The sequence below is a fragment of the Drosophila sulfurigaster genome, chromosome 3, assembly GCF_023558435.1.
Source record: "Drosophila sulfurigaster albostrigata strain 15112-1811.04 chromosome 3, ASM2355843v2, whole genome shotgun sequence".
In the NCBI taxonomy this organism is placed as follows: domain Eukaryota; kingdom Metazoa; phylum Arthropoda; class Insecta; order Diptera; family Drosophilidae; genus Drosophila; species Drosophila sulfurigaster.
The window spans coordinates 36,052,294-36,113,241 of record NC_084883.1 but is presented as its reverse complement, the minus strand read 5'-3'; the positions used below and the strand labels follow the sequence as shown (position 1 = coordinate 36,113,241).

The window sequence follows — 60,948 nt, the reverse complement described above, 5'->3', positions numbered from 1 at the left end:
ATTTAGTTTGCTGCTGGGCGCGCATTCCGCTGCAAGCTCGTAAATATGCGTGCATATGCATGTTGAATAGCAGCAGCAACAACAAAAATGTGCCTATCAAGAGACAAGGCAAGAGGCAGCTAGAGAAAAAGAGAGAGGGGGGGTGAGGGAAGGAAGACAATGCTGGAAGGGATCTATGTTTGGAACACGGTTACGGCCTACAGTTCGTTTGCTTTACGACTCCATTTGTGAGCTTTTCATTTCCATTTTTTTGTTGCTGCTGCCGTTGCTTTTGCCTTTCTTCTTTTTCCCAGCAGCAGCTTTTCACGGCAAATGCTGCATTTGCTGTGCTCTTCTATGCTGCCCCACTTCAATTTGTTTTACTTTTCTTTGCCACTTTTGAGCGATTTATGGAGGCAGCTGGCGCAAAAGACAAAAAATAAAAAAGAATGGGAAAACTGTATAAGAGAGAGAAAGAGAGAGGAGAAAGACCATCAATAGATAAAACCAGTGTCCTGCCTGGCAACAAATTGATTTTGTTGTTTTCCCAATTTCTTTGGCTGCTCTCAACAATTGTTGTATTGATTTTAATGGCTGCGTCTCTGATAATTTTCCCAAGGTCGACATTTTGGGTAATAGACCTGTCTTGATTTATGTGAGGCTGCCGCCCACGAAAATTGTTTGATAAAATGAAAGTGGATTCTTTTTCGAATTTTTGAAATTTTAGAGTAAATATAATTTGTAAGGGCAACGTGTGTGTCTGATAACAGTTTGCAAAATAATTTTCATTGATAAATGCTTGCTAAATTGAACCAGATTTCAATCCGTTGAAGCTTTCAGCAAACTGTCGCATAATTGAATTCGCAATCCAACAAACAGGTGAGTTTCTGTATCCATTTCAATAAATACACCGTGCTCTGATTACAATATCTGAGCGGCAGAGTGAACTACATACTTGAGAAGTTGAGCCTTATTATCCAGGGATAGATACGGGTATCTAAATAGAAGAGAAACATACATACATACATATTTACATAATCGTCGGATCAAAGCTTGGGCTCAGCGTTACAGGCGAAAGTTGAAAGTTCATTAGTAAGCCATAAAGTAGACTATAAATTCATGCATACACAACATATGTGTAGCACACACACACTCAGACACACACACACGCACACTCGCACACATGGTGAATGGCTCATTATCAACACCCACGCAGATGGCAGCGAATCTGTTAAGCAGCAGCAGCAGCAACAACAACTGAGGATGTGGCTACGACGCAGTTCAAGTGGTTTTTCCTAACGGATGTGTGTGTGTGTGTGTATGTGTGTGTGAGGGGCATATCTTTAGGCGCCATCCAACCACATATCTACATTTAAATTATGCAAGTTGTTGTCTAGGCTCCTTCGTCTATTTCTCTCTCATGCTGCCATCCTATCTCTCCGTCTGTCTATCTCTCTCTCTCTCTTTCTCTCTCTCTCTTCACTTTTTTGCCATCTCTCTTCATCGGTTTGTCTGTCTCTCTGTCTGTCTGTTTGTTTGTTTGTCCTGCCGCCTGTGTCTTTGACCCAGAAGCACACATTTAGGCACCGCGCCGCGTTTTATGCTACGCTTTTACACACAGCACATCTAAATATATATGTATATGTAGTAGTAGTCTCTCTATCTGTGTGTATGTGTGTGTGTGTGTAGAGCAAACTTTTGGGGCAGCTCACGGTTTCTATATTTGCACATGTTTGTCAGCCTGCAGCAATTTGGCTACATACTTTGCTACCTTCGGATTCTAGATTTTTTATTTGCGCCTTCTGCTGTTTATTTGTTTAAATTTAACGCATCCTCCTCTGCTTCTCCTCTCTCTCTCTTCTCTTTTTTGCTTTGCTCTGCAGTTTCTATTTATATATGTCTAATACAAAGTCAGCTTTTTATAATAGGCGTTGCGCCAAATTATGCTACAACGTTTTTTTTACATTATTCTCTTTTAGCCTATAGGCAAAAAATCTGTGTTTAATTTTGTTTGATAATTAAGCTAATTAATGCAAAGCAATGTTCAAAAAAATGTTTGATCTTTTTTTAAACAGAATATTATTTAATCAAGTCTACTTATTATTTGAATAATTCAATCATTTTTATTTTAAATTTGAGACTTTTTGCTAGTTAAATTTAGTTAATAATTTAACATGCTTCAAGCTCTTTTTTAATTATAATTTCACACTGACGCAAAACACTTTGAATAATTGAATATATTCTATAGCCTAAAGCTAAAATATAAATTGCGTGTTAATAAATAAATTTGATATTTTCAACTGATTTCTATTGAGTAATTGCTAAGTATGCAAAAGGTCATTGTTTTGTCATGTTTATTGATAATCATTCAATCAAAGGTCAGCAAACCATTTTGATAGATTTTTCCATTTCATTCTTATATATTTTCCTTTTACTTTTACTTCAGTTTCGGTCCGATTCATTTGTTTGCAGCAGTCGAGAAATTATGTAGCTCTTGTCGTACGTTTGGTTTCGCTTTCACATTGCTTGAATTTTCTTTTATTTATATTTCGTTTATTGCGCGCTTCGTTTTCAATTTTCATTCCACAATATTTATTTTTTTTTGTCGTCGTCATTGCGTCGTTCTCTTCTCTTCTTTTTATTATTTTTTATTTCTCCTTTGGGGTGGACGATGTCTAACCCGTGGGCTGCGTTGCGTGAAATCGCATCAGTTGTACAAACTTTAGGCGCGTTATTTAATTTGCCATTGAGGCAGTGCGCTCCATTTATTCAGTCCACGTTCAGGTCCTTGTCCAGTTCAGTTCAGTTCAGTTCTGTATGGGGCTAGTCAAGTTTTGGCCAGGAGCAATGAAAAAGTCCGCTCAGCATTTTTTCCCCCCAATTGTGAGTGTGTGTGTGTGTTTTGCAGGCAAAACTTTTCGTATGCCAACAATTCTAGAAGCTTATTTTTAGGCTTGATCAAATTTAATTACAGACAAAGGCAAAGCCAAACGCTGTATTAGAAAAACGAACTTGGAAAAATTAGCACACTTACCGTCACAGTTTGGAGAAAATCAATGTGACCTTGGCAAACTTAAGTCAATCAGTGTGGGGCCACTCGAGTCATTGAACATGACCCAGTTTGATACTTGCTAAATAATTGATCAGTTGTGCAGGAAGTACAGCAGCTTGGATCTGAGCAATTCAAAGAGAGAACGAGAGACAGCGACTCAAAGCCACCCGCTGAGTCAGTTTGTTATTAGCCATTGTTCGACACGTGCGCCAAATTTCACCCTCATTGAAGGTCCTTAAAGTCCTTGGTCGTATCCGTATCTAATTCTAGCTGGCGCCATTGACGTCTACCTTCTGCTGCCTGTTGCTGCTGGCTCAGCTTGAATCTAATCTCGTAATTTGACGCTATTCTTAATTTGCGAATAAATTCAAAGAATATTTGCCAGATTACCTTTTGCTAATGGCATTCCATTGAATTGCGTCGAAATGCGAGCCGAATTAAATTTGTATAACTTTCTTTTTCCTTTTTTTGTAGGATTAAGTCTGATTCACTTCAATTTGTTTGCTGACCTTTATCTGCACTACAATTTGACCCTTGAAAATTTATTAGTCTAATTAATAAGTTGAATTATGCAACCGACAAAACTTTTCGTCAAGTACGCACTTGGGGGAAAAATATGTAAGAGGGAAAAGCCTCGGCATAATTCAGTTTAATAATTTGACTTTGCCGTATGAGTATATTAAAGTTGTTTATACTTTTCGGCTGCTGCAAGGCTAATGATATTTAAATTTTGCCTGCCAACAAACTTTGCGCATTTGTTGGCTCCGAAAAAGTCCTTATTTAGTTGCTTCTTGTTTACGAGTGCACATTTAGGTTCTTGGACTAGACTTGACTTTGACTTAAAGTGCTGCCGTAAGTGCCATAAACGTGGCTCAAATATTTAACGAGCCTTTCGCTTGCCGCCTTATTGGGACACTCGCTCGCTCGTATATTACACATACGCAGTGTGGTCGCAGCTCGTCAAAGCTGCTGACTGACTAGGCGCCTCGTTCAGTTTGATTCATAATTACACACTTATTTCCACTTAATGGCCACATCTATATCTAGAGTTAATGCGCTTGCGGTCGTTTTGTTGCCGCCATTTGCCTTTTTCCTTTAGCTGCCTTCGCTTTTCTTCTTCTGCGTCTTGTCTATGCACTTTATTTATCTGTTGACCGAGTGCTGGACAGCGCTTTAATTTAGCACAACTTTAATGTGCTTATTATCTGCAATTACGCTTGTTAACTCTCAACAATTGCAGTTGAGTTTATTGTTCAGCATTGATTTAATAAACATAATTCGAAGTAATTTAAGCCCGAGTTTATTGTTTTGAATTATTTTAGTTAACTTAATTCAAAAGCTTTTAAAGCTGACTATAATTTAGTAAAGTTTTACCATTATAACCTGGCAAATATTGTAGTTCACGCGCTTGTTTAACATAAGCAAAGTCACACTTCCAGCTTGTGTCATTTTGGCAATTACTATTATCGCCAGGATGCAAGCGGAGTGACTGAGGGGGAAGACGAAGCAAATTCTACTTTGCGCCTTAACCCAAATCAAATTTGATCGAAGGGTGGGTTAAAAACTTTTTGCGAACTACATGAATTACTTATGCGCTAACGTGTTTAACGAAAAGTTTTTGGGGCTGCTATTAGTTCGAATCTCCGCCTTCTGCATCCTGGAGGGCGGCGGCTCATAAATTATGTCAATGATGCCAAATTGTTATCGGAGCGTTTGACACATGTGAAACTAACCGAACCTTGTGAATAATTAATGCCAAAGACCAGAAATTGGTAAGCGGGCAAAATAGATTTAGAGAAGTTCAAGGTTAACTAATAGGATTACGCATAGGATAGCATAGTGGGAGTAATATGCAGGACACGTGAAGGATGCGAATATTGTGGATAACCCAAAATGAGTTGTACACTTTTTCATATGCTGATTCAAACTCAAAAGCGTGTGTGCAATTTGCGCGCATGTATAAGAAAATATGATGAGCGTCGAGCCAAGGAACGGCATTCACACGCACACATACATACATACATACATATAGAATATGCAGGGACGACGACACAATAGCAAACAAGCAAGAAACAACTTTTGTATAGCATACTTTTTAGCGAAATTATTTACATACAAATGCTGATGATGTTGATGAAAGTGGAAAGACGACGAAGAAGACGACGACGACGACACTGGCAATGGATGGATGAATGGTTGGTTGGTGTGTTGGTTGGTTGGATGAAGAGAGGGAGGAGCACACACATATAGCGGGGCAGAAGGAGCGCAGACAAACAAGGACGTCGTCACGGCGCGCCGTCGGCGTTTGCCAAGGATCCACAGCGCAGCGGAGGCACTTGAAACTATTGCGAGAGGGCGGCTAAAATGCCTTTGCTGCTAGTTTGCTGTTGCAAATTCTTTTTTTTTCGGCATGCTTCTACCGTAAAGGAACAGTAACAGAATGGAGGGAGGAAGTTAGTCAGTTTCCTCGGCTTTTCTCTTCACGCTGCGTGTGTGAAATGAACAAATTTTTGAGCGCGCGAAATTTCACTTGCTGCCATTTGATTAAGTGAAGTGCGTGTGTGTGAAACCCCACTCTTCATTTCTTCGCTTTTGTTCGCCCCCCTTTGGCAGCGAATTTAAATTAAATTACGAGCATACAATTTCGCCGTGCCAAAGTGTTGTCTATAGAGTAATTGAAATGCTATTTGAGATTAGCTCAGTAGTAGACTCAATCTCATTCACACTTTTTAGTTTGATTTTAAATTTCAAGTGAAATTGTATTTTTTATTTCGAATTTTTTGGCCATTATTTTACCCAGCAATGAGCGCAATCTCGGCGCTGGCCCACAGTCTGCTTCAGCATGGCATTTCCAAGAGCAGCACACGCTGCTCTTCAACAGCGTTATTTGTGCCCTTTGCTCGTGTTGAAAATTGCAAAGACAAAAATTTAACCAGCGTGGAAGCTGCATTCGAGCAGGACACAAGTCCGCTTAAGCTCAATCTTTGTGGCGATCATTATCGCAGTCCTAATGGCAAGCCGTATTTATTTCAAGCGGTGCGTAAGGCAAGAGTTGCTGTGATCTGTGATGACACTTTATCTCATGAACCTTTGCCGCCACTAGGCAATCCCGAGTTCAATCGGATTGCCAACGAACTGATCCTCAATAAGGCAGCATCAGCTATAACTCAGCAGCGTGTAGGTTGACAGTTCATTAAACTTTGCATTCGATTCTTACCCTTCTTCTATCAGGTACTCGGCATTCAAACGCGCTCCGGCTTAGATGCTCTGCGTTTGGCGGCGCACTTTCTTCGTGATAAGATGAAGTGCAATGTTTGTCTCCTTGCTCGTCCTTGCTCGGAGCATTTCGAGCCCATCTTCAAGCGAGCTGGTTTCACCTGCCACGGTTATCAGTATTACAGCGAGGAGAAGGTCGAGTTGAACATCTATGGACTGGTCGCTGACTTGATGACTGCACCAGAAGGCGCTGTTATCGTTTTAGATGCCTGTGCCCAGAATCCCACCAGCTTGTCGCCCACCATCGATGAGTGGAAACTGATTGCTCACATTGTCAAGTGCAAGAAAATGATTCCCGTTTTCAATTTGGAATTCCATGGCTTGGCCAGCGGTGATACCAGTCAGGATACGTGGCCTGTGCGTTACTTTGCTGAATTTGGTCTTGATTTACTATGTGTGCAATCGCTTGTACAGAACTTTGGACTCTACGGTAAGTCTAAGAGTAATGTGTGATGTCTTGGAGCTTAAATTACATTTTACAGATGAGGCGCTGGGTCATCTGATGGCTGTGGTCAGCAATGCCACGCACTTGGAGTCGGTGAAGGATCAATTGGAGAGCTCTTTACTGGAGCACAATGCACAGTGCTCTTCAGTGTTTGCAAGTCGTGTGGTGTCCAAAGTTCTGACAAACGCAACACTGCGTCAAGATTGGTAAGTAGGGCTTTTTTTAAAGAGAGCAATTGTAAGAATGTTTTAATTTACTTTAAATGCCTATAGTTAAGTCGTATTCTATAATAATTATCATTTATAAATAAAGTCCTAGTGCAACTTGTCATCAATAGATTGTTGAAAATGTTGATTAAAGTTGTTTTCTTCCTTTTTTATTTTATCTCATGTACTTTGAAACGAATATTATTTCTTTTACTATCTGATTTACCGTTTTATGTAATCATTTAATTGTAAAAAGATTATTTCATATTGTACTAAAAGTTTTATTTGCGACTTTATAAACTAAGGAAGGCTCTTGCTATAGAATAAATAAACTTCTCTTCAAGTTATTTTCTCATTATTAGTTATTATTCATAAGTACTACATATGCTTAACGTTTAATGTTAATTTAATTCCAACTTATGCGTAGAATTTTTCGTATGTCGACTTTGACTTATAAATTTTATTTGCCTCAATGAATGTAATATATAAATCGCTTATCAATTGAGTCGCTTAAGAATTCTGTATCGATTTCTCTCACTTTGACATGCATTCCTAAGAAAATCCTCTATAAGTGGCATTAAGTTGAAAGTGCCTGCATTAAAGTAACTTCATCTCCAAGACCCCATTAAGTATCTACATTGAATAATGTGACATAAATATTTGCCAACTATTTCGTAACAGGGCTCTGACGCTCAAGGATATACATCAGAATATGCGGCAAATGCGTTTAGCGTTGAGCAATAAGCTGGAGATCCTTAGGACACCCGGCAACTGGGCTCAAATGAAGGACCAACAGGGTCCCCATCTCTACACAAATCTGAAGATGCCGCAACTGAAGCAGCTACGCAGTCGCCACATCTATGTGCCAAATTCCGGACGCATCAATGTGGGTGCCCTGAGGCCGAACAATGTGGATTATGTGGCTGGTGCCATCAATGATGTAATGATCTCAACAGCGAAAGCCGACGCTGCTGCTGTCAAGGCGAAGGACACTAATTTAAGTGCTATGCAGTGTCTGCAGCATTTGAATGCGCCCTAAATGCTGGTTAACTAAATTCAAATTCAAAATCCATTGTAAATGCAATTTCAATAAAAAAGGAAAAACATGAGTAAACTAATTTATGCGTTAAGCGGAATATGCTTTGTGGAAATATGCATAAAAAGGGACTGAAATGTTTCGGAATTCCTGTGGAAGTTGAGTTAGTTTTCGTTGTCAGAGAATGATGAAAAATGCACTTTGTAATTCTCGTCATCGTCATCGTCATCATCATCGTCGTCGTCGTCGTCATCGTTGTAGTCATTGCAGCACATGTCGTCTCCCAGCACTTATAAACGTCACATTAGAGTCAGTTGCTACTGCCAGAGATATAATGCGTTTTGCCCGGAAAAACAGTGATGAGCAGAGGGTGAAAGAGCGGCGGTGGGAAGGTGGTAAGGTGACTGGGGTTATGGCAACAGCTCGTTAAACTACAGTTTAAAGGATCTGACGTCGAGGGTGCTGTCTAGTAGTACACGTACTTGTGTGTTTGACACGCAGTTTTGCAGCTTTATGAATTTATGCTTTCCCCAGTCTCTCATATGAATTGTACTATAAACTCTGCGCCACTAAGCAGGTTAAACATTCTCTTTTATGCTGCAAGCTTTAAAAACAATAAAGATAGTTGCATATTAAACAAGCGCCGACGCGCAAGTATGAAAAGTTTGTTAAGGCGTATGTAATGCTATGAAAGATGTGCTCTAGGAATTTCACTTTACTTCAGACTAAGCCAAGTACTTGTAGAGAAGCGGAAAATAAAATATTATATTTAGGATTGCCAGTGATGATTTGGCCTTTAAACCATGTATTATACATATTTTAACCTCCTTATTCTTTCGCCGTGATATATAAAAAAAACAGAGCAACAGTTCAAATTAATATTTTGTTAATACATTAATTAATTAATATTATATTAATCAGCTTACGTATTCCTGAATGTGATTTAAATCGAATTATAAACTAATTACTTAAATTGGTTTGTTGGATTTTCAAAATTATAAAGTAAAAAGCACCGAATAGATAGTACTAAGCTATATTTTAGTACATATTAGTATATTTATTATTTGGTATATTGATATACTGATACATTCAAAATATACCATGGAACTCGAAATATACCAACCAAAGCAACAAAGATCCGATTGCATCAGCTATTTTTTTCATACAAAATTATTTCTTAAAAACCTTTTACAATTCACAAAAGCGGGTATAAAAAGTCTACAGAGTAACTTAAGGTCAAACATACTCGATTCTAGCTTTGCTACTTGTTTGATTTAAAATTATAATCCGTTTATACGAAAATATATAAACAACAAAGTTATCGCGTATTTCATGGAAACTCTGTCAGTGTTTATCTTAAACGCACTCCATAAACCGTAAATGACGCGGGTTGGGTACCAGTTTAGAAGTTTTTCGGTTAGTTAGGAACTTGTTGCGTCCCTAAAATATATTCACATAAATCGAACCCTTTTTCAAATGAATGTGGGTGTGTGTGTGTGTGTGGATGCCTGCAATGCTGCCGTTGGCGTATTTAACCGCAGAAGCCATAAATCCTCAACAGGAGCAGCTACAGACAGTAGAAAATAGATTGAAATACATTTTTTATGGCAATCCGCGTATTTGCTTTTACTTTTACTTTTTTACTTTACTTTTTTTTTGGCAATGCCCCTTGAACTCTCTAGGGGTGAATGTTGCTGCCGCAATTTGTCAGCGAGGGCGTGTTGGGGAGGAGGAGGAGGAGGCGTGGACACTTGGTGTCGGGCAAATCATTGTCAGGGTCAACTGAATGCCTTAAAGCGTTCTAATGAACGCCATTGAGCGAGGAACTCAGTCAGTGACTCGACTGCCCTTTCAAATCCTCAACGATTGGCGTGGAAACATGTTTCCAATTCCCCTACTTTTTCAGCTTTTCTCAATTCAATTCAATTCAATTGCTTTGACAGTATCAAAAGCAATAAAACTAGCAAGCATGTGTGTGTGAGTGTGTCAAACATTTGGTATTTTTAAGTGTGCGTGCGGTTTTATCATTGATTGAACTTGTTTAGACGCCTCGAAGAACTCAAATTTACACTTGAAGTGTCTCGGGCGACAACCGACCCAGTTCAGGTCAGCACTCCCTTCCCTCCCCTTCCCTCCTCCGCGGTTGCCAGACGTGCTGAAGCGAAACGAAATTCTATTAAGGAATTTGACAAGAAAAATGTCACATTCACGAAGTATTTAATGCTTTGATTCAATTGGATTTAATGAAGGAACAATTATCTAATCAATTGGCTTTATTTGTGAGCTTAAAGACTGATTTCCTGTTGTAAAATAAACGGAAATAAAAAGTCATTTGATTTACGAGGGCGTCTGTAATAATATTTTCAGTTGTTTGCCTTTCATTTTCCAATTCCTTCGTCAACGAAACAAAAGAGCGCTGTTTTTAAAGATATGCTTCAGTCACATATTCTTGCTGTTCGTTTTACCTTTTTTGCTGTCTGATATCTGCAAGTGCTGTGGCAGTTTTGCTGCACACATTTTTGGTAATCGTTTTACCGCGTTTTTGTGGCTTCACATGCATTTCTCAGTAGCCCGCAACGATACAACCGCAGCAACATGCCAATTGTGGCAAGTGTTGCTGCAAGTGCTTCGGCCTTCACTCTGCTCTTCTCGGATTCGGCTCAAGGGAAACGTGTGCGCTAAAAAGCGCAGCACAGATTGCCGAATGGGAGAACATAATACGCGGATGCTGCTGCTGCTGCCGTTCTGCTGCCGACTGTCTCTTTGACAGCGCTGCTAAAAACGAGCTACGTATACTTAATATTTTTGCTTTTACTTTCACGTATCGCAATGTGCTGAAATTGGTTTATCCATTCAGCATATGTTTTTTAGTGTCGTCATCTTTTTATACATCTGTTTGTCCAAGTTTACGATTCTGTGAAGTTGTCTCAAATATATTGATATATATTTTGAGAAATTTATGTGTCACTCTGTTTGACAGCATCGTTTAAGATATTTTTACTGCAGTTGCACCTTTTGTTTTAGTGGCAATTTAATTTAAGCATTTGCCTATTTGTGATTTGATTAAGATTTTAACACGAGCTGTGAACTAGTTTATGTAGTGAAAAGATTTGCGCAGAAAAGTAGGCTATATTTATTTTATGAACAACGAGTTGAATGGATAAATGACAGAATTAGGTTTCTCATAATATACAGTTTCACAAAATAATATACATGCATTCATAAATTCTATATTATAAATACATACATCAAAAAGAACAGTTGGCGCATCTCTTAAATTTAGCGATTTCTTACCACTTTTTGAAGTAGTCTAGGCAAGTTATTAAATCCTTATCTAAAATATTCAACAGAATTCCAAATAAAACATTTAGTAGATATGCCCTTAGCTACTAAAACAATCACTGTTAATATCCAAATAATAAAATTATATGAATATTCCATAACGTTATTAGAAAACAAATCAATAAAAACGATTCGCAAAATTCCATGGAAATTGTAATGCGACACAAGGCCGTCTGATGTTCTACTTTAAGTTGTCAACGCCAAAGGCTGGTTTAAAGTGGCGACAACCTTTATAGTCGCCACCCCCAACTGGCTCCCACATTTTTGAGGGCAATTCACTCTACCTGCGGGGTAATTTGAAACAGGAACAGGAAGGGTGAATAAATTGGTTTCTGTCGCATAAAGCCATTACTTGGCAGCCAGCACAAAGGACCTACAACAACAGTACAGTCGGTATGAATTTTAATATGTGCGAATATTTATATACATATATATTTACATATAATATTTCATAAGCTGTAAAAGAGGCAAAAACAAAAGCAACAACAACAACAACAACAGCAAGAGCACCAAGGACAACGTTATTGCTGCTGCTGCTGCTTTGGTGCCAACAACAGATCAAAGGGTTTTATTGTGGCCCTTGCCGTTGCCAGCGTACAATTGGACTTTTGATTTTTAAAACGCGTCAGGTTAATAGCCCCTTATGCAATCATATACATTTTTCTTTTAGGGTCACTCAATTTGCTTTTAGTGTTGCCGAACGAATAATAATTTAATTGATTTACAACCCTCTGAATATATGCAAAATCAAAAGAGTGGCGTTTGTAATAGGAAAAGTATTCAAAGGAAAAGTATTGCTGGATTAAATGCATGAAGAGTGAGCTAAACTGTGTAGTATTAAGCGGAGACTAATAACAATAAATGTCGAAATATAAGTCAAAATAATATTTTGTATATAGGAAATAAACAAAATCAACTGCAACTTAATCTATTCAAACATATTTCAAATTTTATTTGAACAATAAATGCTTTGCTCAAAATTTTAGCCTTTATTTAATTACTAAAACGAACTAAGAAAATGAGAATTTATCATTAAATTATCAAATTATTATCAAACTATTTTTTTGCTTAACGTAAATTTTAAATTGGTTCTGCATTATAAATTTGCTTGATAGCAAATTTAGGCTCTCTTTAGTCGACGCTGTTCACCGAGATATTACGTATCCGCCCATTTGACGTGTTCTTTAACTTACAAAATAAAGCCTGATTTTTTTTATGTCATGCTTGTGAATAGTCGTGGCCTTTGCAAACGGAAACCATAAAGTTCCTTCAAGGAAGTGGGCGGGCTACTCATACTTTGTCATAGCTTTGTAATGCAAATGTAGGAGTAAGAAAATGCGCTCAGAGAGAGAACTGTAATCGATTGGCGAGCAAACATTATAATTCAACTCATACGCATACGTATAACATATATATAAGATATAGTTAAGTATACAAAAGCAGATTTCTAGATTGCGGCACCTGTTTGTAGTTGACACCTGACACTATCCATAATGACCAATTTGTATGGCTGTCTTTCTGCGTGTCTGCAACTCGACCTACCACTAAGCCGTAGGAGTCAAAGCAGCCATTAGTCCATTAACCAAACACCTTGCTGAGGTAATGTCACAGCATGAGCACTCAGGATCAGCCATGTAGCAACGTGCGAATGGCGAATGGAGAGTGGCGAATTGCAAGTTGCAAGTTGCTAGTTGCAAGTTGCCAGTTGCAAGTTGAGAGTTAAGTTTCGCCAACGACCACATCCTCATTAGCATTGCGAGTGCATTTGCTGTAACTGAAGGCGACCATTTGCCAGTCAGCCAAGTTGCAAATGTGAGGCAAGCAGAGCGAAAGCAACGCAGAGACACTCGAAGCTAAAGCTAAAGTTAAGTACTTTGTTGGCCATAAATTTGCCTTTGCGCCAACAATAAGGATATTAGATGTCACTGTCGTCATGTTTGCCTTCTTCTTGCCGCTCGCTGCTGCTTTTGCTGCTGCCATTGCAATTTCAATTGGTCTGCAAGTAAAATGAAACGCCAATTTCTTGGCCATTTTCATATTGTATTCAAAAGGGTTTCTCCCTCTCGCTTTATGTGTCGGACACATTGTTCATTGTGTGCACGTACTTTATGCATGCCTTATCCTTGTTGTTCTCGTTGTGCGCTTTTTGAATTGAATTAAGCTCAACTTGTGTGGAATTAACTAAATTGTTGTTAAGTGCAGCGGCGCCTTATCCTAGATCTCTCGACCCAGTCACCCATTGAATATCGATTCAAGAAATGAATACAGTTATGAATAAACCTCAATTTTCCAATATAAATCATGCCGCTTACATGCGTGCTTCCTGTTGTGCCTTTGTCCCCAATCTCCCCAATCTGCAATCGACTTCCCCTGTCACCCTCAACTCGCTTCCTCCATCGATACACATGTAAATGTGTGTGTGTGTGTGTTATATTATATACTTTTTGTCTTTTGGGAAACCTACGCAACATTTAACAAAATATTTCAACTTGGCTGCCTTTCACATGCAATCCAAAGGACTTGCTCCATATGTGTGTGCATGCATGTGTGTGTGTGAGTCCCAGTTCGAGCTGTTTGTAGCTGCACGGCCGAACGGAAGGAAACAAGGCGAACAAAGAGAGAGATAGAGAGAGAGAGCACAGTCGGGCACAGGAAATTATTTATATTATATTTTTATGCTTCAATTTGTATTTAATTCATTCCATTTTTTTTCTTCACTGTTTTTACATTGGCAAGATTTAATATGAATTTTAATCAAAATATTAAAATAAAACAAAAAGGTGAGAGAAAGAGAGAGAGAGAGAGAGAGAGATAGCGAGCGTTGCCAAAATGTGGCAATATTAAAAAGTGTATCGTGATCAAGCCGCACTAACAATGCCACGCGCCGAATACAAAATATAAATAATAATTTCCGCTGGCGACCACAGGACACAACATATCCTTCTTCGGAACACAGCACAGTACGGCACAGTACAGGAGCCAGAGCCACAACAACAGCAATGACAACAACACCAAAGGCATACCAGACAACAGCTGCGTGAAGTGCGTTCAATTATTATTTTTTGCTGCTCGCTTTTGTTCCTTCCGCGGTTCTGGTTCTCGCTGCTACTGCCCTGGTTTCTGCCCTCGCTTTCCCCCTCCGCAGCCCAGATAAACTTTCATCAAGTTTACAAGTGCTACACCGAAAAAGAATGAAAAGAAGCAAAACATTTTTTTAAGCGAAATATTATTGCCAGAAAAACGAAAGTCACCAGAGTAGCCGGTCCCAAAGTCACGTCGAAGAATATTGCGGACCCAGAAATAGAATGTGCCAACAAAGAAACACAATTTCTTCACTGTTTCAATGTCTCGGAGAGTTTGTTTTGTATTCAATTGTGAAAAGATTGCGATTTGAGGGTGATTGCTTTAGGTTATTCTTAAATCACAAACAAACTTTCGAAATATAAATGATAATTGTGTGCATGATTCTGCTTTGATGCAAAACAAGATCATAAAATTGAAGGAGAACTAGCTTTACTCTAATATTTATAACGAATAGTTTTTATTATAAAATTGTGAAATTATTGTGAAAAAATAAAGATAACTATAAAAAATAAATTACTCTACACACAACAAATATTTATTTATTGTATTTAAAATCAATTGACATTAGGTTATTTAGGCCCAACTCATTCTGTCGTCTGATGATCTCTAATGACGTTTGGCAAACAGTTAATTGAGTTAATATATGTGAGTAACCATACACATAACGTAACATAACATAACATAACATATCATGCCAACCATGTGTATCCCCTATTATTAACGCTCGTGTGATTTTGACACCATCAAATTGGGTCGACGCGTCGACTGCGGTCTAGGCTTAGGTCAGAAGAGGAGGAAATGGAAGTGGAAGTGGAAGTGGGCCTCCTCCCACCGGAGTTGCTGTTGCCTTGTTAGCTTGAAGAAATGAAATAGGTCTGTATTACCTACCCACATAACACAATTTGTTCCGCAACATTGATTTAATCCTTTTTTTGCCAGCGTCCTCGCACACACTCGCACATTTCTAAACCGAAGGAAGTACAAAGGCCTTAGCGTAGTCGTCTGGCACAATTTCTTAAATTTTCCGTTGGTTTTGTTGCCGTTTTCCGGCATTTGCGTCCTTGAATTCTTTTCTTTTCTTTCGCTTTCTTTCATTTTACACATTACCATAACTTCTTTTTCTTTCTTTTCGTTGTTCGTTTTTCTTGCTGTTGCCTTTGGTCCCATTTGAGCTTTCAATACATTTACATTTGCATTTACTGATTTGAAAACGTTGAAACGTACTTCCAACTGCTTTCCGCACGTTTAAAGTCCTTGCTGTTCCGTCCATCCGGAAAGGAAGTGCCAGAGTTGGGGTCGAACAATATAATATTTTCTGTTTTTTTTTGTTAGCCAACGGTAAACAATATATGTGTAAGTAATCTCTGTTGACTTAAGAACCTTAAGAACTGATATAGAAAAAAGAAAACGAACTTCTTCGGTATTTGTTGTATGAAATTAATAGAAAACAAAACAATTCGAAAATTCCATTTTCCCCTGTTTTCTTTAGCATATTCCTGGAAAAATATAGGGCTAAGAATAAAACGTTTTCTGAGAAATTCTTCAGTTATAATTGAATTGTTGAAAGCAATTTTATAACTGGAGAAACGTAGCGTTAGCAATAAATGTAAAGAATGCCTTTCACTGTTAAATCGTTTGTTTAGTATCAATAAATATAATATATTTAATAACAACACAATGAATAAATGAATTTTACATTAATATTTTTTATGATTAGTAATGACAGTGAATTATTATAAATGGTTCAGAATTTAAATAAAGTTTGGAATTGAGATTTAAATTCAATCCAATTTAAAATTCTGTTTATGTTCGGAATAAAAAACTCATGTAGATATGACTAAAAATAAATAAATTTAAAATTCTACAGGATGATATGCCCTTTAAAGTGAGTCGGAGTCAATGATGTCATCTTCACTTAACTCGTGATCTTTCAAGTCTTCCCCTATGAGAGGCTCGTGCACCTCTAGAAGATGGGGTGGCAAGTGCCCCACCGCTCTGGCCACATCCGCAACGGTGCAGGCATAGAGATAGCCCTTTTTCAAGTTCTTCTGCTGCAGCGAGCGCAACCAGGGCACATACCTTGGCGGTATTCTGGTCTCACAAATCATATATGACTTCCAAATCTCGGGCCAGGTGGCATGGGGATTGTTGACACCCACGATGGCTATGCCAGACCACGGCCTGTCATTGTCGATGACCAGGCGATAGAAGAGAAGGGGCACAGGCAAAACGTGATTGTTATTGGCATCGTTGGCCAGATAGAAGCTCGTCTGAGTAGCGTTCGGCAGTGGCATGACGCCATAGGTGCCCGTATATATGCTCAGCGAGAGCTTCTCGCGTGCAGCAAAACGTCGGGTGGCCTCCTCAACAACAGCCCAGTGGCCAGCATTGAGTGTCTGCCACTGGGGTGCCACATTCAGATAGTTGAAAGTGCTGCGTTGTTGGGTGGCATAAATCAGATCAGCCTTGGCGGCCAAATGTCCGCGTGCAAGAAAAAGGTCCTTCGTATCAAACAGCGTGGACTTCATGTCCTCACCAAGACCAACACCAACGCCAACATCAACACCATCAGATGGGGCCGCCTGCTGCAGCAGTTGCTTGGCCCGCTTTTGCTGATGCGCCTGTGAGTAGAGGCGCTGCATGTCGTAGCCACAAAAGTGGCCGGCGGAGCTGAACTGTGGGCGCTTCACGTGTCGCTGAAAGTGCACGCTTGCCGGCAGCATCTGATAGTACACATACTCGGTTCGCAGCTGCTCGGCATCGTGACACAGCTCCAGGGTGCGCACAAATCTCCCCCCGCTCACATTGTAGCCCACACGGTAAATGCGTGCCGCTGATGTCATATTCCCATCGCCACATGGCTGCTGCTCCAAACGTTCCACGGCATATTTAAGCTGCTGTGTGCAGTAGAAATCCTGCAGCTCTTGCTTTCCGCCTGTCCACTCAAAGGTTGTATCGTGCAGGCAGCGGGCATGAATGGAGACACTCTCTTCCTGACTGTCCATATTCGCAAATGAGGAGTCGCAATACAGCTCGATGCTGGCACCGCGTGGCACCACCAACTGACCATCTCCATTAGGCAGCCAATAGCTGTCCGTGTCCGGATGCAGGTAAAGTGGCTGCGCTCGTTTCCCTGACGGCAAATCTTTCTGGATGTCCAGCATGCAGGGGGCGCCTGGGGAGAAAAGTGAGTAATAATTAATGCAACAAGTGAATAAGCTCAATTGGTGTCTTTTATTTTGCCATCAGATTGAATACATCAGTTGTGCTGGACTGGGCTTTGTGCACAAGCATTTAATAGTAAGTGAAAATAATAATAAATAAATAAAATTTGGACATTTTGTTTTCTGTTCTTTTCTGTTATAACAGTAGTAATAACATTTGTGATTTCTTCTTAAGCTTTATAGCTATCTCACTGTATTTTTAAATAATATGTGAGTTTTAAATACATGTATGTATATCTTAAAACCAATTTATTAACGTGACTTGTTAGCTAATGACCTAATACTTTAGTCACCACTATAACTTTCTTTATGGCTTCCATAAGTTAATTAGTTCATATGTTTGTTTATATTTTCGTGTTAAATTTGTAATTGCCAAATATTGACTTAATATTTTAATACTTTGAAATTTTAAAAACAAGCTTTTGAACTGATTTAAAGAGTATTTGAAATATTTTTTTGATTAACATTTTTTGTTTCGATGTCATTCGCATATAGCTTTCTCTTAAATGATATTTGCTTAAGTACACATCTTAAGTATATACATATTACATGGAATTAAAGTACTGAAGATTACAATCTTATTAGTGAAAGCTGTGTATGCTAAATTATAATTTGTATTATACTAACAAATGTATATATAAATTATCTCAAGTACACTAGCACTTACCTCGCTCAATCGAATCATCAATATGCACTTCCTCAAGATCTTTGATTATTTGACCTACTTCAGGTGGTGGTCTAATTGATTCTCGCGCCTCATTCTCAATCGCGGTCACGATCAACAGTAAAGTGAACAAAAGCTTTTGCATAATCGTCTGTGAATCGTTCTCCCGAAGTGCCACGCGCGGTGTTTGGCAACCGACTAAATTATCTGAGCGATATACAGGTGTTTTTATATTTTAATGTCATTCCCACTCTCACTTGCATTCTTTTTCTCGCTCTCTCTCTCTCTTTATCACTCTCGCACTCTCTCGCTTTGTTAACGCTACCTCTTGAATAATTCGCTCGCCATAGCCGGTTTTGTAATGCGCCTCATCTGAATTTTAAAAGTGTAAAAGAAAGAGAGAGCTAGAGTTAAATATATAATATTATTATTTGTTTACTTAACAACATTTCCGAGTTGTGCTTTTTGATTACTGTTTGAACAGCTTTGATTATTCTGCAGACTAATTACAATATTGCCATTATTTCCATCTCACGAAATTTAAAAATATTTTTTTTAAGTTTATACTTAAAGTTAATCACGTTTTCCAGTTACGCGTAACAATGTTCGTTTATAATTAAATCAATGTACTATAAGTATCTTCTAAAGATCATTAAAGTTCACAAATAGCTTGTAATATGTCAGGAGTATTGTCTAGCATGAGGAACATTTATTATTAAATAAACCTTTTAGACAATAGATATATAATTGCAGTTATAATATATTTAAGCACATTTGAAATACATTGAAACACATATTTATATTAGAACCATGAATCATCTGATGAGGCGGTATTATTTCGCCGTGGCCTCTGCGAGCTTCCATTTGCTCCATTGGCTGAGCTAACGGTCACAGAACTATCAGCATTGATTCCATTGGATTGTCGGGAAAGTGATAATTGTTGATCTGTTGACACGTTCATTCCCCTGCCCATTGTTCCAGCTTGACTGCATTGTGCCCATTGGCCGCCCATTCATCGAGTACGAAGATTGTTGCATTCCCTGGCGACCATTTGCGAATGTCGATGACTGTGATGAATATTGACTATTGCCATTATTTCCATTATTCCATTGGCCTCCATTGCCACCCATGCCTCCACCCCCCACCTCCACCCCCACCTCCACCTCCACGTCCACCACCCATTCCATTGTTTCCCATGCCGTTGCCGCCCATTCCATTTCTTCCCATTCCATTGCCATAGCCGCCCATCCCATTGCCACCCATTCCATTGCCATTCATTCCGTTTCCACCCATTCCATTGGGTGGGCCCATTCCATTGCCTCCTCGGCCACCCATTTGAAATCCATTCATTCCATTTCCACACATTCCTGGAGGTCCCATTCCATTACCTCCTCCCATTCCATTGCCACCCATTCCATTTCCATTCCCACCATTTCTATTGCCTCCTCCCATTCCGTTTCCGCCCATTCCATTGCCGTTACCCATTCCGTTTCCCTGTTGTGCCGCATCGCCTTGACGCGTTAAACTTTTCACACTGCGCTTAAGACGCCTGAATGAATTTGAATTGCCGTTCATTCCGTTTCTATTTATTCCATTGCGGTTCATTCCATTACCATTTCCATTACCATTCATTCCATTGCCATTCATTCCATTGCCATTCATGCCATTACCATTCATGCCATTGCCGTTCATTCCATTACCATTCATTCCATTGCCACCAAATCCCCCACGACCTCCCATTTGGTTGCCACACATTGGTGTTGGCCCCATGCCGCCGCCCATTCCATTTCCACCCATTCCATTTCCATTACCACCCATACCATTGCCACCCATTCCATTGCCACCCATTCCATTTCCACCCATTCCATTACCCATTTGTCCAGCCTCTCTTCGATTTGCAAAGCCTTGCAACGATCGCTTCAGTCTCTCCAAGGTAATGCCTGCATTGATTGTTAAAGTAAAGACAGGATTAGATAACTACATTATAAACTACATCAGTGATATTATATTGGAACAATTAATATTTTGTAGATTCTCAGTGTTTTCTTGTTGTGCTCTTTTATTATCCATACGTATTGTAATTGTTATTATTATTGTAGTCATTATAATTATTATTATTGTTGTTGTTGTTGAAGTTGCCATAGTAAGGTGTCTGTGTGGTGTATTGTGTGGTATAGGTGGGATAGTAGGCGGCTGGTCCATAATATTGACTGGGAGTATAGCTCACGCCCGCAAAACTCGATACGCCAATGGGAAGGATAACTATGGGTTGCGTTATGACCTGGGTCGGAGGTATATACACGGGCATAGGCCAAGCCATTGGCGCGGGCTGATAGGGAGGATAATACATGCGAGGAGCTGCGATAGGAATAGGCTGGGCGATTGGCATTGGCATGGGCATAGGCATTGGCATTGGCATAGGTCCAGGTATATATTGTCTTTTGGTAATATTGTGAAATGATTCTGATTCGGAATCCGAGTCAATGAAGTCAGGCGAATCTGAAGAAAAAATCGAATATCAAGAGAAGAACAAGAAGTGAGGTCAGAAGAAGCTTTTTCGTTTTGCCTTAAGAGGAGCCACCCGATAGGGGCAAATTCACATTGATATTGTAGTAATAGCTGGGCCTAGGATTATAGAAACCAGGATACACCTGTACAGCCTGACGAGCCTGAGGTACTCCTCGGTTCGGATACATATATGTAGGATAGGCCATGCTGATCGATAGATACGGATTCGCATATTGTGCTTGATATTGATATTGATATTGAGTCGGATATTGTCGGGGAACCGGACGTGGTGCTGCTGCACCAGCTGGCACTACAACTGGCCCCATGGGCATCGGTGACATTGGAATCGGTGGTGGATAAGGAGGCATCTGGGGAGAGCGACGTGGTCGTCGGCCAGATGCCCGGTCTGGTGAGTAGAATAGAACAGAAGAAGAAAGACGCACTAAATTGTGATGTACATCAGATAGTTGTTGGTCTGAGATGAAGCTCTCGCGGAGCGGGCAAATGGATAGCCAGAAGCCAAGCGAGGATAGCAATTGTAGTAGCAGGGCGGTGTGGGAGGCACCAACTGAGGGCCAGAGGAAGCTCGTGCATTGCCGTAAGCTGGCATCGCTCTAGAGGCGGTGGGTAAGTAAGGCGAACTCGGATAATTGCAGGCATAGGGATAATAGGGGCTGCAGGGTTGCCGCCAGGGCTGATTGTTGTAATTCGGATAAGTATTGGGATTGAGATTGGGCTGCTGGTTGCCCTCCTGTACAATGACCAGAACATTGGCCTGTCGCTGAGCTGCATGACTGGCAGCCGGATCAGCGACAATCGGATCCGGAGCCAAGAGTTCAAAGTCCGTCTGAGATTTAAGTTTCGGCTGATGATTCAAAGTCAAGGTGCTGGTGATGGGACTACTCGATAACAAGGTGGATGAACGTGTATTTGCTGTGGTGGATGTGGTGTCGATCAGTTGCTGATCTGCAAACGGATCAGTTAGCTGAATGACAGCATAAAGAAATTTTAAAACGTACCTGCTACACTCAAAGAGCGCTCCACACATCTGGGATAGAGCCCGCAATGCTCGCCATCCAATTGATCCCTCTCACAAGCTACATGCGAGACAATGCAATGCTCATTAACCGCACAGCTAACATCCCGACAATCCTGTCCGAACTCTGATCAAAGCAAGGGCAAACTAAATTCAGTTACAGCTCTGGGTGAATTGAAGCTCCGAACTTACTTTTGTAGGCATTGACGTGGCCCGCAACTATTACAATGATGGCCAAAAGCCAGCAGGCTACTTGGCCAAGTTGACGCCTCTTGTACATTTTACAATGTCTCTCTCAAATTTTAAGCAATCACTGAGCCAAGGTTTGATCTGAACTCTAATTTATACGATTCTATTGATATGCTTCAATTCATGTTTTAATTATTTTAGACACATTTAACCAATGAATTCAAATTACGCATATGAATTCAATTTGATGACAACTGATCAATTTAATTGGTGTCGATAGTCACGGTTTATTAAGTATAGCAGCGGCTTGCTAACTTAATTATCAAGTGTTTACAAATATTGCGGCCTGCATGACTATTCAGTGCTCTACTTCACTATACATTTTTGACTAACAAAATTTATTTATTTGATGTTTTATGTTATAGCTCAATTTAGTAACTATTTTTTCTTTTCATGCGTAAACTTTAGCAATATTTCACAAAGACCCTGGATTAAAATAAACCTTAATTAAGCGTTTAAGTAGTTATTAAAAATAAACCAAATCATTATTATGTTTCAGCCCATAGAGCTTCACTTCAGATTAGATTAATTAAACACTTCAACAGATTATACAATACTCAATTCAGAGTACGTGAATCCCTCGTATACTATAGATAAGTGAAATACCAAAGTCATGGTAAGCACCTCGGGGTCAAGGGTGTTACTGGAAATTCCGCCTTTGCAAAACAAAACTGGCCTTATCAAATGACATTGTTACAAATTTTCTATTTATTGTATTTTTAGTTCTTAGATTAGTCGACTATGATTGCAATTTATGAGTGCCTTGCAGTTACACCGAGCACTCCGCTCGTCACCAGATTCTCCAGCGGCAGGTCCGTGACCACTTTAGTGAACTCTTCCACAGTGCAAGCATAGGAATATCCCCTGTTTAGAGTCTCCTTATTCCAGCTAATCCAATCGATTTGATCGCCAATGTCTGGACAGATGACGTAATCCTTTTGAATCTGCTCCACGGTGACATGAGGATTGTTCACACCGAGCACAACAATGCCCTGACGACTCTCGCGATCGATGATCACACGGAAATAGAGCATTGGCACTGGAATCAAGCCGTTGTTGTTCTCATCAAAGTCTAGATAGAGTTCACGCTCAATGCCATCGACATCGAGCAGCGTGGAGACGCCCCAAGTACCGGTGTAGCAATCTGCGGTGATATTTTCATCGGACACAAACTTCCTGACGCTATCCTCAATGCGTTCCCAGTTGCCGCCATTGAAGGTCTGCCACTGTGGTGCCACATTCACAAAGTAGAAGGTCGCCTGCTGTGCGGCACCAAAGACAAGATCAGTCTTGGCCGCGAGATGTCCGCGGGCCAGATAGACATTGCTACTGATGTTGAAATAAGGTGAGGCATCCATGCCTAGGATCTGACTGACGGTGACATTCTGCTGCACCTGTGTGTACTTTTGGTTTACGTCCTTGACGCCATAGAAGTCGCCGGTGATGAAGCTAGGTCGGCTTACCGAACGCTGATACATAGCGCTGCCCGGTAGAAGCACATGGTGCACATAGCGTGTGACCTCCAGTTGTTCGTCGTGGCACACATCGTACATGTGCAGGAAGTCGTCTGCCTCACCGCTCTCGGCCAGCTGGAAGCCCACCTCGAGCAGATTGGTGCCGCCATTGCAGTCGCGAGTGGTGCGACGAGCTGTGTGTCCTGGCCAGGAGCTGCAGACAAAGTCCTCCAGCTGATAGACGCTGCCCAGCACCAAGAAACTCTTTGCGCCCCAGCAGCTGGCATTCAGATGTGAGTAACCCTTAAAGTAATCCTTGAAGCTGCTGCTTCCGGTGCAGTGCAACTCCAGCTGCTCGCCATGCTTCAGCTCCGCCAATCCAGCAATATTGGGTTCCAAATACTCAGCCTTGCCCTCGGCAGTGCGTAGAACGAAAACCGGCGCCGGATCGTTGAGATCGCCACTCACACGGAAGCTGCAAGCCTGCTGTTGCTGCTGCTCTTGGGTGTCAGCGGAAACTCCGAGTAGTCCTGTGGTCTGCAGTTGATCCAGTGGCAAGTCCTTGACTACTTCAGTAAAGTCTTCGACGGAACAAGCATAGGAGTAGCCCTGTAGCAGCTGTGTCTTCTGCCAATCCAGCCAATCCAACTGGGCGCCTACATCCTGGCACACCACATAATCCTGCTGGATCTCCGCCAGAGTGGCGTGTGGATTATTCACTACCACCAACACAATGCCCTTGCGACTCTGCTGATCGATGACCACACGATAAACGATGCGAGGCACAGGCAACTGCTCTGCCTCTGCATCCAGATAGATAGGTGTCTGCTGGCCAGCGGCGTTGGCCAATGTGGAGACGCCCCAGCTTCCCGCATGCACGCTCACATTGAGCGCCTCGTCGGCCACAAATTGACGTAGACTGCGCTCCACGGCCAGCCAGTTGCCAATGCTAATGCTGCGCCACTGCGGCACCGCATTTACATAGAAGTGCGTAGCACGCTGTGCTGAGCCATGGACGAAATCCTGACGAGCTGCGAGCTGTCCACGCGCCAAATACAAGTCACGACTGCTATCCAAGTACTGGCTGGCATCGAGGCCAAGCAGCTCACTCAGCGCCGTTTGTTGATGTGCCAGACCGTAGTAGACATTCACATCCTTGCCCTGATAGAAGTCGCCACGCAAATAACCTGGCTGTGCGACATCCTTCTGATAGGCCACGTTGGAGGGCGTGAGTTCGTAGCGTGCATAACGCGTAATCTGTGTCTGCTCGTCGTAGCATAGTTCGATTTGTGGCAACAATCCAGCTGCCACATTGAAGCCAATCTGCAGCAGTTCAGTGCCGCCCTCGCAGGCAACTCCACTGCGCACCGCCTCGTAAGTGGGCCAGGACTGGCAGCTGAAGGAGCGGATTGCAACTTGCTCTCCCTCTGCTTCGTATAGTTGATTGCCCAGACAGCGAGCTGTGAGAGCTGTGTAGCGATTGAAGGGCACTGCCAAGGCTGAGGTGCAATGTAGATCCAAGCTGCCGCCCTGCTCTATGGTGTAGGCACCCGACTCGTCAGGCAGAAGCCAACTGAGAGCGCCCTCTGGAGTAAACAGCGGTGCTGGATCCCTGAGATCTCCGTTTATGTTGAAGTGACAATCGTTTGGATTGGGCGTGGGCGTTGGTGTGGGCGCTACACTGGTTGTACTTGAAGAAGTGGAGGACTCCGTGGTTGTTGGAGTGGTCTCTGTGGTAGTGGGCGTGACAGTGGTGGACTCCGTAGTAGACTCCGTGGTGGAAGACTCTGTAGAAGACTCCGTAGAGGAAGACTCGGTCGTTGATTCAGTTGTGGAAGACTCTGTCGTGGTGGACTCCGTGGTGGTAGACTCCGTGGTGGTGGATTCCGTTGTGGTGGACTCCGTGGTGGTAGACTCCGTCGTGGTGGACTCCGTGGTGGTAGACTCCGTCGTGGTAGACTCCGTCGTGGTGGACTCTGTCGTGGTGGACTCCGTCGTGGTCGGCGCGGCGGTGGTCGTTTCCGGATCCAAGCCAAGTACACCGTTTGTCTGCAGATCCTCGAGCGGCAAGTCCTTGACCACCGCTGTAAAGTCCTCCACAGTGCAAGCATAGGAATAACCCTCATGCAGATCCTCCTTCAGCCAGGTAATCCAACTAATCCGATGACCAACATCATCGCAGAGAATGTAATCCTTTTGGATTTGCTCAAGCGTCACATAGGGATTATTCACACCGATCAAGACGATGCCCTCGCGAGTGGCGCGATCGATAATCACACGGAAATAAAGCATAGGCACTGGAATCAAGCCGTTGTTGTTCTCATCAAAGTCTAGGTACAGTTCGCGCTCAGTGCCATTGACATCGGGCAGCGTGGAGACGCCATAAATGCCCGTGTAGCAATCTGTGGTCAGATTGCGATCAGCGACAAACTTGCGAACACTCGTCTCGACACGTTCCCAGTTGCCGCCGTTGAAGCTTTGCCATTGTGGCGCCACGTTGATGAAGAGGAAGGTGGCCTGATGGGCGGCACCAAAGATCATATCGGTCTTGGCAACCATGTGACCACGCGCCAAAATGCGATCCTCGGTGTAGTTGAAGTAGGGCGACGCATCCATTCCTAGAATTCCACTAATTGTGATATTCTGCTGCACCTGCGTGTACTTTGTGTTCACATCTCGACCTCCGTAGAAATCCAATTCGATGAAATTGGGCCGCGAGACGCCGTGCTGATAATCATAACTGGAGGGATAGAGCACGTGATGCACATAGCGCGTGACTTCGTTCACCTCATCGTGACAGACGTCGTAGGTGTGCAGAAAACCGCCATCCTCGACCTCAAAGCCCGCCTTGACCAGATCCGTGCCGCCATTGCACTGACGTCCAGTGCGCAGCGCCGTGTACGTGGGCCAAGCCGTGCAGCTGAAGTCGGAGAAGGGATGAATCTGTCCATCAACGAGGAAATACTTTTGCTGCAGACACTGAGCTGTCAGCTGGGTGCGATTAGCGAAAGGTGCCGCAAATCCCACGCCAGGACAGAACATATCCAGAAGTTCGCCGTTGGTTAGACGAACGGTATCCGTGGGATCCGGCACGACAATTTCGTAAGAAGCGTGGCGTGAGAAAAGCGGTGCGGGATCATTGAGATCGCCATTGACAAGAAATTCACAATCGCCATAGATGGGCACACCTTGGTCCTCGTCCGCGAAGGGCAACACCCGCGGCAAACGTCCGGCGGCGGTCCTGAAGCTGACCAGCAGCTGCAGTATAAGAATTACACTCGCGTAGCACTTCATGGCGTTGTGGCGTTTTAGGCCAAACTGCTAACACAGACATCAAATTGCCACAATCTTATATGACTTTCCATGTCGCGCATGGCGTTATCTTGACACTATCGTTATCGTTATCGTTGAAACGGACACTTGACGCACTTGTTTATGATCATTGATTGGACTTAAATGGGGAAATCGTGGTCACTTTTTAAATGAGATATGCTTTTGGCCATGGCGCATACTGGGTCAGCAAAAATTTGGGGTAAATCATTGATGTACAGTTTTTGAAGTTGATGTCACTTCGAGGCTATAAATTCAGCAGATTACTTGGAAGGACTTCTGGGAATTATGGCATCGCTACCTCAAGTTCAAAGACGTAAACAAATGGCATAACAACTGTTATTTGATTTCCAGTTGGACGCTATAAAGTCTTATCGAATATCAATAACCCAAATAATTTTATGAGATGCGTGAAGCAGAATTTATTTCCCACTCTTCGTATATTTAGAAATGCTGCAATCGTGCTAATTGAGTATTAATCAGTTCAGAAAATTGCCAATTGAAATTTTGAGATCCCCACTCAATAAACAACAATCGATCGATTTATGAGCTGCTTGAGTTGATCAATTATTCATAAATTTAATATAAGTTAATTTCATTAATTGCTCAACAGTACTTCAATAATAAAGAAAAAATGTCATTTGCTAATTGATTGGTTCTAATCCGAAAGCTGTCAGCAACAAAATATCGAATTCAAATGTGTCTCGGAGATTGTGAAATGAATTTCATCAAAGTCAGCAGCAGGAGCAAACCAAATGAATGAGTGCCTACAAAAATCGTTCGCCTGCCTGGTCTGCAAACTAATTTGCAGCACTGTACGTGCGTATGGATTTCATCAATTGACTGCCCGCAAAATTTGTGTGGGGACAAAAGAAAAACAAAAATACTAAATAAAAAAAAAATAAAACAGAAAAAACAACGTAAAAGTAAAGAAAGCAAGTAAAATTATATGTAAAAACAAATCATTAGGTAATTGGATTTGTGGGGAAACACAATTTATTCGCATTTGCTGCTGACAGCTGCTGCTCACAGGCGGCTCACCCAGGCCTTGTCAATAAAATTCAATAAACATGTGGATAGTTCTCTGCTCTCTCCGCACTTTACTCTTGTACTCGTGTGTGCGTCAATTCAATTGAAAAGAATTATTTATCACTAACACTGGCACTTGACAGATTTTTATTATTATTATACGTTTACTATGGGGTAATATAAAATTGTCAGCACATGTTCGTGTGAATTGATAAAACGACATCGATAGTTAGGCTTTCATTATTTGCATATGAAATGCATCTTAAAGAAATACATTATTTATTTCTTTTAAAATACATGTTTTTATTTTGAATCAGGAGAACTAAAATACTGTTGTTTGCCATTTAATTTATTTGTGGACATTATAACGCATGTCGTTCGGTATTTTAATAAACTAATTGCTATATTCGTTTGTGTGGTCTGTAAATTGGGCTAAACAATTTTAACAGATTCCCATTAATCAACGTGTGTTGTGTCTAGTCGGTGTTAAACGGCCTGAACATGACAATTCGCGCATAAATTCTAATGCGAGCATTCTCAATAATTTATGCCAACTAATGGTAACACATGGCGTATGCGTAATTTACTTGTCATTGGCAACCAATTAAAACTACGGCAGAGGGGGACAATGAGGGGAAGCGCAACGAAACGATGAATGTTGCATCTGGCACTTTGGCTCTTGTGTTAATGGCAACCTTAATTATAATCTCGCTTTTTTTTTTCATTTTTTGCAGTTGCATTTCTTTTCAATTTCGACGTCGTGGCGCGTCGCGTCGCATCTCGTCTCGCACTCTCCGCCCTCATTTTCGTTCTCATTCTCGACAGGTGGCACAGGGCTCAGCTCAATTAAAAGTGCATTAAGATATCGCATGGCAGGACACAAGGTTAAGGCGCCAGCAGCAAGCAATAAGCAGTAAGCAGCTCGCAGCTCGCAGCCATCTGCCACTTGATAATTTCTTGCCTGATTGCAGTTACCTAATGAAAGTGCATAACTCGCTCAACAGGGGAAAATAGTAAGTGCAACAAATGACATTGAACATTGTCTGTGCCATAAAGTTACGCTTTTAAATGATGAATGCATTTCTGAGCCATTAACTTATTTAATAAACGCGCATCGAATTCGATTGCGAAATATTGAAATTCGTTGCTTGGTTTAAAGAAGCGACTAAAGGAAATTAAGAGATACACAAAAATATGAAAGCACACAGAACTTTATGGCTTCATGCAATTGTGCAAGTTTCCTTTTTGTATTCGCGTTTCTTTTTTTCCTGTATATGTATGTGTGTGTCTTTTGGCCGAACGAGAAAGTGAGCTGAAAAGCTCTTGTATGGCGCATTAAGACCCCTCGAATAACACTGATACGCCGTGTTGGCCGACGCTGTTGATGGCGTCGCGGCGGCATTGAATAAATGAAGAATAAATGTAGATGGCAATGCTGCTGACTGGCTCTCGCCCCTCGGCTCTCGGTTGTTGGCTCTTGGCTCTGTTGCCTACTCCTGCTGCTGGCTTTGGTTTTGTTGGGTTCCTGGGTGTTCGTTGGTGTCGACGCTGGCCAACTCGAACAGTGGCCACTGGCAGTGATGGCCAACGAGGCGGCTTTCAAGTGCAGCTGGCAAACGCGACAACTGCAAAAGACAGCGCCAAACAGGACAGTAAAAAGCGCAAAAATGTTATACTGTTCTTTTTTTTGTTCATTTCGTTTTCTCCTTTTTTATACAACAAAAAAAAGTATGCGGCTGAGATTGTGTTTTATGTAGTATTTTTTTTTTGCATTTTTGCCAGGCGTAAGCAATTTTTGCAGCTCTCTTTCGCTTAAGCGAAACATTTTAATTTAAATGTTAAAACGTGACAATAGCCGAGTCGCTGGAGGGAAGCGGACGATACCAGACTGTCCCATGTGTCGAGATGTCAGTCAACGACACATGCAGTTACTCAACTCTGTACTCTACTTAACGCAGCAAGCCTTTCTGCATAATTACAAGACATTTCGAAAGGAAATAAAACGAATAAATTTAAATTTATTACAATTGAAATAAATGTCAATAAACTTCAACTTATGTAATCTTAAAGAACTGCTTAGCTAATAAATCTGATGTTGTTATCACAGATATCGAGCACTTTTTATCGATCGCTGATTTAATGCGGTTATTATTTATGAGTGTTGGTGTAGAGTATGCTCTTGTTACTGTTGCTTCGTCGTGTTCGTCAACCTTGTTGCTGTCATTTTCAGCTTTGAGCTGTCTGTATATGTTGTTGTTGTTGTTATTGCTTGTTATTTGAGTGGATTACCAGCAATGTTGAGCGTCCAATGACCAAAGGGGCTGGCGAAGCAAAAACAAAACCAAAAAATAGGGAGCGCTCTCTTAAATTATGCCTGTTCAAAAAGTTGAATGACGGCGCGAGCTCAACGAGCTTTTGGGATGAGGCCGAGACTGTTGGTCTGTGTGTGTGTGTGTGTGTGTGTGTATGTGTGTGTATGTAGTAACCACAGCTCAAGTGCCAATTAATAAGTTTTTGCCTTTGGTATGCGTTTGAAAAATAACAGCAGCAAACGAGAGAGTCACAATAAAATGAAACCCCTTTCGTCAGCAAACGAAAAGCAACCCTTTGGCCAGCCATCCAACAGACTCCACTGATTGTTGTTGATGTTGGTCAGCCTGTGTTGTATGGTATACATGAATAATTCAAAGAAAAGGATATTAAAAGCAAATACACGCACTCACACACACACACATACATACGAGTATTTTTTGCATACTTGCACGTGCATCAGTGTGTGTGTGTGTCTCAGTTGATGTTGTCGTTGTCGAAGGATGAGTACGCGCTTGAGTAATTGGAAGTTTTTACTGCCGCCTCGTTTGCTTCAATTTCGCTGTTGTTTTACTTCCTTCTCTTGTTGTTCTTTTGCTCATACTTGCTGTTGTTGTTGCTTTTGTTGATGAAGCAAATTTTAATGAATAATGTGCGGCTTCACACATTGTCATAAAATATTCATGCTGCTGCCAGGATGTTGTTGAATTTCATGAGCTAAAATTTAAGACTCTCAGTGTTGTCGATCCTCAACCTTCAACTTTCTGCAACTCACTTAGTTTGTCTAGCAAATGCTTTAACCAAATTGTAGTTATATTAAGTTAGTTCTTGGTTAGTAACTTGGCAACTTGGCACGACTTCAGTTATCAATAATTTGATCAGCTTAGCATCTTGCAGCGATTATTTGCAAGATTCATTCTAATTTCCTTTTGCCCTTTTGTTTGCGATTTGCATAATAGAAATGCCAAGTTCTCGCATTATAATACTATAGCATAATATCATATCAGGTTGGTCTCAAGTGCATTGTTGCCATTGTTGAATGCTCCTTGCTCGATGCTTTCTGCTTGCTGCCTGTTGCTGTTTTTCTTTCACTTCACTTTCCGGCTTCGACTTCAGCTGCTGCTGCTGCACTGCACTCTCTGCGTTTGCACAAAAGGAAATTTTTGCAGCAACAATGTATGTTGATTTTCACTTTACTCTACTGCTGCTGCTTCTGTTGTCGCTCGCCTCCCCCGTGTTGTTGTTCTTATTGTTATCGTTGTGTGCGTTATCGTTGCTGTTGTTATCTGTAATGTTGCTGGTGTTGTGCTCGCTGCAACGTTTAATTCAATGTAAACGTGTTAAAGCGTGCCCAGCATGCGGAAAAACAGAAAAACTGTTTTAAATTGAAACAAATAAGCGATGACGGCTCAACTGATGCATTCGATGGCACCTCTTGGCCATCTTATGGCCTTTCGCCTCCTCCTCCAGTCATCAGCATCATCATTAAGCATTGTTCACGCCTGACGTCTCATCAACAACAATGCGAGTGTTAAAAAATATATATGCTCATTAATTTGAATTCAATTTCGACCCGGTTGCATTGTGCATTCAGCTTGTGGCAAGTGCAATTGATTCTCGGCCAATAATCAATCAGACTGTAATCAAATGCAAACATCTCGGCCATTATCGAATTGGATGAGTCAGAATAATGAAGATGGCTAAAAGAGCATATCAAATTGATTCAGTTAAAATGATGGAAATAATAATTTAACAAAACTCACCTACTTTGATTATTTATATTAAAGGTCAGCTACAGTTTCCAGGAATCTTCTTCGAATGGTGAACAGTTCAACAGACTATTTCGAAATGAGAATTGCTATAAGCAGAAATGTATATTAAAAAAATATTCTAGATTTTCCACAGTAACAATTGCTTACATCAATAGACAACGTATAGGTTGGAATAGGAATTTCCAGCTGCAGCGGTGGTTGGATCGTTTCTCTCCGATTACTGGCAAGCAATTTCGCCACGTCGTTGATAAAATCAGCTGACAAAACTCCAGTTGCAACGCGTAGCAACTGCAGCTCTTTGCATTCCCTGACAACTTTAAGCAGCGCATTGGAGATGTCGGGTCTACTGGACATCCACACAGAGAGTTGCCGCAGATGTTTGAGATGCGACAGCATTTCCACGCATTCGGCCGTCAAACAAAAGCATTTCAATTGCTGCAGTCCGTTTAGTCGAACAATTTGCAGAATTTCCTCTGGACTAAGGCTGCCGCCATCGATTTCCAGCTGCTGAAGCTGCGGCCTTATAGCCAAAGCACTGAGCACCGGCTCAAAAGAGCCTTTGCGTCGAATGCCATAGTGCAGCAGCCGCTTTAATTTTGGCAGCTTTGCCAGCGGTTTATAGGCAGCTGCCTCGGCCATCATGCCGAACTTGAGCGTCTCCAGTTTGCCGCAATGGGGCACTATGTCTTTCAGGTTGCCCTGCACACAGTCATAGCCTAGCTGAAGAACGTTTAGATTTGGATTCGACTTGCAGCATTTGACCAGCACTGATGAAGGTATTTTGGGTACCAACAATTGCAGCTCCTCCAAATGGCGCAGTAGCCACAGATTATCAAAACTCCAATCTGGAAAGCAGAATAATAAGAATGAATAAATAAATGGAAAAAACAAGTAAGAAAGCTCGACTTTGAAATACCTGCTACCGAATTTAAATAAAGACAAAACCATGAGTAATTATGTTTAAAATATACCAAATTAATATATAAAAATTAAATATTCCAAATATTCGGTATAATATTACACAACAAATATACAACAGAATTCCCAAATATACCATATTCTCAACCACAACAACTGATTCGACAAAAACTGAAGGTATATATTCAATATGCTTACCATTTTTGGTGCGTATTTCGAGAATTTTCAGCTCATTCAAATTCTGGAGTGCTGCAAAAATTTGCTCAAACGGCTTTTCAATTGGCGCATTCAACATATATTGAGGTTGTATTATCTGCAAGCTTTTTAAACTTATCATGCCTTCTAAGGCAAAGCAAAGTGTGCTGAAGCAATTGATGGGAGTTTGGCAACCAAAAGATCGGTATGTTCGAGAAGTGTCAAAATGACCCAGATCAATGATAAGATTCTCAACTAACTCGCGACAAATACATAATTCAATCAGTTGACTTCGTGTGCTGCTTTCGACTACCGCAAACTCTCGATTTTGTTTACCGCAGTGTTCAATGAATACATTACGAAATTGCTGGCAAACCTGAGCGAAATTATTGTAGTCGTTCGGGGGCAAATAACTCAGTATATAGCCCAGACAATCGCTATTCAATTCCAAAATATTCATTGCGCTTGCCGAGAGAACCAGCGCGTTTAGTTATAAACAAGAGACTAAAGCAACATTTATTTAAAATTGCAAAAGCAATCTAAGGCCACGTGTCTTAGGCGCATGAGTAATCAACGCTAGATTAGATATACGCGGTAGCAAGTTTATTTTTGTTTGAATTTAGTGCGACGTGTCGCATCGATCAGGTTTTAGCTTTGTATTGGAACTTACCTACCGCAATTTTAGCGTCCGATGAAATTGCAAGCAGCAATTGACACAGCTGTGTGATGAGATCTTGCTTGATAGGCATTATTGCACAATTGAATTGACGATTACAATTATGGAAATGCTTCTTTGTGATACGAATAGACACAACTACTACTATGTACTATATACTATTTGTATATTCATATAATTCAGCGGTAGATAATGATTAGAAATATTTGTTCTTATCTTCAAAATTCGTCAATAAATTTAATGAGCTATTGATAACTGGCATGCTTATAAACTATTGAAAACCAATTAGAAATATTTATATATGTGTTTGTTATGTTTTGTTTTTAATTATTAACCAAACACCTTAAACTAATATGAGGTTTGGCCCAAACATTTCTTTCACCTGTGTTGTTATAGTACTATTTTGTTCTTGCTGTACTGGTTCGATACTTAAATAAAGAAGATAATTATTAAAAATTATTAACCTTTTTGCTTTACTTTTGTAACACATAAACAAAGAAAACAATTTTTACATGATAACTTCTTTTTGTTTAGATTAGAGAAATTCTCTTTGCAATTATTTATGAATAGTTTTAAATTTATCCAAGTTTACGTTGAAAATTCATAATTTCATGAACCATTCACAATAATTCTATGTGTCTGTTGCCAAGTGATGATTGCTGAGTATTTTTATACACTAATCTGAATAATTCAATTGTGAGATTCCCGGCGGATCTGCGTATTATTAAATGTCTAATATAGAAATGAACATTCAATTTTTCTTCGTCACATATTATCAAACCTTTAGACAAACTAAGCATATGACTTGAGAGATATGTTAGAGATCACGTTAAAAAATTCGGACTTCAACTAATGGGTATTTTCTTAATGAAAGTGCTCTGTTTTAAATTTGTAGATTCTATAGAATTGGCCTTTGTTAACATTGCATAGATTAGCAGAAATATTCATGTCAAGTTCAGAAATTTGCGTCATTGCTCGTCAGCTTAGTTTGAATTCAGCTTTTTTTGTTTGCGGTCGCAGATCTGCTGCAAAACCTTAATTGCTACAATACAATATTTACAATATTTACTTACTTGCGATGCAGCTGCTCCTATTCGCGTTTTCGCTGCTCATCTTTGTCCAGTGCAGTCAATCAATATCGATCATAGACCCGAATAATGTCGAGCTCGGGTTTATAAAATCAACTATTGAGTTAATCTCATTTGTGCGCATGGATATAGAACAATTAGAGAACGAGATAGGAAACTTTAATGCGACAAAGATGCTCGAAAATCAAATCAAAATGTTGCAGCATTTCAGGAATGTCAGCAAACAAGTTCGTCAGATCGAGAAGCAACACGTTACCCAAAAAGAAATGTATAGCATTCTAATAAACAATTGGTAGATCCTATACGCAACGAATTTTCAATGGTTTCGAGGAATTTCGAGTACATGGAGCTTAAAGATTTTGAACAGGATGAAACACTCTTACGATTAACTGCAGCAATATCGCGATTGCGAAAGAAATCTTTTGAGATAAGTTATATAAGCGATATTTATCTGATACTGTACGGTGTTGAATGCAAATATGGAGATGAACAATGTAAGGTGATGAGAAGCAATTCAAACAGATTGCGAAAAATTGGTAGTACGTGCTGGAACCTGCAATCGCCCCAGTATATGTTCTATTTGCTCTATAAGAAAATCACACTAACTGAACTGATGGCCTACATTCTTATCGAGTACTCGATGATGATTCAAAAGGCTTCTGGAAATGACAACTTAATTATAGAAAAGAATACAGTTCGAGAAAACTATAATGAGATCACCAAAAATGGAATCACTTCACTTAAGAAGGTACTGGACAATACCAATCGTCATCTATGGCGTTGTGATCCCCGGAGAATATACCCAACGTTACCTACGATATGGTTACACGACTGCTTCAAGGATACGAAGGAGAACGAAGTGAATCTAAACAACGGTGCCTCATGTTTTCAGACTTGTGAACATTATCAGAGCACAACCAGCAAAGGTTGCTTCGATGAAGAGTTTTGCACTGAGCAGCCCAAATGCTCGGGTCGCATTCACGACTGTCAATTTTTAGACTCGATCCTATCAGTATACCAATCTCCAAAGAACAGCACTCGTCGCTATGAGTATATTGAATACGGCGAATTGGAGAATTTCGGAAGGCCCTCTTTTTCGTGGAGTAAATTAAATAAGGTGGAGAGCTGGGATACTGTAAGTAACGAAACCACATGATAAAACTTTTGTGGTGACCGGTGTGCAATTCCAGGTTTTGGATGGACATCCGAATCTGAAAGTGCATTTCAGTAAATTGGATTTTTAAACGGCGAATTAGTTAATCCGGAAAAAAAATTGGTAAACGAAAGAACATGTTTCCAAAAGAAGGCAAATGACTCTCGATAATTTGAATGTACCACGATATTCCACGGTATACACCGGGTTCGATTATCTTGGAGTTTTCCAACACGGGAAAGTTGGTGGATGTTGCCCAATCGACAATTCCCTATATTGATATACAGGATGTCGCATCCATTCCACCAGTGCCTTTAGCTGGCATCGCCATCAACTACAAACATGGAAAGTTAACCAGTGGTTTCGTTGATTCCAAACTGAATAATTTCATGCCAATAACTATTAAATATTAAATAAAATTGTATGAAGATTATAAATATGCTTCTGTAGTGGTTGTCTTTCGATTGAGTTGACTTCAAAATAAAGCATTTGGCAAATATTTATTTTTGTATTTGATTATTTATTATTTTATTTTATTTTTCAGCGTGTGTTGTCTTTTTTGTCTAACAAAAAATGATAAGCGAAACAGATGAATCACAAGTTTAATGGCGTCCCGTAATCACTAATTTCTAAGTAACCAAGAAAAATTCTTCAAAACTAAGAGTTGTCAATTTTATAAAACACCAAGAGCATTATGTGTTAATCGAAGAAGTATTGACTTCCACTTTAATAGCCACTTGATCTTGTATGATATTTGGAACACTCTGGAACTGACATTCCCGACAACAAACTTTTGCTTGATAATGGCTGATGTTCCACTTTTGCATTAATAAAAGAAGTGAAGGAGGAGGATTGTAAATATAAATATTTAAATATCTATTACTAAAAGTTACAAAGTTTTCAAAACAATATTATTATTTTCAAATTATTTATGAAATTTCAAATGAATTGATTATGAAACCATATGAAACATCTGTGAATACAAACACTGTCTTAGCTTCGCTTAAAAATAGAATCAATGGAACTGTGTGTGTCGTCTGTCAATTGAATATGTGTCGTCGCACAGTAGAACTAACGTTGCAAAGATTAAATTAAAATCAGATTCCCCAAATATTATACAATTTTTTATTTACAAGTTATTATTGATAATATAAATAAATATGTATTATATTTTCTTCGATATCTATACGTTAATCGCAATTTATTTGTAAAAGCAAAAATAGTGCCACAAATAAGCATTCGATTATAGTATGATAACCAATAGTTTAAAAATCATATTCATTATTATTGTTATTATGTTATTAATTTTGCAAAGGAAAAACTGAAAAACTTGCCTATGCCTTATGAAATATGTAATTAATATATGCAAACATTGTAGGTCCAAACACGCTTTAGTTTTGAATCAGCTCGTTGCACAAGATTTAGATTTTTAGCATTATTGTATTTCATTATTACCCATTTTAATTGTCTTTCCGTACATCATAATTCTTTCAAATGGTGGCCAAGTTCATTAGTCAAAATAAGGCAGAATTTTTTTGTTCCAAAATGCTCTATTTATTAAATACAAAGATTGTTCAAAAATTATCATTCTTAAAAATTCTGCGATTTGAGTACGCAAACTTTATAGCAAAGTTGGAGTAAAAAACTTGGAAGTCCCAATTTGATTACTCGATCGGTCGATCGTGTCCGGCCAATACAGATTTCACTGTATTTGATTGGCCTTTGCGCACATTTTATAGATTAGCAGACACACACAAATGTAGGAACTTTGCGTCTTTGCTCATCATCAGCTTCGGCTTAGTTCCGCTTTATTTGTTCATAGTCGCAGTTCTGTTGTGCTCGCAATACAAAAATACGTGCGATGCAGTTGGTCCATTTGGCGCTTTGCTTGCCTTTTCTCCTGGTACTGTTAATCTTCATCCAGTCCAGTCATTCAACAACGAGCCAAAACCCGAATCATGCAGACCTGAGTTTTATAAATGCAGCTAAAGAAATAGTTTCTTTTGTGCAATTGGATATTGAAGATTTAGACAAGGAGACGGGCGATTTTGATGCTAAAAGGGTCAGAGAATATCAACTCAAAGTAATTCAACATTTCAAGAATGTCGGTGCGCAAGTTCGGCAAATCGAGAAGATACACTTAACATCACCTGAAAGACAAATGTATTATTATTATACGTACGATCGTTCTATAGAATTGCCATTTCATGCAATAGCCGATCACTTTAGTGCTATGATGGCTATGGATGAAAAGGAGGAAGATCTTCTGTTGATTTTTACTGAAACAGCTTCCCAACGTAGATTTAACCCATTTCTGCCAAGACCTATTGACTTGTTTTATTTGCAATTGCACGGTTTGAAATGTAATAAGTATGATGATGAATGTAACGAGTTTATAAGCAAATTAAACATTTTGTCGAAAAAGCATGAAGTTCATATATATTTAAGGTGTTTGAAACAAAAATCTCCTCAACAATTGTTATACTCGTTATATAAGGAAATCGCAATCGCCCAACTTATGGCATACATTTTGATCGAGTACTCAATGATGATTCAAAAGGTTTCTGGAAATGGCAATTTCATTATAAAAAGAAATTCTGTCCGACAGAACTATAATGAGATTACTAAAAATGCTCTAACTACTCTCAAAGAAGTGACTAGAAAAGCTGATCGTCTTTTATGGCGTTGCAATACCCGGCCGTATGTACACAACGTTACCTACGACGAGATTACGCGCCTGCTTCAAGGATACATTGAGAATGAAGTGGATCTAAACAACGATGGGTCGTGTAGTCGAATCTGCTCTGATTATTATAACACAACCAGCAAAAGTTGCTCCGATGAAAAGTTTTGCGCTCAACAGCCCAAATGCTCGGGTCGCATTCACGACTGCCAATTTATAGACTCGATTCAGTCTGTATGCCAATCACCAGAAAACAGCACTCGTCGCTATGAATATGTTAAATACGGTGAAAGAAAGTATTTGGGAAAGAACGAAAAGTGTTGGCGGGACATCAATAAAGTGCAGAGCTGGAAAAAATGGTATTTCACCGAGTGCTCATATTGCTTCTGTCTCTGCGATGAACAAGGCCCAAAGTCGGATCGCTACTTCAATCTTCGAGAAACATTATCGGATGTCAATGCGAACAAAGTAGTGACTGGAGTGAAGTTTGTGAAGAGGAATCGTATATTCCATTTGCAAATCCAGCAGGGAGAACTCTTGCCCCGTGGTCTCATCAACGAATCAACTGTGGAGTGGAAACCAGTCGATAACTATGAAATTGGTGATTCCAATGCTAAGGAGGGAGTCGACTATCACACATTAACTTACCAAAATCGAGCTATAGATTTGGATGAAGTAACGAAACCAGATGATACAACTTTTGTAGTGACCGGTGTGCGATTCCAGGTTTTGGATGGACATCTGAATCTGAAAGTGCATTTCAGCCAATGGGATTTTGTAAAAGGCAAATTAATCGACCCGGAGGTAAATAGCATTTGGCAGTCGAATGATAATGTTGACAATAGAGAACAGCTGGATCTCGATAATAAACAAGTGCCAACACTAGCCTATGAGAACCCGCGATATTCAAAGAACACTCAATATCTAAAATTTACCAACTCGGGAGGGTTGGGGGATGCATCACAAACGACAATTCCGTTTATTGACATACAGGAAGTCGAGTTCAAACCGGCAGTGCCTTTAGCCGGCATCGGCATCCACCATATGGGTTATGAATACGAATTCGGAGTCGGTCGTGGCTTCGGTGGCTTTGTGGGTCCCAAAATTGTCAGCTACGACCTTTCCCCTCATCTTGGTTGATTACTTATTGAATACTTATATATATTTCAATAACAACGATTGTAAGATTATATAAACATTATTAACATATTTCGATGTTCATATTTAAAAAGAAAGAGAAAATGATTGGAAATCTGTTTTTGTGTTGCTTGTCTGCTGATTGAATTGAATTATAAATAAATCGCAAATAGTTTTTTTTTTTTAATACATATGCATATTCATTCTAAGTTTTGTTCATTCAGCTGTTCCAGTCTCAGATTTTGTGTCGATCGTAAATAAATTGACAGAAATTGATAAGGAAAGTATTTGTGTTATAAGGTTAGACACGCCTTTGTTTTGTTTGTTTTTTAAATAAATAGACATTAAAACAAATATATTTAATCTATTGTCAGTTAGTTGCTCAAAAAAGTAAGAAAGCTATAATCGGGTTTGCTCGATATGCCAAATTACACTCTACTCTAAAAGACTTTAAAGATTTTGGGTACATGGTATATCTCAGTCAAGGTCTCTTGACTAGAACATTCCTACTTATTATACCCGCTACACATAGGGTAGAAGGGTATTATAACTTTGTGCCGACAGGAAATGTATGTAACAGGTAGAAGAAGGCATCTCCGACCCTATAAAGTATATATATTCTTGATCAGCGTCAACATCCTAGACGATATAGCCATGTCCGTCTGTCCGTCTGTGTGTCTGTCCATCTGTCCGAATGAACACCTAGATCTCAAAGACTATAAGAGATAGAGCTATAATCTTTTTTCGACAGCATTTGTTATGTTTGCACGCAGTTAAAGTTTGTTTCAAATTTTTGCCACGCTCCCTTCCTCCCCTGCAAATCAAATACAGTAATAACTATAGTAGTTATGATTCCTGAAAATTTGGTTGCGATGAGATAAAATTTGTCAAAGTTATTAAAGAAATACTTTTGTATGGGCAAAAATGCCTACTTACTAGGGGTCTTAGTTGCTTTGGCTGACAATCTGGTATATTGTGCCGTCTATGGTATATTTTGAATGCGGTACTATATCGATATACCGCATATACCATTTGGTATATTTTTGGCATTTGTGTAGTATATTTGGTATATTATTCAAAATGGGTAGCGCGTATCTCACAGTCGAGTACACTCGACTGTAGCTTTCTTACTTGTTTACTTTACCTTGGCTCTCACTCTCGTTATTTGGTGTTCTATAGTATTTATTGATATACCAAAAAAAGGAAATTTATATTGAAAATATTTTTTTTAGATTTATTTGGTATTTTTTTAATTATACCACACTAATTTTCTTTAATTAAGAATGGTACTATTAAGTAACTCACAGTCGAACACACTTGCCAGTAGCTTTATTATTTCTTTTGTTTGTTTGTCGGACAATAATAGTCGACTATCAAAGAGATTTCACTGTATTTGATTAGCCTTTGCTAACATTTCAAAGATTGTCGGCTAATCTACGCCAAGCTGTGAAATTTGTGTCATTGCTCATGATCAGCTTCGATTTAGTTCCGTTTTGTTTGTTCGCGATCACAGTTCTGTTGTACTCGCAATACAAAAATGCGTGCGATGCAACTGCTACAATTGGCGCTTTGCTTGCCTTTACTCCTGGTACTGTTAATCTTCATCCAGTCCAGTCATTCAACATCGAGCCAAAACCCGAATCATGCAGACCTGAGTTTTATAAATGCAACTAAAGAAATAGTTTCATTTGTGCAATTGGATATTAAAGATTTAGACAAGGAGACGGGCGACTTTAATGCTAAAAGGGTCAGAGAATATCAACTCAAAGTGATTCAACATTTCAAGAATGTCAGTGCGCAAGTTCGGCAAATCGAGAAGTTATACTTAACAACGCTTGAGAAAAGCTTGTATAATCGTTTAATGAACGAACGATGTATATTTGTAGGGCTTCATGCGATAACCGAGCATTTTAAATATATGGACGGTATAGATGAAATAGAGGAAGATACTCTCTTGATCTTCACTGAAACAGTATCTCAACGGATATTTAACCCATTTTTGACAAGACCAATCGATTGGTTTTATCTACCACTTCACGGTTTGAAATGCAATAAGTACGACGAAACATGCCAGAAATTCAATTGGAAATTAGAGGATTTGTCGATGATTTATGAAATTCCTATGAACATAAGGTGCCAATTGCGACAATCCCCACAACATATAATTTACTCAATATATAAGGAAATCGCTTTATTCCAACTTACGGCTTATATCCTGATTGAGTACTCAATGATGATCCAAAGAGTTTCCGGAAATGGCAATTTCATTACAAAAAGGAATTCTGTTCGACAGAACTATAATGAGATTACGAAAAAAGCTCTAACTACTCTCAAAGAAGTGACGGAAAAAGCTGATCGTCTTCTATGGCGTTGCGAACCTTCGCCACATATACACAACGTTACCTACGACGAGGTTACGCGCCTGCTTCAAGGATACATTGAGAACGAAGTGGATCTAAACACCGATGCAACGTGCAGTCGGACTTGTGCTGATTATCATAACGCAACCAGCAAAAGCTGCTCCGATAATAAGTTTTGCGCTCAACAGCCCAAATGTTCGGGTCGGATTCACGACTGCCAATTTATAGACTCGGTTCTGTCTGTATGCCAATCACCAGAAAACAGCACTCGTCGCTATGAGTATATTGAATACGGTGAATCGAAGAGTTTGGGAAAGAACGAAAAGTGTTGGCGGGACTTCAATAAAGTAAAGAGCTGGAAAAAATTTTTGTCCATCGATTGCAGCTATTGCTTCTGTCTCTGTGATGAACAAAGTCCAAAGTCAGATCGTTACTTCAATCTTCGAGAAACATTATCGGATGTCAATGCAAACAAAGTGGTGACTGGAGTGCGGTTTGTAAAGAAGAATCGTATATTCCATTTGCAAATCCAGCAGGGTGAACTCTTGCCTCGTGGTCTTATCAACGAATCTACTGTCGAATGGAAACCAGTCGATAACTATGAAATCGGTGATTCCAATGCTAAGGAGGGAGTCGACTATCACACATTAACTTACCAAAATCGAGCTATAGATTTGGATGAAGTAACGAAACCAGATGATACAACTTTTGTAGTGACCGGTGTGCGATTCCAGGTTTTGGATGGACATCTGAATCTGAAAGTGCATTTTAGTCAATTGGATTTTGTAAAAGGCAAATTAATCGACCCGGAGGTAAATAGCATTTGGCAGTCAAATGATAATGATAACAACAGAAAACAGGTGAACATTGACAATCTACGTTCGGCAACATGGCAGTGGTCGGATCCGCGATATTCAAGAAATAACCAATATCTAGAATTTACCAACTCGGGAATATTGGACGATGCTTCACAAAGGACAATTCCGTTGATTGATATACAGGATGTTGAGTTCAAGCCGCCAGTGCCTTTAGGCGGCATCGGTATATACTATATGGCTAAAAGCGACTTCCGGGGCTACGTGGGTCCCAGTATCATCAGTTCCAACCTCTCCCCTCACCTTTCGTTGATTACTAATTGAACTCCAACAATTACGACTATTCCCTCATACCAGCACTATTAACATGTTCATATAGAATTGCATCATTATTTTGTATTTATAATCTGCTGATTGAATAGAATTGAAAATAAAACGTTTGGCAAATATTGTTTTATTTTGGTATTTTAAATGTTGTTCATTTAGCTATTTCAGTGATTGCGATTGTTCGTAAGTAAAAAACTCGAAATATGCTGATAATGAAGGTCTTAAGGTGAAGGACGTCCCTAGTGTTTGATTTGAAATTGATGTACTCTTGAGTAACTTTTTAAGGTAATCAAGTACTCCATTGAGAGAAAACAAAACAAGCCATAGGAAGCCATAGTTGAGTTTGCTCAACCATAAAATACCTGGTACTCATTTTGTTATACACAAATCAATGCGAATTATTGCCACAGAATTTGGAGGCTTATGCTTATAAATGACGAAGATGATTGTGTCGACTAGGAAGCTCTAGTCTACCTGTTGCATACAGTTATAGAAAACTAAAATACCCTATGTCGGCCACATTGAATATAAAAATAATTTTTATTTGCACTCGGTACGTGACCTTCTGGTAGTCATTTTATTTTTTAATTCTCAATTTATTGATGGCTATGAAGAATAGACGATCCTGTAGTTCTGCAAAAAATATTCCGTACCGCATCAAATGTTGGAGGTTCTTTGAGAGCTACAGCTGAAGGAAACTTGATTTCGACAATTGAAGGCGTTATAGAAGGACCCCGAACAGGCGTTGAATGTTTCTTCAATGTGTTTAAGATCTTTGGCTTTTCACTGCCAGAACGAACCCATTTAAAGCTCGTGCTTTTGACCGATAAGGGAGCGTTAACCGTATGCAGAGTACCGGCTCGTTTCCTCGACTTCGGCTGGGTATTGGGTACAGCATGAGAATACGGCGATGTCTTCACGTTCACGTTCGTTGTGGACGGCATTTTGAGGACCGGCATTGTTGGCCTTATGCGGTGTGGCAACGGCGCATTGTTATCAAAGACGATGTTCTGAAGAACGATGGAACCGTCGAGGAGAACCGGCATAAACAATTGCGCCTCACGACCCGGACACTCGACCAACAAAATGTTCTTGTCTAGCAATAACTTCATTGTAAATTTGTGCTGATTGTAATTGGATTTGAAATGCATCATTGCGGGGCCCAAATGATTTCAGTTAACGAAACTTTAATACAATTGCTTTACATTACTGGTTGTAGTGAGAGTACATAAATATTTTGAAGTCTGAAAGCCGATTTAGCATATGATGTGATGATCTAATGTCATGCGATCGAACTTTGTCACAACTTGTAGGCAGAAGAAGGAGACTTATATTTTGCAAGTTCCTTACTCTTTGCATCACCGGCTGCCTTCAGCAGAAGCTTCGAGTTCTTTTTCTTTTTTTCCTTCACTATCAGCGACGATGACGTTTCACTGCTTACAATATCTGAAGGAGACACCAATAGCTTGGTTAAACCCACGGCCTGAGCTGCCAGAGAAGCAGCCAGTACGGCAGCCGAGCCTCGGCCCTTTTCGGTATTCTCATTGAACGATATTTGCCAGGCATATCGCGTTAATTCCAGAGCGGAGACGCGTTTCATGGTAACGGAACGACTAGAAATAAGAGGCAAGAATATCTCAGATTCATAGCCGTTACATTCCACAAGCACCACGTTTCCATTCGAAATGAGCTTGATATCGAATTTCAGACCCAAAGGACTTGCCTTAGCCAGAGCAGGCGTCAAACCCGCAGTTGCTGTGATCAGTCTGCGGTTTGTTATTCGATTTGATCGGATCAAGTTGGGACGAACACTAAGTCGAGTTTCACTTCTCTGGTTCTTCGGCTGTCGACTGCATACTACATTTGTTAAAGCGATGCGATTGTTTTTCAGCTGAGGCACAAATATTTCAGACTCGAATCCCGTGGCTGTCACTAAGACGACGCTCTTGTCCGAGAGCAGTTGTATGTTGAATTTGCAGAAATCTTGTCTATTAGATTGTTTGCCCATCGTACGGGAGAAAACACAAAATTGACTGGAATTTGGTATGATTCAATTCACGCGGAGAAAGATATTATCCCTTAGGATAATCTTCGATGTTTTTTGTTGGCGACTAGAAGAAAATTATTTATATCTAACATCGAAAGAATTTGTCAAATTTTGTAAATAAAAATAAATATTCAGTAATGTCAAATTGACTTTACTATAATCACATTTTATAACATTAATAATCTTAAGTGTTCGCGATTGATAAAAAAAAAAAGATACTAAGCTCGCCATTCCATTAAAAGCCATTAGATAAGAAATAGTAATAATATTTTAGCGGATTCTCTGTAAAATATCCTTTTACTTTCGACATTTCCTTTCGGTTTTACTAATGATTTTTTCTACGGTGTTTTTATGGTGTCTATATCACGAACGCCCATTCAATATCGCCTCGAAGCCACGAAATTTAATGGCACCAATTCACATCAGTTTTCCACGAAGCAACCTATAAAGAAAACCACAAAACCAGCCACGTTAGGCTATCAGCGATGTACTAGAATCGAAGAGCAAGCATTTCTCCTAATTGTATCAAAGAGCTACCGAATTTATGGGCTCCAACTATTAAATGTTCGAGCTTCTGGCCGTGGTGTGCCGGCTGTGTTTTATGGGGAAATACCGAGGAGTTGTGTAGAAAAAAAAACGACAAAAGAGAATACCACATAGACCGCTCATGGCTGGTCAGAGTTGTTTCAGTTTCAGTTGGTTGGTTGGTTGCTTGCCCAGCTCAGCGAATTATAAAAAATTCAATTATAGCTTTTATAATGGCATGGGTTCGGTTACACCTGGTTCCCTTTTCTTTTCTTTTTTTTTACTTTATTTCATTTCGTTCACCTCTACAGGATAATGCACTTTATCTGCTGCCGCTACTAATGTCTGCCTGGGTTGCCTTAGCTCTGCATTTAAATTTAGCTGGATCTAAATTATATTAGCCTGTTTACCGTTTAGTCTACTTCAAATGTCAGCCTTTAAAACACATTCCTAGAAATGGAGTATGATAGATTTCTTTTCTAGGAATTGATTAACCTAATAAAACAACATTTTATTGAGAAGCTAAATGTTTATATAAGATATTTAATAGAATTGAAACCCAAGACTCTTTTGTTTTGTAAATTCAATTTTGCCTATGAATATTTAGTATGAAATAAATAAGAATAACATTAACTTTAAGTACGCCTTATATTTTTTTCTTGATTTACCAATTGGCCAGCTCTGCTAACAGGGTTTTTATCATTGTTTGCCGCTCACAAAAGGTGTAGAGAATTGATTTGTTGTGTTTGACATGCATTTGATTTGTATTCGCTTCGAGGAATTGACGTTAATTTGTGACTTTTGTGGGATATTGAAGGGCCCATGAATGTTGCGAGCATTTCAACGGCTGTCGTCTGGCCAAGTAATTTAATCTGACACGAGCCAAAAATAAAGTAGGCTTGTGCGAAGAAGTTGACAGCAATGTGAGTGAGGGGAGGGGCCTCAGCATCTCCACTCCCAGCGGCACTTTTCAGCTGCCCCAGCATATATATTATTATTTATCCTGGTTACACTCGAATCGCCTCGAAAGACACGAAAATAAGCACAGCATTTGCATAAGAAAGTGTGAAATGGGCTCTCAGTTTGAGTGTCAGTGTGTGTGTGTGTGTGTGAATTTTCCATAAGCCGTTTTTGCAGTTTTTGACAAATGACTTAAAGCCTTAAGGGTACACAGCTTTGAAAAGGGTTAAAGTAATTTGTTGAGACTGTTAAATATTGAATGTGGACCAGTCGCAAGGACAACAAGGAAAAACAAATACATACCATACATAATAAAAATGAAATATTTCCGTATACAAGGACAAGCACAAGCAGTTGTCTTTTCTCTGTCTCTTTGCTCATTTTCTCACTTTCCCACTCGTTTATTTGCATGGAAGAGGGGGAAAAGAAAATAAAATATCTTTTCTTTTCGAATATTTATAGTTGTCTTTACAAATGACAATCAAGTTTTTATAAAACATTAAACTTCTGATTCGGTATTAAATTTCACACAAAACTGCTTAATAACATTGTATATGCAAATTCTATTTGGGATACACCAAGAAAAACACATAACAAAGTTTACAAAAACTATAAATTTAAGAAAAAAAGGAATTATGCTTTAAAAATGTTTAGCCATAATAATACTTTTAATTTAAATATGCTAATAATATAGTTGGTGCTTGACAAAATTCTGATGTGTGTTCGTGCTTCCGATTTATATGCATAAATTCTTTAATTGTGATTAAATCTGTATTACCAAAATTAAATAAAATTTAATTTATTAGCTTTCGACCAAATTCTAAATTTAATAATTTTAAATAAATTTATATTGCCAAAATTCAATAAATTTACATATACAAACAATTGTGTTAGATGATTTTTATGCACAGTTTAATTAATTATGATTAAGTTTATAATACCAAAAGTGTAATTTTTCAACTAAGTTAGTTTTAAAGAGAGTCACATATATTTATTCTTATACAATATTTGAACTTAAATGTGTTTTATTCGATGACCTCAAGCAAATCTTGCTGTGCATATGACTTATGCCTTTGAAGTATGCACATAAGAAGCGAATTTCACAAACACACATGTGTCACATATATACACACATATATATGTATATTTATCCATAAGTATCCTTCCAAATGACATACTTAGCGGAGGAAACTAATGTTGGATATGTGACTGATCAACTAGGAAATTCCCTCTAAATAAAATACATATTTTCAGTTAAGTAGAATAATATTTTTAATCATGAAACTAATTTACAAAATTTAAATTTCAATTATTATATAATTGGTAATATGAGCTGATCATACCCTTAACATAATTATGTGTACAGAGGGTATAAGCAGGCGAAAGTTTCATGCACAGTTTCATTTTGGTTTTATTGCGCCAACTTGGGCTGATGACAATGGCGGTCGAGGTGTGCGTTTAATCCGGAAACTTATTTATGTATGTACATGAGCATGCAAGCCGTATGTGTGTGTTCGTGTGCGTGTGTGTGTGTATCTTTCCGGTCGTTTGCCTGACGCATTTCTCGCATGTGTAAGCGGACTGGGAAGGAGGCGAGACGACGGACACTTTCTTATGACACGACCGCGCACACTTTCACTTTACATAAGCTCTTTGTAGTGCTTACAGCCTGACACCCTCAATCGTCTTTGTCCAAGTGTCTGTGTCTGTTTGTGGTTGTGTGCGTGTGTGCGTTTGCGAGTGTGTGTGTGTGTTCGTGTTGACAAACACTTGATAATTCCTTGCATACACGCACTTTGGCTCGTCTGTATGTGCGATAAGTAAGTACGAGCGTATCTGCAGGATAATCTTACGCAGAAGAGAGAGTAAGGCTTTTGCTGGGTCCTCGTCTGCCTGCCATCCTGTGTTTGTGGCTGCCCGCAAGGGTCTCTTGAATTATTTTAAATTGTTTCTGCCATGCATTTTGATCGACTTTTTATGTATTCATATGCGTGTGCCACACAAACATCTACTACTAACATCGCTTGCAAATAAAATAAAAATAAAAAAATAAAATAATGGGCCTCCGCGCCGCACTTTTGTATTTGCCAAAGGGCCATAAACTGTGATTTAGCGTCTCCGCCCCGATTCGGGCTTCTATCAGCATTTAATCTGGCAGATGGTTAAGTGACCGATTTAATGGTTTGTGTGGTTCGATGGCCAAACAGTTTCCCTTTTGAATTTCCCCCATTTTTAAGACACACTGCATAGATAAACCAAATGCAAAACATACAAAAAAAGAAATGGGCTGCTATCCTATCTACTCTCTCAATAATATGCAACTTGAAATAGTCAGATTTACTTTTTACTGGTTTTGTTCATCTAATTCGAGAGTTGGGATGCCAAAGTTGATGCCGTATTTAGTTTCCGGTCGTTGGGCGCCAGCTTTGTGGCTGATGATGAGCACTTGCTGTGTTAATTTAATTAACGTGCAAATGGCTGAAATTACTTTCTGAAAAGTTTTTCTGTTTATTCTGCCTGGTTGGCAGAAGGCTTCAGGGCTATAGGGCTGGGCCATAGATCAAAGCTGCTTTCGTGCTGTGCAACGTATCCCTTTCTCTGTATGTGTGTGTATGTATGTGTGATTTGTGTCTGCTCTGTCAGCAGGTGTGCTTTGCTGTTTGTATCTCTCCCTTTCTCTGTCTAGCTGTGTGTGCAAGTGTGTGTGTGTGCCAGCTTCGGTTTTTATAAAGTAGGTCAGTAGTTGTGCGATGCCAATAAAACTTAATGCGTCCGTGTGTGAATGGTGTATGGAATGCCGGTATTTGCCAGCCAGCTTGTTGATATTTTTTAATATTTATGGAATTTTTAAATGACAGCTAAGAGTAGTTACATACATATTTAACATTTAAGCACAACCTGCCCAGAATTGAAATTGTATCATTTATTCCAAATTGCCTTTCGAATTAATACCCTAAAAAAGGGGATCGTTTTTATATCGTACAAATCTGTCTGTACTCAAACATTATGGTTATTTCAATCATTTGCTCATTTTGCAGAGCTTTTTTATTTAATTAATCGATTTCGATTCGAAAATGGGTGAGCAAATGCCCTTGTATGTATTTTGAATTTAATCATTGCTTAGAGATCCGTAATATTTTTGTTCAAATATGACTAAAAATCAAAAAGAATCAAGAAAGCTACCATCGAGTGCGATGCACAAGATTGCGGTATAATTCTTATATGACAAAAAAATAAAATAATATACCAAAGACTAAGACTACGATTAAATTTAAAATATAAAATAGAGTACAAAATATACGAGATTGTCAGCCAGCGGTTATTATTTCTCGCGCTTTATTCTTTCAATTACTCTTTCTTCTCTTAGGCTATTTCTCTTTCAGTGAATCTCTTCGCAAAACTCTTGCCTTTTAAGCTCTCTTACTGATTCATCGATCAAATAACTGCAGACGTCTGCCTGCACAAACTGCTCTCTGTTCATACACGTGTATACACAAATATTAACTGATTACAGTCTTATCTATATAGATAATTTTTAAAGGCTTCAAAATTATATTAAGAACTGAAAATTCATTCCATTCAAGTGCGAAAACTTTAGTTGCAATCGAGTTCTTGTATCACAATGAAGGCAAATGAAAGTAGGGTCCACATATTGCAGCTCAATGACTATTGTCTGGAAACTATTTTGAAATACTTGGAAAAGGAAGATCATCTAAGTTTCGCAGAGACATGTCATTATTTTCGTGATGTCTTCAATCGTTGGACAAGTAGTTTCAATTATATACATGTTGTGCTTATGGCCGACATATCTGTGCATGACTTCAAACTGCTGTCGGTAGTTTATAAAAATGTAAAAACATTATGTGTTGATGTCGATGACCTGATGCATTCTTTGAACAAACACTATGGTAATGAACGAAACTATTATTTTAGGCAATTCTGTAAACTAATAATTGGCATGCAGCAACTGCAGAGTTTGAAGTTATGGCAATTCGATTGCAAAAAACGACAGTACGCTCAGAATATAATAAAAATGGCAGGAAGTTTGCATCAACTAAAACAATTAGAAATTTTTGCATACAGTGAGTAAGCCCTTTTGCAATATTTACAATGGAAATAACTCATGATGATTGCTTATTTCGCAGAATGTGGAAATATGAACAGAGTACTAAGACCTTTCAAGCAGTTGGAAACACTCACCTTGGACGTAAACTTGAGTTCTAAAGAATTGCGGAGATCGTGTCATTCGATGCCGCATCTACGTCAACTCCGTTTAACATCACGCGTGGATAGTTCCAGTTTAAAGGATGTCATTAAGGATAGTCCGCAATTGGAGGAACTCACCTTCTACCTTAAGCCCAAAGCAAAGACGCTCTATTGTATCCAGAAACCAAAAGATCGTTCTTCCGAAATACTTCAGAGCTTAGCTCATAGCCATGTGAGCTTAGTGTCGCTGGATATTAGACACATAATATCGGATCTGAATGAGGCTAAACTATTGGCAAGCATTAGTTCGCTGAAGATTCTAGCCTGTCGCTTTTCGAATGCCGATTGTGTGCTCTGCTTGAGACAACTCAGTTTGTTGGAAGAACTACGCATTTCATTTCTGGAAACTATCGTTGATATGACAGAGATATACTTGGATCTGATCAGAACGTGCACACGTTTGAGATTCTTGCGAATATTCGATTTACATATATGCGAAAATTTTGCCATTCAAGTGTCAAAAGTGCTAGAAGAATGCGTGGACAGGCGTCCCTTGGAACTCATTATTTACGGAGTTCGTGAGTCAACCATTATGAGAACAACAACAGATTTAGATAGTTCGCATTTGATATATAGCCGCATGAATGCACGAGAGCTAATAAAACTGTTTTAACACACACCTGTAAAGATAGTACGCAAAGAATTGCTTTGAGACCAAAAGAAATGTTCCGACTCGTCGTTGACCTCATTCCGAACATCAAAAAACACCTTAAGGCAGAGCAAAAAAATCTTCAAAGCTGGCATCATAAAAACCAAAACAGATTTCGCAAATGGCAACAACATTTTCAATTATGCTAAACTTCGAACTGTTAATTAAAGCTGTCAGAAACAATTTGGTAAAATGTTCACTGAAGAGCCCAAAAAACAATTTATAATTAGAAAATTGCGTAGGAAAAAACAAAAGCATTAACAAATGCAAATTGTTTACCTGTTAAATGCGCAATGTATGTGTCAAAACTATTCAGAGATACGATACTTAAATACCCAATGTGATAAAAATAAAAGTTACAAGTATTTTCATAGGTTTAAGAACAGTTTATCAAATTCATTGCAACTGACATACCCAGCAGCAAAAAGTACGAGGTATAGGCAATTCAAGTGCAGAAAATACGATTGCTTTTCACAACAAACAGACAAATGAAATGTCCACGCAACAAAATAGCAACTGTCGGAGCCCGTCGGAAATACATCAAGTGTGGAAGACCCTCAGAGTGTTCAATGACGAAGAGACAAGATGCGATGCGAAGCGAAGCGATGTGATGAGATGAGATGAGTGGATGAGCACGGTAGCCGGATGGAGGAGGTAAAGATGGCCAGGAAACGGCCAGGCGACAGTATCCTCAAGGCAACCGAAAGCATTGTCTGTCTCTTGTCTGTCTGTCCAACTGAAACGTTGACAACAACGGAAATTATTGTTTCTGTTCTCGTTCTCATTCTCGTTTTCTACATTCTCCCATCGATTCACTTGCTAGCCACGATTAGAACTGTTGCAGTGTAGCACCAAGTTTTTTGTCTGTCTTCACTCTTGGGTCCAATTTCAAAACATTTTCAGTTTTTTAAAGTTGTGAAATAATAATTTCAAAGGTACATTGTGTTAGCCACTACGCACGGAGCTGCAAGTTTGTCCACGAGTGTGAATATAACTGATAGCTCTTTAATTATACCCGCTACCCATAGAATAAAAGGGTATTATAACTATGTGGCTACAGAAAATGTATTGCGGAATTAATCAATTAGTCGATCATATGAAGTATATTTATTCTTGATCGGCATGAACGCTATATTTTAGTATTTTTTCAATATATTTATTTGTTATATTTTAAGAATAATACTACACAGTTTTGGTTTTATTGAAAATGGGTAGCACGTATCTCACAGTCGAGCACATTTAACTACAGCTTTCTTACTTGTTTTAATACCCGCTACCCATAGAGTAAAAGGGTATTATGACTTTGTGCTTCCATAAAATATATGTAACAGGCAGAAGGAGGTGTCTCTGGCCATATAAAGTATATAGATTCTTGATCAGTGTGTCAGTGTCAACAGCGGAGACGAAAATCTGGTATATTTTATATTCTACTCTACTCTATGGTATATTTTGACATTAATAAAATATTGATATGCAAAATAAAGTCTTGGGTCTATTTTTTCATATGATTAGTACATTAATGATTTGATTTGCATTTGTTGAAAAGTAGCATGTATCTCATAGTCAAGCACACTCAACTGTAGCTTTCTCACTTGTTTTTATGCTTCCTTCTGCGTATTCTTATTTTTAAAACCAAATGCTGAGTACGAAAAAAAGTCTAACATTACGCTGCCATAAGTTCGATTGCAATTGAAAACTTTTGGTTAATTTCAGTTACAGATAAGAATGTTAAAAGTTCAACCAATAAGCTGAGCTCCAATTTTGGCCAAGCTTATGAAAAGTTTGGCCAAAGCAACTGGCTGAAGATGTTTAATAAAGATGTAACGTAATTCGGCATTTGGCCAGGCTTTAATTAACTGGAGCTGTAGACACAGAAACTAGTCAACAAATTGCTCATGTTGTGGTTCTTCAAGGAGATTTTCTTGAGCCATAATTGCATTGTTTGACAAAAGAGGAAACTGTGCGACCTTTTGACAGTTTATAGTCTTAACTTATGTGTGTGCTGCCATAAAAGAGGGTGAAAAGTTTCCGCAAAAGCCTTGTTGTTGACTCTTGAACTTAGCCAACAAGCAACAGCAGGCAGTTAGTTGGCCGTCGACAGCCTGCAGCTGATGCAAATCTTTTCGGCACTAGAATATTTCGATTTTTTTTTTTATATATTTTTTTTTTTTGGGTGAATTTTGTTGAAATTTCTTTGACATTTCATGCAAAACTTGTTGAAGTGTTTCAATTAAAACTTGAGAACTTGTTGACATTTATCGAACACTGTGCGGCACTGGACAATGTCGTTCTGCCAGGCGCTTGTCAAGTACTCATTCACACACACACATACACACACAAATACAGATGCAAACAGAGACTTATATACATACATACATATTTGCTTGGCAGGCTACGACAGCTTTCTTAGCTCAGCAGCACGACATTGACTGTATTACTTAATGTCATTGTTGAGGTCCTGCAAGCTGCATTGTTTAGCACATCTTCCTTACCCCCTCTCGCCTTCTCGCTTTGTCGTTGAAGTGCGTCAAAGGATTTGCAGCTCTCGGCAAGTTTGTTGATCGAATTTCACTTGAAGTCAATAACAAAATCAAGCACAGTTTAAAAGCCTGTCAGATTAAATAGATTTCCATTCGAGTGGCCTCTTGAAGTTTGCATTATGTTATGCAATTTTCATATTGATCCATTAAATGTGCAACCATTTCAACGATTTCCATAAACAATAGTCTGTCTGTATAGTCATAGAGGTTGACCAATTCCCTCGACAACATTGGCAACATTGTTAAGCGCATTTTATGTGTACTCTAAAACAAAAATAATTCACAGCTTAGTTTTGAAAAAAACAATTTTGTGGCAAATTAATTAAAAGCGTATAATAAATAGGTATGTTGTGTTCACGATGCCCTGCAAAATATGCAAAAAGGGTCCTGTTAACTTGCAAATAAATTAGAGAAATGTTTAACATATATAGAGCATCATATTAGTACCAATTGCAGGGCATAATTTAGTCTAACAGTTGAACATTATTTAACATTTTTTTGCATTTTAAAGTGCTTCTAATTAATGCGTATGAGCTTGTCAGATGATACATTAACAACTCGTTCAGCTGGCTGGATTTTAGTTGAATTAAGTAAATAAGGCATAGAGAAATTTACCGACCCAGAATTCGTTATTGTTAAACAAATATGACAAGGGTTTAAATGCATTTAGTCATGAGAGCAACTGGAATTGGCGTGGATCTAAATATTGCTCATACGCCCCGGCTGCCTCATACTAATTGCTGGGAAACTGATATTTTCAACGTGATTTTCAAGCTTTGTTACAACATTCTGTAACCCAAAATCGTTTTGTTCCTGTTAAACTAGACATACATAATCCAATTAATGTACAAGGACGACGCGTCGCTCCTTTTGATACTTAATTGGTTTACGGCAAAAGGTAACAGCAAAGGTAACGGTAACGGCAACGGCAACTGTAAATGTAATGGTAACTGTAAGTGTAAGTGTAAGAGAAAAGGCAACGCCATCAACATCTCAGTTTGAGTGGAGGCTTCGTCGCGGCTTCGTCGCCGGTTTGAAGTTTCAGCTTGTGGCATCCACTCACGGTTGGCTATATAAAACGGCTAATTGGTTTTCCAGAAAGGTAACATAATTGGCATGTGGCTAACGGCCAATCAGACTGTATAATTGAATGTGTGCCAAAGGGTTTTAATGTCTTCTACGCATACATAACAGGAAGAGCAGATCGATGTCACAGACAAGTATTTCAAAACATAAAACAAAAATAACATATGTAAATTAAACATCTAATATTTACATAGTTTAAAGCACATCTATTAATTTTTTTTAATAGTTTAATCATAAATCCAACATATGCTTAACAATTTTCAAAGTTTTCCCTACAGGCATCGATGCAGTGGTGCATTAAGAAAAAGTTAATCAATTTTCTGGAACGCATTTTTAATTAACTGCATAAATATTTATGTTTGACAAAGGGGAATAATTTTTAATATTGGTATTTAATACATAATTAGTACGGTCTTTGGCCTCTGGCATACATCACAATACGTATACGCATGAGTTCGAGCACTCATAATGCAATTTAATAAACTTGATGCGAACAAAATTCACAGTTGAAAAATTCCAGAAAATAAACATGTGTGTGCAACGGCACTTTAACTTGTTTGAAAATGTGTGCACTTATTGCAGAGTGAATAAATGGCTATCCGGATTGGACAAACATGCGGAAAAAATCAAATGAAAATATATGAAGTGAAATATGAGTTAATAAATATTAAAATTGTGCATGGCAAGAACACAACTACGAGACTTTACTGATTAAGTATGTAATTTAGCTTAAGTGCTTAAGTGCAAATGCCGATATTTTTAATTCAAATGCAAACCGAATCGAGATACATCAATACTCGGATGCCACTTAGAAGGCATGTAATGTTTACAAAACTAAGCCGATACGATAAAACCGAGAAGAACAACAGCAACAAGAGTAAATAAACATTAAGAATTGTGTGTGTCAGAAAAGTGCTGACATTGTCTGATTGCCAATTGCAACTGGCCAGACCACAAAATGCAAAATACAAATGCGAAATACGAAATACAATACAAAGTGCAATACATTTGCTTGGCCAGTTCTTTGGGTTTCGGTTTGGGTTTGCTTTGGGATCACCTCACCGGGAGCAAACTGAATGATTTTGCTTGATTTCAATTCGTTTGCTATTTGTTTTGGCACTCAACGACAACCACTTTGGCAAATTTATTCGTTGGCATATTTAATTGGCACTGCCTGAGAACTGACAATGCGCAGCCAGACAGACAGACATAGAGACGGACGGACGTAGAGACTCGACAAATTATGTCAATGTGAGCAGAACGCTAATGCAATGGGCCTAAATAATTGATCGGGTATTGTGTCTGAGTTTTCAATGTGTAAATAAAATGCTACACACATACGCACACACACGCGTGCTTGTTGTTTTTGGGCTCTGCACACAATCGATACACTGCGTATACGCAATTTGCATATAACGCATCCGCCCCAAGGCGCGCTCAACACACTCACTGAATGGAACCGGAACACCTGACGACTATTGTCTATTAGATGCCAATTTAAATTTGCAGCTGACGAAAAATACTCAATTGTTGTCAGGTGATTCACTCTTAAAATATGTTTACAAATATTGAACATTAATTGTGCAAAATTTGTTTTCATTATTTCTAATGCCATAGAGCATCCGCTGTCAGTTTAAAATCGAATCGAAACACATGTCTTTAAATATTGAGCAAACCATCAAATTTGATTTGGAAGGCGATGCAAATGCTGTTGGATTTAATTGAAATTCAAAATAAATAAATAAATAGATACATTTACAGTGCCCTAAGCATCTAATGCATTGCAGTTTGCAATTTCTTGGCTTCTTAAGGTGGAAACTGGTGAAAGCTGTAAATAAGATTTGACAACAAAATTGCCATAGTTTTAGGCATTTAGTTTCCTTTTAATTGTGAAGCAGCTGTTAAGTAAGTGCCATTAGTTGTAATTTAAATACTTTCGATATATGCAACTGGTGTTTATTATTTATTAGAATATTTTAAAATAAAATACGATTGCATTGCAATCAGATTAAAGCTGTATAAAATAAAGTAATTCTGTAGAAATGACTTTATTTAAATTATTTGTTAAAGAAATGCACACAATTGTCTTTAATGGCTGAACATTAAAATGTTTGCTTTAACTTTTCATTGCAATTATTATTTACACTGGAGAAATTGAATTAAAAATCACAAAAGCAAGCGAATAAATAATATTTTTCATCTGCGTAAATATACGACTATATTACAGGGCACTGAATCATGTGCGTGTGTGTGTGTGTGTGTGTGTGTGTGCAGCATCTGCCGTGTTCCTTTTCCATATCTACATTTCGAACAACAATTTTCACACAGAATTTAACACATTCCCGAGTGCTCTGGGAGTCACCTGAAGGCAATAACTCTTGGGCTCACCTGGGCAACCAGATGCTGAGCGTTGAATGGGATTGGGACTCCGAATGCGAAAGGATGTTGCAGGCCTTGCGAACGTTGTAACTGGATGCAACTGTTGCGGTAGCCGCTGGTGATTAACTGTGGACTTGCGGACTGCCTGCCAGGCGTCATTAAGTCCACCAGCAACAACAGCTTCCTCGGTTGAGGAAGCGACTTTTAATGCAAAACTTAAAGCGCAGTTAAAGTTGTTTGCTTCACTTTACACCACGATGGCCAAAGTGAAACTGGCAGCTGCACTTCATTTGCAGGCAAGCAGCTCATTTGTGCTCTCAGGCAGTATTTTTCTTCTCCTACTTTGCGTGGTAAAACTTTAGACGTCAGTTACTCATCTCTTGCTCGCTTCTCATTCTCATTGTTTCGCTTTTACCCCCTCTCTCTTTCTCTCTTAGGTGCATACCGCGTTGTATGCGTGTAATCTACTCAAAGCAAATAAATTTTTAATGTTGACTAATGTAGAAATTGTGCGCAGAAATTTACCTGGGTTCTGGCCATCTTTCATAACACTAAGCCATGGCAAAGCAGCTCGGCAAAACAGGCTCAGCAACTATGCAAGCTACACAAATTGAAAATGAAATCCTGGACCAAGTTTCCAAGACATGCAAATTTACAGAATGCAAAACAAGCGCAAAGTGAAATTTCAATGAGATTTAGCTACGTTTACAGCAGTAGCAGCAGCAGCAGCAAATATATTTTGTACTCGCAAAGTCAAGCGAAACATTAACATGAAAAGAGCAAACTGAACGATTTCATATAATTAAACCCTACAAAGGGATGGGGAAAAAAGAAAACCAATCTGAAAGAGAAAATTAGGAACATTTGTCATTAAAAATCATTTTAAAACAAACAGGACGAAAAACTTGTGCCGTCTGCTAGCGGCTAACTTGTCAAATGCTGAAATGTTCGCAATAAAAGAGAAACACTGAAGAACAATAGGCAAAACTCATAACGAGACAGACAGACGCCAGCGACAATGAGCTGGGAGTGAGATGCTTTGCCTCGGCTCTTGTTTTGGTAATGAATAACTGAGGGAAGCGTATTGGGTTGAGCTGGGCAAAAAGTGGAAAACTGGCCCAAACATTAACGAGCATCAGCGAAAAACTTGCAACTTGCAGCCAGTGAGAACTTGTAACTGGCAACTATAGAAGAGAGAGGCATGAAGAAAAAGGAAGTTGAGTTTTTGCTGTTTGCATTGTTTGCAAAATGCTTCAAGTAAATTATGCAGAATTGCAGCAGCCATAGCAACAACAACAGCAACAGCAACAGCAATATCAACAACAGTAGCAACAGTGGCTGCGGCGATGGCAAAAAGCAAAAGTTAAGCGCACAACAAAATAGAATTTACGCTGGCTTTCTACTCTTGCGACTTTTTCGCAGTGATGTCTTTGTAGTAGCTGCTGCTGCTGTTGTTTTTAATAAACTTAATAACTTTGCAATTTGTTGCTGCAATCAGCGAAGGACAACAGTGGCCAAAATTGCCATTCCGCAGGCATGCAAATGACCAGCACACCAAGCGACACATGGCGTATACTTAATTTTCATACAAATTATGCAGGCGACAAGCTATAAAATTAATTTCAAACGAACATTGTGCAAACTTTCGTCAGAATTTACATGAAAATCATTTTGGTCAACATTTAAACAACATGATTATGGTTTTTTTTTGTTTGAAGACAAAAGAGATTTGTTGATGCATATAGCTCAACTTTATTTGATTTGTAATTGGATTTTTCCAACTTTGCTTAAAGCGAATGCCAAGTTAAAGCAATGCCAAAATTGAGAAGTGTGCAGAAGGATGAAGCCCTAAACAAGCTAGCATATGTGGCGAGTGAGGTCTAGAGCACAAATTGAATTTGCGCACAGCGCCAAACAGCATAACAAATAGACGTTACGCATACGCCAAGTGAGCCGCCGTGTGGACAAACCTAACCGCACAAGGACGCACATGGACGCCAGTTGATAACCAAGACAGTGGAAACCGAAAAAAAAAACACATCACAACAGCGTTGGAAAATAGGAAAACACTCACTCAACTAGACAGGCCGGTCTGACCAGTCAACTAGCTAGCCATGACGTTTAGAAATTTGGCATGCGTGGCGTTAACTGAAGCTGACTGAAGCACGGCCACAGCTGCTGTTAACCAAATGCCAGCAAGAGCAACATCATTGGGTGAGTGGATACTGGCGGTTGATGTCGCCGCAGATGACAGTTAACAGTTAGCAGCCAAGCCAAGGTAAATAAATCAAACAAAAAAAGATGCCAGCTTTGGCTACGTGACAAACCAAGTAGCAAGCGTTGAGCATTGAGTCGAAGATTCAACGTCATTTGGCTACAACGTTCTGAACAGTTTGACTGATTATCGGTCAGCTGCTTATGACACATGGCCAAGTAACGAAACAGAACCGGAACTGAATCCCGTGCTGTGCGTGACACAAATTGTGGACCAGACAAGTTCGGACAAGTCCAGACATGTCGAGTTACAGACAGTAGGTTGGGCCACAGCAAGTTGAGCATGTCGAGCAGCTGCTGCTGCATTGACAAATGGCTACCTGTAAGATGTCTCTGTTCGTGTTCTGTGTCGCCTATCAATGTCCTGTCGATGACATGTCCTGGCCAGCGACACGACAATATCAACACTTGACTTCTATTGACACGACGACGATGAACTGAACTCGAAAATGGTGTGAGAACAGCGACAACGACACAGTTTACTGTGTTATATATAATACTGAAATTTATCTAGAATTTAAATAATGATGCACTGCTTTAGTTGGACATATTAATTGTGTGTATGTGTGTCTGCGTTGGCAACATGCAAGCGAAATTTAAGACCTCGTTGTTGACCTCCTTTGACCTGCTGAACTCTCGAGTCTGGGTGACCCACAGCGAAGAGCCTTGCGTCCAGGACACTGGCTGATATACAGAGCATGTGCATGCGATTCCATTCGAGTGCCTGCAAACTGCTGCAGCACAGCAATGTGTAATAAGGCTGCATATATTATGGCATATATATTGTGCCATATATTAGAGGCTTACACACTCTGCTCCCCTTGGCTCCCATCGAGGCGGCATGGCTGATTGTTGCAGTTGTTTGCCTTGCGGT

The 60,948-nt window shown here is 39.4% G+C and overlaps 8 protein-coding genes and 1 long non-coding RNA gene across 12 annotated transcripts; 4 read left to right on the top strand and 5 right to left on the bottom strand.

The window, feature by feature from the left end:
- Window positions 1-5,741: 5,741 nt before the first annotated feature.
- Window positions 5,742-8,076, top strand: LOC133842577 (aspartate aminotransferase, cytoplasmic-like). Its single transcript, XM_062275732.1, has 4 exons — window positions 5,742-6,208; window positions 6,263-6,737; window positions 6,790-6,958; window positions 7,640-8,076. Exons 1-4 carry the CDS (start codon window positions 5,834-5,836, stop codon window positions 7,995-7,997), a joined length of 1,377 nt encoding a protein of 458 aa, XP_062131716.1. The 5' UTR covers window positions 5,742-5,833; the 3' UTR covers window positions 7,998-8,076.
- A 3,328-nt stretch (window positions 8,077-11,404) lies between these two features.
- Window positions 11,405-12,247, top strand: LOC133845412 (uncharacterized). The gene is made up of 3 exons (XR_009894764.1): window positions 11,405-11,729; window positions 11,793-11,965; window positions 12,028-12,247. It is a non-coding gene; the product is annotated as an uncharacterized LOC133845412 (long non-coding RNA).
- Window positions 12,248-16,168: 3,921 nt separating this feature from the next.
- LOC133843681 (uncharacterized) lies at window positions 16,169-18,499 on the bottom strand. The gene is made up of 2 exons (XM_062277328.1): window positions 18,312-18,499; window positions 16,169-17,595 (listed from the first exon to the last, which is right to left on the bottom strand). The coding sequence occupies exons 1-2, from the start codon at window positions 18,451-18,453 to the stop codon at window positions 16,301-16,303; spliced, it is 1,437 nt and encodes a 478-aa protein (XP_062133312.1). The 5' UTR covers window positions 18,454-18,499; the 3' UTR covers window positions 16,169-16,300.
- A 530-nt stretch (window positions 18,500-19,029) lies between these two features.
- Window positions 19,030-22,195, bottom strand: LOC133842468 (N66 matrix protein). Its single transcript, XM_062275561.1, has 3 exons — window positions 22,045-22,195; window positions 21,836-21,979; window positions 19,030-20,248 (listed from the first exon to the last, which is right to left on the bottom strand). Exons 1-3 carry the CDS (start codon window positions 22,130-22,132, stop codon window positions 19,410-19,412), a joined length of 1,071 nt encoding a protein of 356 aa, XP_062131545.1. The 5' UTR covers window positions 22,133-22,195; the 3' UTR covers window positions 19,030-19,409.
- Window positions 22,196-22,786: 591 nt separating this feature from the next.
- On the bottom strand, window positions 22,787-26,895 carry LOC133842467 (uncharacterized). The gene has a single exon (XM_062275560.1). It carries the CDS (start codon window positions 26,847-26,849, stop codon window positions 22,854-22,856), a length of 3,996 nt encoding a protein of 1,331 aa, XP_062131544.1. The 5' UTR covers window positions 26,850-26,895; the 3' UTR covers window positions 22,787-22,853.
- Window positions 26,896-29,633: 2,738 nt separating this feature from the next.
- On the bottom strand, window positions 29,634-33,617 carry LOC133843792 (uncharacterized). 3 transcript variants are annotated; one of them, XR_009894543.1, is made up of 5 exons: window positions 33,113-33,617; window positions 32,144-32,841; window positions 31,988-32,082; window positions 30,652-31,924; window positions 29,634-30,571 (listed from the first exon to the last, which is right to left on the bottom strand). XR_009894543.1 is itself a non-coding variant. In XM_062277488.1 (4 exons), exons 1-3 carry the CDS (start codon window positions 33,567-33,569, stop codon window positions 32,017-32,019), a joined length of 1,221 nt encoding a protein of 406 aa, XP_062133472.1. In that variant the 5' UTR covers window positions 33,570-33,617; the 3' UTR covers window positions 29,634-31,924; window positions 31,992-32,016. The 3 variants fall into 3 exon arrangements, 2 of the variants coding, with proteins under 2 accessions (XP_062133472.1, XP_062133471.1); XM_062277488.1 differs by having other exon boundaries at window positions 29,634-31,924; window positions 31,992-32,082; XM_062277487.1 differs by having other exon boundaries at window positions 29,635-31,924.
- A 7,703-nt stretch (window positions 33,618-41,320) lies between these two features.
- LOC133844517 (uncharacterized) lies at window positions 41,321-43,478 on the top strand. Of its 2 annotated transcripts, XM_062278547.1 has the most exons (2): window positions 41,321-43,066; window positions 43,143-43,327. In XM_062278547.1, exons 1-2 carry the CDS (start codon window positions 41,384-41,386, stop codon window positions 43,194-43,196), a joined length of 1,737 nt encoding a protein of 578 aa, XP_062134531.1. In that variant the 5' UTR covers window positions 41,321-41,383; the 3' UTR covers window positions 43,197-43,327. The 2 variants fall into 2 exon arrangements, with proteins under 2 accessions (XP_062134531.1, XP_062134530.1); XM_062278546.1 differs by having other exon boundaries at window positions 41,322-43,478.
- A 1,040-nt stretch (window positions 43,479-44,518) lies between these two features.
- Window positions 44,519-45,531, bottom strand: LOC133843574 (uncharacterized). The gene has a single exon (XM_062277186.1). It carries the CDS (start codon window positions 45,354-45,356, stop codon window positions 44,649-44,651), a length of 708 nt encoding a protein of 235 aa, XP_062133170.1. The 5' UTR covers window positions 45,357-45,531; the 3' UTR covers window positions 44,519-44,648.
- A 4,948-nt stretch (window positions 45,532-50,479) lies between these two features.
- LOC133844569 (uncharacterized) lies at window positions 50,480-52,178 on the top strand. The gene is made up of 2 exons (XM_062278624.1): window positions 50,480-50,962; window positions 51,026-52,178. Exons 1-2 carry the CDS (start codon window positions 50,503-50,505, stop codon window positions 51,757-51,759), a joined length of 1,194 nt encoding a protein of 397 aa, XP_062134608.1. The 5' UTR covers window positions 50,480-50,502; the 3' UTR covers window positions 51,760-52,178.
- The last annotated feature ends 8,770 nt before the right edge of the window (window positions 52,179-60,948 follow it).

What these genes read in the sequence shown, in the direction of transcription:
- LOC133842577 (XM_062275732.1), top strand. Translation starts at nt 5,834, where the DNA reads ATGAGCGCAATCTCGGCGCTGGCCCACAGTCTGCTTCAGCATGGCATT. An exon ending in CAGCTATAACTCAGCAGCGT is followed by an intron (nt 6,209 to 6,262) that starts GTAGGTTGACAG and finishes TTCTTCTATCAG; the next exon opens with GTACTCGGCATTCAAACGCG. An exon ending in GCAACACTGCGTCAAGATTG is followed by an intron (nt 6,959 to 7,639) that starts GTAAGTAGGGCT and finishes ATTTCGTAACAG; the next exon opens with GGCTCTGACGCTCAAGGATA.
- LOC133843681 (XM_062277328.1), bottom strand. Translation starts at nt 18,453, where the DNA reads ATGCAAAAGCTTTTGTTCACTTTACTGTTGATCGTGACCGCGATTGAG. An exon ending in TGATGATTCGATTGAGCGAG is followed by an intron (nt 17,596 to 18,311) that starts GTAAGTGCTAGT and finishes TTTTCTCCCCAG; the next exon opens with GCGCCCCCTGCATGCTGGAC.
- LOC133842468 (XM_062275561.1), bottom strand. Translation starts at nt 22,132, where the DNA reads ATGTACAAGAGGCGTCAACTTGGCCAAGTAGCCTGCTGGCTTTTGGCC. An exon ending in CCACGTCAATGCCTACAAAA is followed by an intron (nt 21,980 to 22,044) that starts GTAAGTTCGGAG and finishes TGCTTTGATCAG; the next exon opens with AGTTCGGACAGGATTGTCGG. An exon ending in GCGCTCTTTGAGTGTAGCAG is followed by an intron (nt 20,249 to 21,835) that starts GTACGTTTTAAA and finishes CAATCAATGCAG; the next exon opens with GCATTACCTTGGAGAGACTG.
- LOC133842467 (XM_062275560.1), bottom strand. Translation starts at nt 26,849, where the DNA reads ATGAAGTGCTACGCGAGTGTAATTCTTATACTGCAGCTGCTGGTCAGC.
- LOC133843792 (XM_062277488.1), bottom strand. Translation starts at nt 33,569, where the DNA reads ATGAATATTTTGGAATTGAATAGCGATTGTCTGGGCTATATACTGAGT. An exon ending in CGAAATACGCACCAAAAATG is followed by an intron (nt 32,842 to 33,112) that starts GTAAGCATATTG and finishes TCTGCTTTCCAG; the next exon opens with ATTGGAGTTTTGATAATCTG. An exon ending in CCTATACGTTGTCTATTGAT is followed by an intron (nt 32,083 to 32,143) that starts GTAAGCAATTGT and finishes TTCTGCTTATAG; the next exon opens with CAATTCTCATTTCGAAATAG.
- LOC133844517 (XM_062278546.1), top strand. Translation starts at nt 41,384, where the DNA reads ATGCGTGCGATGCAACTGCTACAATTGGCGCTTTGCTTGCCTTTACTC.
- LOC133843574 (XM_062277186.1), bottom strand. Translation starts at nt 45,356, where the DNA reads ATGGGCAAACAATCTAATAGACAAGATTTCTGCAAATTCAACATACAA.
- LOC133844569 (XM_062278624.1), top strand. Translation starts at nt 50,503, where the DNA reads ATGAAGGCAAATGAAAGTAGGGTCCACATATTGCAGCTCAATGACTAT. An exon ending in ATTAGAAATTTTTGCATACA is followed by an intron (nt 50,963 to 51,025) that starts GTGAGTAAGCCC and finishes CTTATTTCGCAG; the next exon opens with AATGTGGAAATATGAACAGA.